The 72,089-nt window shown below is 34.6% G+C and overlaps 1 protein-coding gene and 1 pseudogene across 1 annotated transcript; both read left to right on the forward strand.

Moving 5' to 3' along the window:
- Positions 1–11,457: 11,457 nt before the first annotated feature.
- On the forward strand, positions 11,458–36,216 carry LOC107860641 (annotated as a pseudogene).
- A 22,783-nt stretch (positions 36,217–58,999) lies between these two features.
- Positions 59,000–61,426, forward strand: LOC107852454. Its single transcript, XM_016697487.2, has 3 exons — positions 59,000–59,877; positions 60,146–60,685; positions 61,062–61,426. Exons 1-3 carry the CDS (start codon positions 59,107–59,109, stop codon positions 61,158–61,160), a joined length of 1,410 nt encoding a protein of 469 aa, XP_016552973.1. The 5' UTR covers positions 59,000–59,106; the 3' UTR covers positions 61,161–61,426.
- Positions 61,427–72,089: the final 10,663 nt, after the last annotated feature.

Consider the following 72,089-nt stretch of genomic DNA (forward strand, 5'->3'; position numbering starts at 1 on the left):
CACGAATAAAACCAGCTTCAATGAGTTTGTTAACTTCATTTTTGATCAGTGGAACCAACTCTGGCCTAAAGCGTCTTTGGGCTTGCTTAACAGGACAGGCACCACTCTTGACTGCCAACTGATGGACCTCTACTTTTGGATCTAAGCCAGGCCTTTCCTTATAGCTCTAGGCAAAGGCATCCATATATTCTTTGAGTATGTCCATATAAAAAATTTTCTCCTCCACTTCTAAAAATGCACTCAGGTAAGTTAGTCTTGGTTTTTCATCGATTCCAAGATTAACTTTCTTTAAGGGATCTATTGTGTCCTTTACTCCTTCTTCAAGTTGCGATGGAGAATCTCTTGCATATTTATCCTCTTGAGTATCATCATTATTGACGGATATATAATAACACCAAAAGGCATCTTTTATCTCTTCATCAACCTTATTTAAGATGAGACATCTTTCTCATTCTGGTTCATAACATGATATGATGAGCCAATAATCTCTTCATCTTCTTCGGCTTGCTTGGTATAAACCCTAGGATACGCTTTTTATTTTAGTGCCTCGTTGTATGAAACGACCAGTTTCGTTTGTCACCTCATTCTAAAAGAAATCAAAACTTTGGAAATCCTTTCGTTTTCTAAGTGAAGAGTACATCATCATGCTTTGATGACTCCTCTTATGTTTGTTGTTTTTCCTCTTATTTAGATCTCCTAACCTTTTGAACACAGAAGTTCTTGCAGTTGATTCTCTAAGTCGGTCAAATACATAAGCCCTCTTGTTGGATGCAGTGGAATCTTTTTCTACAGTGATATAATTGCTAACTCCCCTTCATATGGAGATGTAAATTAGGGGTGGTTGCGTATATCCTAGGCCTTCATGTGCCTTCCTGGTCATACCTTCCGGTGGAATTTTTCCCAACCTTGATGGCTCATTTGGATTGTATCCAGCCTTTACAAATAGCTTGTATGCATTTGGATCGAAGCCATCCTTCATAAGTTTCGTAGGGAGTGTCATATCTTATGGCAGATTTTGAGCCACAGACTCATCAAGAAATCTTGAGGATAGATTTATTGCATCAATCTTTCTGATAGGTAAAGTTAGCCTATTTAACACATTATCTTGGGAATCCGATGGGTGATCTTTTTCTTTCCTTACCTTTGGTACGTAACAAAGAATGGGAGTTACCTTCTTTTCATAGAAACGACACCTTCTTTATTTAAAGTGGAGAGAGGCTTCTTGGTGGAGACTTTTTCAATAATCACCGCGACCTTCTTAGATGCAAAATCAACATACTTGGTCTTAGTGACATCTTCAACCCTTTTATCATCCACAACATATTTTTTAAGTAGAATTTTTGCATCGGCAAAATATGACTCTGCTTCAGTGAATAGTTTGTCATCGGCAACTATCTTTCTTTCCACACCGCCTTTGAGGTACTTCAAGCATTGATAGTAAGAGGATGAGATAATTTTGTTCCCATACACCCAAGGCCTACCAAGTCATATATTTTATGAAGTTTTGGCATCGATCACATGCATCAATGGGTTTGATTGAAAATCACCCATAAGAATCCCCAACTTGATACATCCCATGGCCTTTTGGCCCTCTTGATTGAAGCCTTGGATCATCATACGACTTTCGTCCAATTTGCTAGTAGTGATTCCAAGTTCTTTTATCATGCGGATAGGCAGGATGTTAACTCCATACCCCTCATTTATCAAGATTCCATTGATCTTCTTTCCTAGAATTTGACCCACCATGTATAAGGGAGGTTATGTAGGGCCTCACCAAGCAGAAGATTGTTATTTATGAATGTGATTTTTGTATCACACATATGTGCATCTTTGCTAAGAGTTTCAGCAAACTTTCCGGAAGGTGAAGAAATCTCCATGGGTAGATTCTCACCCTTTGCCCACTCTTTGGTGGTATTAAAACAAGATACCTCAAGGTTGACTTGGGTAGTCTTTACATGAAACCAACTTAGTAAGAATTTCTCTACAGTCATCGGACACCGAGGTTTATGGTGGTGAAGCTCAGTCGCCCTCGTCTTCTTTGGGAATTCAACCAACTTCTGTTTCCTTGGTTTTTTTACCATTCTCTTTCTGGTTGGCTTCTCGAATAATTCCTTTTGCAAACTTATCCTCCTGCGTCTGCGCCTCATCACCAGAGTCCAACGTTCATCATTGCCTTCTTCAATTGAAGACCTATCAGGCTCTAATATTTTCTTATTATGCTCTTTGACACATATTTGTACTGGGTCGAGCGAGCCAAAAGTAAGAGAGATTTGATGAGAACTGGTCGTCTCATCATCAAAGAAGATCTTTTTCTCTTTTTTCAGTTATATGACTTTATCTTTAAAGACAAAACACTTTTCCAAAAGATGACTTATGAGCCTATGATATTTGCAATAATTAGGGTCACTGGTCCTTCCAGGTTCGTTGGGATGCTTCATCTCTGAGATTTCAATGAGCTTATGCTCAAGGAGTTCATCAAAAATCTCAGTAACATCAGAATCAAGGAAGGGATATTCCTTTTCTTGCATCTCCTTTAAACTTTTTTAATTCGGATGTGCTTCAGAAGTCGTCTTCACACTTTGCTTCTTGCTTACCTTTGTAGTGGCCTTCACAGGAGACACATCAACATTCATGGAATCCTTGTTTTCATTTTTGGGGACAAACTTGCCCCATCTTTTGGGTTCTTGCTTATCCTTTCCCCTTAAAGAGTCATGGATAGGCGCTCCTTCCTTTCCAGCAGAAGACATGCTCAACTCCATGTCATGAGAACAAGTAGCTAACTCTTCAAAGGATTTTGATTCAATTCCTTGCAAAATGTAGAGAAACCCTCAGTGCATTCCTTGGATGCACATCTCTATTTTAGAAGCTTCACTGAGCCTATCTTTGCATTTTAGACTCGCATTTCTCCATCGATTGATGAAGTCAATGTCTGGCTCATCCTTTCTTTGTCGAGTATTTGTGAGCTCTATTATGCTCACTGTACGCCTTGTTCTATAAAACCAATTTAGGAACTCGTATTCCAATTGCTCCCAACTATCGATAGATTTAGGATCGAGGTTCGTATACCAATCAAAGGCGTTTCCCTTTAGGGAACGAACAAACTGTTTGATAAGATAGTCACCGTAAGTTCCAGCATTATTACATGTCTCAACAAAGTGTGCGACATATTGTTTCGGATTACCTTTGCCCTCAAATTGTTGAAATTTGGGGGGTTGATAGCCGGCAGGCATTTTGAGGCTATCTATTCTCGCAGTGTAGGGCTTAGAATATGCAAGGGAAGACTTGGTGATAACATCATACTTGTATTTGACGGTCCCTTCAATAAATTTCCTCAATTACCTAATCGGGATTATTCCTTCAGCAAAAACTTACACTCTTTAGTCAGTGGTGTTTGTTTTACAGGATTTTCTATCTCATAAACCTTTGGAGATTTTCCCGATGTATGGCTAGATTTTCTATCTATAAAGCCTTCCACCCTATCCACTATCTTATCAATCCTAGCTTCTTGATTTTGAACATAGTAGGTCAGGCCTTCAATTGCCTTTGTTAGATTCGCAAGTTGTTCCTCCATAGACGAGGCATCAGTTGCCATTGCTTGCATGATTATCGAAGACGTTGGAGAGTAACATGGATTATCACATAATTTGATCCTTGAAGTGCTCTGCTTATGCGGTGTAAATGGAGATACACATTTGTTGAACGAACATCGCTCTTTACGCTAGAGTATTTAAAGCTAGAATGCTCAAGTAGAGCTTGAGTCTTCTTAAACGATTCCGCAACATTACTTCCTCCTTCTGAAGCACTTATATTGGACTTTTATCCTATTAGGGTTGAATATCCAAAAACTGGAGTTCAAATAGACGACACTGAATGTGTTTGTTGTCCTAGCAAGCCTGCCTTTCTCCTTGTGACATCTCCTAAACTTTCAAAAGTAACACTAAGGATGCTTTCTACTTCGGCAGAGAACCTTGAATCAGCGGCCTTGGAAGCATTAGATTGAGAGGTAATCTTCTTAGAAGTCATTTCAATGTTATTGAACTTTGTAGTTAGAAAAGTTGAGATGAGAGGTAGAGATCATCCCACTGGTCACACCAGAATTTGTTGGATAGTAAAATTTTTGAGGTCAAAAAATAAATAATTCGAGATAAGAAAATATTGCAACAATCAATTTTATTGATTTCAATATGAGTGTTACAATCTCTATAAGTCCTCTGATTTGCCTTTTCAAATATAAATTCAAGGGCTAATTAAAGCTTGATCTTGAATTTGAACTTGATTTGATGGACTTGAGGGACTTGTGGTTGAATTCAAGGGCTTTTGAGCTTGTTCTTAAATATTGCGGTCTTGATCTTGAATCTTGATGAACTTGATTTGGATGCTTGATATTTTAGATAAATTGCGGCATTTGATCCACGAGTTTTCTCTTGCTACTTATTAGAATTCTGGAGTCCTTTTTTCTGAATTATGAGGCCCCTATTTATAGTTGTAGGAAAGGAAGAGTCATGATGAATATGGACTTCCTTTGACCAATCAGATTTAAGTGATGTGGCGCCTTTTATGGGTTTTTATTTCATGGGTCTGCTACATCAGCTTGACATATGGCACGGTCCTATTGGCTTCTTCACTTGACTTGGCATGCCATGTCATTTCACACGTGGCACTTATTTGGGCCTTAGAATATGACAATATTTTGGGCTTAATAAAGTGGGATCATCATTTGTATCCCTAATTAATGGACTAACCCAATAAATATTGGGCTTTATTTAAATCCATACCTATTTGGACTTAAATAATTAATTCAATTATATTAATCCGTAATATTTATTCGGGACTAATATATTTTGAATTTAATATAATTTGAATTTTGTACAGATTTAAATTTAATAAAATTGCATCGCCCACACCTTTCTCCTCACATCCGCATAAGATTTTTGTCGGCTCTAGGTTGTCTTAAGTCTCTCCCTGATTAACTAAACTTTCTCCAAAGCATCAAACACCAAGTCAGGCCCTATCAAAGCAGTTTCACTACCTCAAACCAACCAATTGGAGACCTACATCTCCTTCCATACAAAGCCTCAAACAAAGCCATCTGAATACTGGAATGATAGTTGTTATTATATATGAACTTAATCAAAGGTAATTAGTTTTCGCAACTGCCCTTAAATTCAATGACACACACTCTCAACATATTTTCTAAAGTCTGAATGGTCCTTTCCGCATGACCATCTGTCTGAGGGTGGAAGGTTGTACAGAGATGGACTTGGGTACCAAGACCCTTTTGGAAGGCTTTCCAAAATTGGGAGGTGAACTGTGTACCTCTATCTGAAATGATAGACAACGTGACACCGTATAACCTAACCATTTCTCTGATATAGATCCTTGCATAGTCCTCGACTAAACAGGAAGTATGAACTGGCAAGAAATGGGCAGACTTAGCCATCATGTCTACGATGACCCAAATCAAACCGTGTTGGTGATGAGTACGAGACAAACCCGTAACGAAGTCTATATTCACTTCTTCCCACTTCCATGTGGGAATACTGAACTCCTACATGGAACCACTAGGATTTTGGTGCTCAATCTTCACCTGTTGATAAGTAAAGCGCTTAGCCACAAACTCTGTAATGTTCCTCTTCATCCCACTCCACCAATAGATTTCTCACAAGTTATAGTACATCTTAGTGGCCCTTAGATGAATAGAGTAATGCGCACCATGCGATTCAACAAGAATTCACTGTCTCACATCATCTACACATGGTACACATAGCCTACCTTGCCAACGCAACACACTATCTCCCCCTTGGGAGAAAACCCCTACTTTTTAGTCTCTAACTGACTTTTTTAGTTTAGCTAAACTGGGATCCCTGTCCTTCTTTTCTTTTACCTTGGAAACTAAAGAAGATTTTAAACTATTCTGCACCCAAACACTACCCTCATCTGAATCAACCAAATGGACACCTAGTCTAGCAAGCTGATGAACTTCCTAAACTAATTTCTTCTTACCATCCTTAACGTGAACAACGTTACCTAAGGATAACCTACTGAGGGAATCTGCCACTACATTGGCCTTGCCCAGATGATACAGAACACTCATGTCATAATATTTCAATAACTCCAACCACCTTCTCTGACACAAGTTTAGGTCTTTATGTGAAAATACATACTATAGGATTTTGTGATCTGTGAACATATCAATATGCACCTTATACAAATAGTGCATCTAAATCTTTAAGGCAAACCAACGGCTGTTAACTCAAGATCATAGGTGGGATGATTATTTTTATGAAGCTTAAGTTGTCTAAAGGTGTAGGCTATAACCTAACCTCTATGCATCAAAAAAACACTCCAAACAACTCTAGAAGCATCATAGCATAAAAAAATCCATCTGAACCGTCGGGCAAAGTCAAAATGGGGGCCGTAGTGAGTCGAGTCTTCAACTTATGAAAACTCTTATCACAAGAATCTGACCACTGGAACTTGATTTTATTCTGAGTCAATCTGGAAATGGGGGATGCAGTAAATGAAAATCCTTCAACAAACCATCGGTAATAGCTATCCAAACCTAAGAAACTCCTATATCTGACGGAGAGATGGGTCTGGGCCAGTTTCTCACTGCTTCGGTCTTTTCAGAATTAACTCTAATGCCATCACCGAAAATAATATGGATAAGAAAAGCCACTGATCTTAGCCAAAATCCGCACTTACAGAATTTATTGAAAACTAATGGGCTCTGAGAGTTTGTAATACTATTCTGAGATGTCTGCATGATCATTTTCATTGTGAGAGTAAACAAGAATGTCATTAATGAAGACTATAACGAACATGACCAAATACTGCTTGAACACCTAGTCCATCAAGTCCATAGAGGTTGTTGGGGTATTGGTGAGACCAAAGGACATGACTAGAAACTCGAAGTGACCATATCGGATTCTAAAAGCTATTTTTGAAATGTCACATTCCCTTACTCTGAGATGATGATAGCCGAATCAAAGGTTTATCATAGAAAAGTAACTAGCACCTTGAAGTTGGTCGAATAATTCATAGATTATAGAAAGTGGGTATTTATTCTTCATGGTGACTTTGTCCAACTGGCAGTAGTCAATACATATTCTAAGAGAATCGTCTTTCTTTCTCATGAATAGAACTGGTGCACCCCAAGGAGATACGCTGGGCCTGATGAACCCTTTGTATAAGAGGTCTTTCAACTATTCTTTCAACTCTTTAAGTTCAGCTGGAACCATTCTGTATGGAAAAATAGAGATGGGTTGAGTATCAGAAGAAGGTTTATTCCAAAGTCAATTTCCCTTTTGGGAGGAACTTTCGGGAGATCTTCGAGAAACACATTAGGAAATTCACTTGCGACTGGGACTGACTCAAGACTAGGAGTTTTGGAAATAGAGTCTTTGACTCGCACGAGATGATAAATACACCCCTTGGATATCATTTTTCTCACTCTAAGGTATGAATAAGTTGACCCTTAAGTGTTGGGCACTAACCCTCTATTCAAGGACTGGTTCATTTGGGAACTAAAAATATACGACTCTATTTTTACAATCAACTGAAGCATAGCATGAATGGAGCCAATCCATGTCGAGAATAATGTCAAAATCTGTCAGCTCTAGCTCTATCAGGTCTGCTGAAGTAACTTTCTGAGACCCTATAACCAAATAGTTCCTGCATACCTGCCAGGCTATGATAGACTTACCTACTAGGGTAGAGACTAAGAAAGGCTCTATTAGTATTATGGGACTGACTCCGAAGTTGACAGCTATGTAAGGGGTTACAAAAGACAGAGAATCTCCAAGGTCTAACAAAGCATATACATATAAGTGAAAGACTTGTAACGTACCAGTAACTACATCAGGAGAACTTTCCTGATCCTGTCAGGACTGAAGTGCATAGAGCCTGTTTGGACATTGCCCATTGGTAGTACTGGAAGCAGCACCCTGCTGAGTCGGACGACCGGACTGAACTGTGGGATGATTATACTGATTTTGTGAATCCACCTGAGGACCTTCTCTTATCCTATATCCTATCTTACCACACCTAAAACACAGGTTGCTGTCAGCCCTGCAGACCCCCTAATGGTTTATTCCATATTTCTGGCAAAAAAAATTTGTTTGAGCATTATTCACATTACCCTGAGATTTAGAGCCTAGAGCCCTATCCTTATTATCATTCCTAAATTTGTGCATCGGCACACTATTTGAAGAAAGAGCTGGCATACAAGATTTTGCGCAAAACTGAGGATAGTTACCACCTTCTGACTTTGGATGAGCAAAGCTGAAGCTACCTGTTCTATCCCTCTTGTTCTCCTTCTCTTTATCCTTAGTCTTCTGTTTCTCAATCTGTTGAGCATGGACCAAAAACCTTGATAAGTCTATCTCCTTAATAACATTGTGACCTTACACTCCTTGACCACACTGTCAGATACCCCAGACACGAACTTACTCATCTTAGACCTGCTACTAGCTACCACATGAGGAGCATGCCTAGCCAATTGAGTAAATTTGAGGGAATATTCTTTTATATTCAGGTTGCCCTAGTTCAAGTTTATGAACTCTAACACCTTAGCCTCTCTTAACTCCAATGGAAAGAACCTATCTAAGAAGGCAGTAGCAAATTCTTCCCATTCTATAGGCCCTACATATGCACCTCTATCTACCTTTTACTGCTTAAACCTTGTATGAGATAAATCTTATAGCTGATAGGCAGCTAACTCAGCACTCTCACTAGCAGTTAACCCCATAATGTATGTTACCTCCAGAACCATGTCAAGGAATACTTGTAGGTTCTCTTCAGACTTAGACCCTGAAAATAAAGGAGGGTTTATTCGGGTGAAGTCCTAAATTCTAACTGCAGTAGTAATGGCCACTGGGTTGACCTGAACAGCAGTTGTTTGAACATTCTAAGCTGCCACAGAATAGGCTAGACTGGTGAAAGCTGCTTTGAATTTTGTATGATAAACATTCTCGTTTAGGGGATCTTCCTGAACGAGCGAAGGTGTTGGTTGGTTCCCAGTTCTTCTTCCATTAATCTTTTTAGGAGGCATGTTCTATAAACAGAAGGAAAAGTTGGATTGGACAGAGAGTTTAACTTGAGCTCATGCTCACTTGCACAATATAAACACTAAAAAGGGAACTTTTCCTAAAAATGCCTCATAACCTCTTATCCATAAGTGTGGTGTTCTACATAACCATGCACAAGACCTTACTTGACGCAGATTTCAGACTCCCTAGGACACTTTAGAACCTTAAGCTCTGATACCAAGTTTGTAATGCCCTAAGACTACACCTTGGGCGTCAGACGGTGCTTAAAATCTTGAAAGATGACAAGCTAACCCATGACTGGTACCTGCTGTGAGCATTGAATAATAATCATAAAAACATATTCGGAAGTAAAAGTAAAATTGCCATAAGGCTCATAAAACTAAATCAATACTGAGTACATCTGTAGAATAACTGCTAACTGAAAGTGTTTGAAAGCCTCTAACATCTGAAATAAATGAGTTGATGGGATATGCCCCAACTAACTCCAACTACTATCTGATAGTAACTAAAAAACTAAAATACTGTAAATAATAAAATAATTAAATGAGTGTCACGTCCTTGATAGATGAAGCAATACTACTATAGCTGCAGCTGATAGACTGATCTGGCTAGGTACGGTCAGGAACTCGAGAGTACAAACCTATGATATGAGACATCATAGCGCAAAAAAAGAGTATGTGTCAGTACTTTAAATGTACTGGCATGCTATGTGAGGTTAGACTGATATGCATGGGTTCATATGCATGAGAATAATAACTAAATATTATGAAATAACTAGATAAGAGTATATGCAAGATTGGGACTACTGAAAGGACTGAACATACAATACCAAACATATATTGTGTATCTGAATTAGTCTGAAGCTGAAGTACTGAGTTTTTGATAACTGAATAATTGATAACTGTAAGTCATAATCGTATAGAACTGAACTGTGCTCTATACTAAATACTGAATACTGATTACTGAATACTGAATACTATAACTATAACTATGGGAGTTATCATCTAATCGACATACCCCGATTATGGACTAATTTGGGGTCCAACCTGTAACCCCAATTGGAAGAGTGCTAGCACCGTGCCATGGGTTACTAACATAAGCTGGGTCAATCGTAATCTAGCTGGAAGATCATGATATGTATGTGATTATGTCAACCATAGTCTGGAAGAAAGACAATTTACACTATGTTGGCTACATAATTCTGTAATGCGGAGACTGCTACTAAGGGTCAAACCCTCTGCTGATAGGAATGCCCCCATCCCTGGGTTTGCTTGGTGCTGAATCCTACTCCCAACTGAATCGAGACTTAACTAATCACTAGACTATACTAGGCTTGACTTAACTGACACTTGACTACATTGACTAACTGAGTGATCTCGCTCATGGTATAACTAAATTCATTCTGTAGACTTTGGAAAATAGGACAATAGCTAAATTTTGGGTATTCAATACCTCCAAGACTCGATTGCATAGATAATAGAACCATATCTCAACCTTAAAAGCACCACACATAAGTTATCATGCACAATTTCTTTACATAGATATTTTTTCAAACACTTAAGATACATAATTATTATACATGAGAATGAGCAATATATGATTATCATAACTACCACATTCAATACCACAATTCAAGGATTAAATATGAGGGTTACGTAAATCAACATAAATTCTAGTTAATTCACATGAAACTCAAAATAGTTTTGACTTAAAATCCCACACAATGACACATATATGAACACAATTCCATTCAATAATGTAAATCATAATCTAAGTTTTAAAGAAAGATTCTTGAACTCAAAGGGTGGAAGGAACCCAAGGATGGGTACATAACATACCTTGATTGTTGAATTCATGAGAATTGTTGGTGAATTCTTGGGGGTGGTCTTGACTTGATGAACTAGGGCTTTGCTATTGAGAGAATTTATGAGATAATGAGTGAATTTTCCTTTTAGAAGCTAAATTTCGTGTTAAGGCTGAATTATGTAAGGTGAAAATGACCTAATTACCCCCATAAACTCGTAACTTAATACACAAAAATATATCAAGTGATGCGACTGGTGACGCACCACGTCAATGGTTTCAACACGATTACTGACGTGTCGCATTAGTGGTGATGACGTGATAGCCAATGATACACATCCTGATCGCGTTGACTTGTTGTTTTAGTCATCCAAACGTGCCTCAAACGATGTCTGAAAATTCTGAAACTCACTCCAGATGACCTATAGATAACCTGATGATTAATTAAATTAAAAATCGACAATCTAAGCCTGGGAAGATCAAAAATAAAACTATTGAAATATCAAGGCCAAAAATAAGACTAAGTGTCAACACTTAGCAGAAATTTTCTAAGTCTGGGACCTCTTTTGGCATGCTATAAGGGGCTGAAATGGGCTAGGACTTTATGGGGTCTTATAGGCATGTCTTTGTTGACAGTACAAACAATAAATTTGTCCTTTGTGAGGAAAAAATTCTAAGTAATAATAAGAGTACGAGCTGTTCCTTGTATGTGACTAATGCAAATGGGGATCTCGACCAATTCACGGTGTTTGGCAATGGTGCTACTACAAATGTCAATCTCTTGGAGAGGCGTTGTTCTTGTCAAAAATTTGAATTGGTGAAAATATCGTGTGAACATGTGATGGACACTTTTCATGCAAAGTATGGCACTGGCGAAGGTTATGGTAACTCCATCTACGAGTACTCTTCACCAAGTTATAAAGCTGAAAATTACCGCCTCGCATACTTGAAAGCTATTAACGTTGTTCCTCCAGAGGCTGAATTGACTGTGCCACAGGAAATGCTAGACACTAAGATTTCTCCACCCCTCTACGATCCCAAATTCGGAAGGAAAAAATTCAAACACGTTAAGGGTGTTGGTGAGAAATTAAAGTCCAAAAGAAGGAATGGGTGTTCAATATGCAAGAAATTCGAGCACAAAAGAACCACATATAACATAGACAACAAATCATAGATAGGCTTTATTTTCTTCTGTTGTAAATCTACTATTTTGGAGATAAGTGTACATTTTTATAGAATTTAAAGTTCAGTTGTAATCTACTTAAAGCTTTGTCTACGGTAGATAAAGTAATTCTACGGTATATATTTTACACTTTCTATAATATATTATGTATTGGTTATATGATTACTTATCAAACACATTATGTTGGTATTTTTACCGACATATCTCTTCAATCGATGCATTGAATCATTGCTTTCTATTTCTATTTAATTAAAAGTTGCAAACACATTTGTTATCAAGAAAAACCGCTGATATACGCAAGCCAAACATTTTCTATTCCCACACGCATTGACTGACCATTGGATGGGAATATGAAAGGCCACCTTCTATAGGTCTATAAATACAGTGCCTATTTCTATATAAGCCTTCGGTTTTACCTAAACCCAACACATCAGAAACCCTCATCTTTTTTCTCAAAATCAAAATCATGCCTGGTCATCAAGTTCCCCTTCGTCCAATCAGACGAGTTCCCCTCATCACTATGATCTGCTGCTATTACGTAATGATTTTGATCAGGTTTTCCATAGCTTGGGTAAAGACCGAGTGTACTTGGAGCATGAGCTTCAATGTATTGTTCGTTTCCTCCGAGCAATTCTAGAAAGGCTTGGAATTTACAATAATAACTACATCACCCCCCATCACCACCACCACCACCATCCACCTAATTTAGTTTAGATTTTTATTTTATTTTATGTTTTAAAGTTTTTTTGTATTTTTCATTACTGAAGAAGCTTTCTTAGTAGGATTTTGTTAGAAGAAAGTTTCTTTTATTTTTCTTTTTTTGCTGTAAATCTATGTAATGCAATGAACAAGTTCAATATAAGTATTTCAGTTTGTACATTATGGTTTCTTTCTTTTTTGTGATTGTTTCTTTTTGTGGCGGTTTTTCTTCTATACAGACAACTTTTCAAATATTTATGCCTTGTTCAATGAACACTACTGTAGATTGACTTGATTAATTTCAGGAAGAGTAAAAAGTGACATATAGTCTATCATCAATTTATACTCCCTCTGTCCTCGACCGAACATAGTAGTCGATCCTAGACCATGTGAATCAATGGTCCATTGATTAAATTAAAATAGATAATAACATGTTTTGGGGCTGGTGGAAGAAAATAATTAGATTAAAAAAGATTTAAACAGATAATCACATGTTTTGGGGATGATGGAAGAAAATAATTAAATTAAAAAAAGATTAAACAGATAATCACATATTTTGAGGCCATTAGAAGAGAATAATTAAATTATAAAGATTTAAATAGATAATCACATGTTTTGGGGCTGGTGAAAGAAAATAATTAAATTAAAAATGATTTAAACAGATAATCATATGTTTTGGGGCTAGTGAAAGAAAATAATTAAATTAAAAATAATTTAAATAGATAATCTTGAACTGTTGGTGACACTTAATAGACTACCATCGATGTTGATCCATGTCAAATTCATGTAAAAAATATACTTGTGCTTTAAGGGTCCATAGATTCGTCTGGTCTACCGAAGACTTACTCTTTTAGGAGTGCATCGATTGATTTTCTGATTATGCGTAGACCACGGTGATCTATGTATACTTCTATAGACCATCACTTGGATTTTTTTCAAAAATGAATAAATAAATTAAAAATAAATGTAGTGTGGGTTTCTACACATGTGAAGGAGTGTAAACGAGTCACATAATCATATTAGAGTTTTATACAAATTAGGGGGGTGAATTAAGGAGTGTGTGGATGGGTAGTGGTTGAATGTTCAATATCCTAAGAGTAATATTTGCCAAAGCACAAGTATGTTTTGAGGATGTATATTATATTTGATGACTACACATTCCAAATACTCCTTCAATCACCACCCCCAAATCAAAAGAGTATGTGGAATGGATAGTGGTTGAACAATCATCATCCTCAATACATACTTGTGCTTTGATAAAAAATACTCTTAGAATATTATTTGTTCGACCACTACCCATCCACACACTCCTCAATTCACCATCCCTAATTTGTATAAGCTCTAATACGATTATGTGACTAGTTTACACTCCTTCATATGTGTAGAAACCCACACTACATTTATTTTTATTGTATTTATTCATTTTTTAACAACATCCAAGTGATGGTCTATAGCAGTGTATATAAATAACTGTGGACTATGCATAATCAGGAGATCAATCAATGCACTCCTAAAGGAGTAATTCTACGGTAGACCGGATGAATCGATGGACCCTCAAAGCACAAGTATATTTTTTACTTTAGATTTTTTTAAAACATGTTATTGAGGGTCCATCGATTACGCGTGTCTACGGTAGAATTTAGTATCTCGTTGATGGGTGACATAGGTCATGATCTACGACAGTCTATTAAGTATCTCCAGTAGTTCAAAAACAAAATTACTGTTCCAACGATAACAAACGGCTACTTTTGTACTCCTTTAATGTTAAAGCTTCTTTTTTGCTTCATATATAAAGTCGTCCATCCCTCATTATTTTATTTCATCCACTTTATTTTATTTAAAAATTCTACAATGTCTCAAGCATCTCAAAAATTCAATTCTAAAAAGACTCTAATTTGTCATTGTGGGAATGCAATTGTCTTGAGGACATTATGTAGGGACTCAAATCTAGGTTACAAATTTTATAACTGTGCAATTACAAAGGTGAGTCGTGTATGTCTTTCTTATAAAGTTAAGTTAATTGTTATGTAATTATTTTTTTTCTAGGATAATGGCACAAGCTCATTTTTTAAATGGCATGATGAGCTATCACCTCCAAGCAGTCCATCAACGTTGAGTCTAGGACCCGAGACATCAAATTTTCATGGCTTGGCAAAATTTAGTATACTACAAAGGCTCTAACAATGAAAAGAAAATAGAGATTTTCTCATGACTTTGTTCAAAGAATCCGAAGAATAGAGGGATCACTTTAAAGTATTACTACATGATACCCAAATAGAGAAGGATCAACTAAAACAAAAATGATTTGGCCGAAGAAAGGGAAAATGGCCTAAAAATGATGTTATGTGCTATAATCCTAGTGTTCGTTCTTTGGAAAAATTTAACATGGATGTAGTGATATTGAATAAATAATTATACTTCTATTTTTATATAATGTTAATACTTCTTTTGATAGAATCATAGTCGATCAAATAATACATCAACTTAAAATCGAGCAACATGGTAATGATAGACTATGCAAGTAGTATACGAAAGATTAAATATGCATTCTATGATATCAACCATATACTGTACCAATTATGACAACACGCTGCACATTCAAATTTCATGCCACAAGTCAGTTTGATAAAACCAGATTCAGTGCAGAATCATAACAACTACCATAAAACAAAAGAATGTTTTTAATGTTTTGCGGAGAAATGACTACTTTTAGAGTCGCCACTTAATTTATTTAGAAAATTAAGAAAACCTTTATAAATTACTCAAATGATTTCAAAACAAAAAAAATCATTTAAGTTTAGAAATTCTAGGTAAGCGGTTCTCATTAACATTTTAGAAAGGTTTTTAAGGCACCTAAAATGTCCGCTAACTTGCGGTTATCTGGACTGTTTGAAAATGATTATTTTCACTAACTTCTAAAAAAATTGATTGTTGAAAAGAAATTGCTTGAGTAATTTTATTTTTTTTAGTTTTATGCAAAATCAGTTTTTCAACGACTTTATAGGGAATCTAACTAGTTCTAAGCAAATTAAAGTCAAATAGCAAACAAACATAGAAAAAAGGGGAAGGGGAAAGAAATAAGTGATTTAGGCTCTTAAGCCCAAATCTATTAGCCTTTGTCCTAATCTAATTGGGCTTTCGGCCCATCTTTACCTGTCCTAATCTAGATACTGGGCTTTGTCCCATAACCTATCCTAAACTATCTTTTGGACCTTTTGGTCCATAATCGACTTCACATGTATTAATTTACAACTTGGACTTCGAGGCTCAAATAAATAAATAAATACATAATGATAAATAAAGCAAATACAGAAAAATGAGACTTTTCATGTCTCTTAGCTACTGAAGAAAAATAAACTTTAACCCTATTTTCTCCCATCTACTACAACTTCTCTCTCCAAAAATCTGACTAGTTTGATAGGCTCGAGGGGATGACTCAAAAGGGAAATGGGCCTCATTGGCCCGCCATCGAAATGCATATGACGAGAGTCCATTTGGACTCATCATTTTAAATGTTAAACAAAGAAGAAAAAGGGAAGATTATAATCAATTTGAAAGTAGTACTCCCCCCGTTTCAAAAAGAATGACCTACTTTCTTTTTTAGTTCGTTTAAAAAAGAATGACCCCTTTCCTTTTTTGGCAATACTTTAATTTCAATTTTCCACATGGAATGTTTAGAACTACAAGATTAAAGGGCATTTTGGTACATTTGACACAACTTTAATTTAAGGCCACAAGATTTAAAAGTCTTTTTTATTTTCCTAAACTTTGTGTCAAGTCAAAGTAAGCCATTCTTTTTTAAACTGACGGAGTAACAAATTATCAAAGACTTTCACATTTTAACGTGAATAAAAAAAACACTTTAGGACATAGAGACAACTTCAAAATAAAGACAAAGAGAAAGCAACACACCAAGACTGAAACGAACGCTTTAGCATATATTCTTATTTAACAATATAAAAATGAATTTTGAGCGAACTTCATAATAATGTATAATTTTTACGATTTAACTCAACATAAATGTATAGATTAAACCTTCAACTAAAAATTCAAATTCTAAAGTGAGTTAAGATAGTGCTTTAGAAGAGACAAATTAATTGATCAAGATTGTTCCACCTCCTTCATCTCTTTTGCAAGTTCAAAGTAAACTTCGTATAAGGTCATAGAGGGATCCTCGGGTCAAACTAATGGCTTATAAATCAACTCCATCTTTTCCATTGACATTTCGGGTCAAGAAGCACTTAGGAGCTGTCTAATTATGCATTAAAAAAGAAGACTTGGACTAAAGCAATTTTTCAAAGAACTAAAAAGGAACCCGAATAAAATCGAAACCACAACGATTAACCCATAAACAAAGGGATCTACGGGTTGAAATTTTGACTTGTAAATCAACTCCATATTTTTCATTGGCATTAAAGGTCAAGGAACGTTTAGAAGTGATCCGACTATGCATCAAAGAGGAAAACTTGAACTAAAGAAATTTATCAAAGCAACGAAAAATAAACCCTAACAAAATCGAAACCACAATGATTAATCCACGAACAAAAGGATCTTCGGGTAGAAATTTTGGTGTATAGACCAACTTTAGTTTTTCCATTGACATTAAGGGTCAAGGAACATTTAGAAGCGGTTCGACTACGTATCAAAAGGGAAAAACTTGAACTAAAATAATTTTTGAAAGAAACTAAAAATGAACCCGAATAAAATCAAAACAACAATGATTAATCCACAAACAAAAGGATCTTCGGATAGAAATTTTGATTTATAAACCGACTTTATTTTCTTCATTGACATTAAAGGTTGATGTTGGGCGTATTTATACGTCTAAGAACCATAACTTACCCACGTTTTAGCTAAGTTTTGAGGATAAAATACATAATTCTTGCACTTTTAGTCTATTTTCAATTAAGTGAGCTGACCTATGTGATTAGCATGCTTTTCAAGTACTAATGAGGAAGATTTCAGCACTTTGGGGACCTGTGGACAGCAAAGGAAAACTTCACATAAAAGGGAAGGCAGCTTTTGGACTGAATGTGATGCATGGGAACTTTTTTTCGGGCAAACTCAGTATTTTTAAATAGTTAAGGATGCAGCAGCAATTTATCAGAGAAGGATGTTATTAAAAGCATTATTGCTGAATTTTTAGGGATTATTCACATTATTCACATCATTCACGTCTGTAATATTTTTTGAACACAAGGGAGACGCTTAGCTTGAGGACGGAGAGAGAGAAACGCGTTTCTCTCTTATTGTCGCTAGTCATCTTTATCACCAAGATTGTTCTAAGTTTTGGTATGATGAATATGTCTATTTAGATTTCCGTTTTATTCATGAGTTGCTAAGTTTATTTGTTAGGGTTATGGAAACCTTGTAGTATACTCTCTATTGCTATGGGTTTTTGAATTTATAATGTGTCACGCCACTTATATCATTACTCTCTTCATTTTGATTGAATTCTCATGGTTGCAAACATAGGGAATGCGCCATTATAGCAATAACTTGTTCGATAGAAAATTTATTGTTTGGAAAAGAGAGTGTGACGAGAAAATAGGGTTTCCAACCTCTATTTTACACGTTAATGCCCTAGCAGGATTAACTTCTTGGAGAGTTCGTACAATTGGTTGTACACTTTGGGTTCGAGAGAGCTAAGGTGAATAAATCCTTGATGGTTGAAAAAAACTTGGATTTAGAACTAGAATACGTCTCTCTATAAGTGCATGCATGTATAAAATCCATATTACTCATAGTTAATAGAGAAGTAGAAGCTACAAGGTGGACATAACCCTAACTTGTCATTCTTTGTGATCAAATATAATTACACATATCATCTCATCATTACACTGATAATATTATTATGCACTTAAACCAAACCCCCTTATCTTGGAACCTTCGACCAACAGTCTAATAATAATCGCAATACTTAGTGATCATAGTATTCCCTGTGGGATACGACACCCAACCCAGTTGGGTTCTATTTTTGACAGCGACCGCTTACACTCTCTAACGAGAGTTGTAATTTGGGTGTATCAAATTTTGGCGCCGTTGCCGGGGAATACGATTGTCAACTAAGTTTATGATAGTTAATAGACCCCTTGGTCAAAGATTCTCAAATTTTACTTTTTGTTTGTTGTTTTTGTTTTGTTCAGGTTTAGTGGATTGCATGCCAAATACACTAAGTTCTGGTCAACCATTATTACCTATAAATCTTAAACCACATCTTATTCGCAGAATAGATGCGCAACGAGACCTTGAAAAGATGGCTACTCAACAGGAGCAGGCTAGATTAGTTGCATTGGCAGCTGCGCAAGTCAATCAACAGAACGCTGATAACCCAGGTCAGGTACCAAATATTGATGAGGAGGACCTGGGTGATGATGAGTTATTAAATCCAAGGCGTGCAGAAGATGTGGTTGCACCAGTGAGCAGGAATGTCAACAGAGATCGTCAAGCTAGAATGAGACCTGAATGCCGAGCTGTACAGGTTGCTTTTGATTATGATGATGACGACTTGGATGGGGCTGGTGCCACAGGGGCTATTGTTTCTCCGCCCTTGGTACCCAGAGCCAAGTTCAATATCACTAGCACCATGATCCAGCTATTGCAACTCAAAGGGTTATTTGGTGGACTTGCAGGCGACGACCCAAATATGCATCTGATTAATTTTATCTCAACATGCAAATCGTTTGACAATCCAGGGGTTGGACAGAATGCGATCCGGATGCGCTTATTTCTATTGTCTCTATCTGGAGAGGCAACTCTATGGTTAAACAGGCTAACTCCTGACTCTATTACCAATTGGAGGCAACTGAAAGAAGCTTTTCTAGAAAGATTCTTTCCGCCATCCAAGAGAGCACAATTAAGAGATGAGATAAGCAATTTCAGACAGATTCCAACTGAAGCTCTCCACGAGACATGGGAAAGGTTCAAGAAGAAGCTTATGCGGTGCCCAAATCATCAGATGACCAATGTCCACTTGATGGAAATATTATATAGGGCTTTGAACTCGGTGACTAAGCCAGTGGTAGATAATGCCGCGGGTGGGTCATTCATGGATCTTACATTTGTTGAGGCATGTGATATGTTGGATCGTATAACAAAGCAGGGTAGAGCCTGGCATACCAGGGATTCTGAGGTAGCAAGCTCTACTGTATCTACTGGCATGACAGCAGAACAAAGGCGAAGAGAAGAGGAACGTGACCAGGATATGGCTCACATGAAAATGCAGATAGACCTTCTTACCAAGTATTTATTATCAGAGAAGACAGAAAAGGTCAAGGTTGTTGTATCGTAGGGAAGAGATGACTCCGATTCTGAGGAGGAAGAAAATTACTTGAATAATCAGGGGGTTTCCGAGGCAATGTCCAAGGAAACCAAGGTCGGAACTATTATGAAAAATCTAGATATAAGGACCGAGACCAAGGGAATTAGAAGAATAAGAATGACAGGAGTGGTTTGTATGTCCCTCCTGGAAATCGTGAAGCTGCTGCACCTAGCTTTGGGAAGATGTCCATGGAGGACATGATGGCTAAGCTGTTGAAAGGAGTGGAGGCAACCAACACGGGAGTGACTGAGGTAAAAAATTATTTGTCCTCAATAAATCAATTGGTTGACTCGCATTCCACTTCAATAAAATAGCTGGCACAATAAATGAGTCAACTATCAGCAGCATTCAATCAAAGAAAAGATGCCACTTTACCGAGTGACACTGTCCAAAATCTAAGAAAAGATGGATTATGTTTGTCTATTACAACCAGGAGTGGTAAAGTATTGGAAAATCCATCCAAGGGCAAGCCCGTGGTTGATAGTATAGAGGAGAATGTTATTGAAGCAGATTATGATAATTCTGTAGAAGTTGAAAATCAGAATGAGAACGTTCATGATACTACACCTAGATGCCAGCAGTCTGAAAAGATTGATAATGGGAAGCAAAATAAAAAGAAAGTGGTGGAGAAAACTCTTCCAAATCCACCACCACCTTTTCTTCAGAGACTGAAGAAGAAAGCTGATGACACCAAGTTCAGTAAATTCATGACCATGCTGAAGTAGTTGACTATTAATATGCCTTTGGTGGAGGCACTGGAGCAAATGCCAGGGTACGCCAAATTCATGAAGGACCTTTTGACCAAGAAAAGGGTAGCGAGCTATGAACTGGCAGATAATTTTCATCATTGCAGTACAATTGCCATGAGGTCTTTAGTACAGAAGAAGGCAGATCCAGGTGCTTTCACTATTCCTTGCACGGTTGGATCTTTAGATTTTGCTAAGGCGTCATGTGATTTGGGGGCTAGCATTAATTTGATGCCACTAGCCATTTATAAATAGTTGGGGTTGGGCGATCCTACACCAACCAACATGCGGCTTGTAATGGCAGATAGGTCGGTAAAATGACCTGTTAGTATCTTGTATGATGTATTAGTGAAGGTTTCTACCTTTATTTTTCCTGCAGACTTTGTTCTTTTGGATTGTGAGATGGATTTTGAGGTGCCCATAATCTTGGGTCGACCTTTCCTTGCAACAGGAAGTGTGCTTATTGATTTATGAGCAAATGAGATTTTATTTTAGATGAATGATGAAGTGGTGCATTTTGATGTATGCAAATCAATGAAGCAGCCCAAAGATATGAATGTGTTCTCTATAGCTGATGTTTATTATAGAGGATGAGAAGGAATAATCTTTAGAGAAGCATCTTACTATTGAGCCATTGGCTGCTGTACTTTTGAACTTTGAGCGTGAGGATATTGAAGAGTACGAAGAAACTATCTGTGCTTTGACAGGAATGGGGTCGTATTCATATGCCACCAAGAAGCTGGACCTTGACCTTAAGAATCTACCTTCACCATCGACAAAGCCATCTATTGAAGAGCCACCGGTGCTAGAATTAAAAGGGCTACCCATCATCTAAGGTATGTGTTCTTGGGTAGTTAAAATACACTGTCGGTTATTATTGCTGCTGATTTAGGTGAACAACAGGCAGAGGCTCTCATCTCTATTTTGAAGAGGTACAAGAGAGTTATTGGTTGGACTATTGCTGATATAATTGGTATCTCTCCTGGCATATGCATGCACAAGATTCAGCTAGAGGAAGATTGCGTACCCACTATTGAGCATCAGCGTCGTCTGAATCCACCTATGCAAGAGGTGGTGAAGAAAGAAATCATAAAGTGGTTAGATGCAGGGGTGGTGTATCCAATCTCAGACAGTAAATGGGTGAGTCCTGTACAATGTGTGCCCAAGAAAGAGGGAATAACATTAGTAGCAAATGAGAAGAATGAGCTAATCCCACTCAGGCCTGTCATAGGGTGGAAAGTGTGTCTGGATTACCGAAAGCTCAACTCATGGATGTTAAAGGACCATTTCCCAATGCCATTCATGGATCAAATGCTTGATAGATTGGTAGGAAGGGGATGGTTCTATTTCTTGGATGGTTATTCTAGATATAATTAGATTTTCATTGCTCCTGAAGATCAGGAGAAAACCACTTTCACATGCCCATATGGTACTTTTGCATTCAAACGAATGCCATTTGGACTATGTAATGCACCTGCCACTTTTCAGCGGTGTATGATGTCCATTTTCTCTGATATGGTTGAAGACACCTTGGAGGTGTTTATGGATGACTATTCGGTTGTAGGTGAGTCATTTGAGTCATGCTTGGCAAATCTGAGTATGGCTTTGCAGCGATGTGTGAAATTCAATCTGGTGCTAAATTGGGAGAAGTGCCATTTTATGGTTAAGGAAGGCATTTTTCTAGGGCATAAAGTCTCTGAAAAGGGAATTGAAGTTGATCGAGTCAAGATTGAAGTCATCGAGAGACTACCACCTCCAATCTCTGCGAAGGGGGTTCGTAGTTTTCTCGGTCATGCTGGTTTTTATCGGAGGTTTATTAAAGACTTCTCCAAGATTGCAAACCCATTATGCAAACTTTTGGAGAAGGAAGCAAAGTTTCACTTTGGTGCAGATTGCTTGAAGGCATTTGAATACCTCAAGGGAAAGCTAGTTGAAGCCCCTATTATTGTAGCACCTGATTGGTCTCTACCTTTTGAAGTTATGTGTGATGCAAGTGGTATAGCCTTGGGTGCTGTACTTGGTCAGAAAAGAGAAAAGCTATTTCACCCAATCTACTACGTGAGTAAGGCCTTGAATGGAGCATAAAAGAATTATACTGTCACTGAACAAGAGCTTCTAGCAGTTGTTTAGGCTTTCGAAAAGTTTCGTGCATACTTGTTGGGAACCAAGGTAGTGGTTCATACAGATCATGCAGCTCTAAGATATGTAATAGAAAAGAAGGATGCCAAGCATAGGCTAATTAGGTGGGTGCTACTGCTTCAAGAATTCGATTTTGAGGTAAAGGTTAGAAAAGATTGTGAAAACCAAGTAGCTGATCATCTATCTAGACTTGAGAGTGAGCACACAGTGCAGACCGACCTTGATATTGATGATGCATTCCCCGACGAAGAGATTCTAGCAACTATGGTGGAAAACTTACCGTGGTATGCAGATTTTGCTAACTACGTGGTAAGCGAAGTGATTCCTGAGAATCTCTCCTTTCATCAAAAGAAAAAGTTCATGCATGATGTTAAACATTACTTCTGGGATGAGCCTTATCTTTTTCGATGATGTGTTGATGGTATTATTAGGCGGTGCATCCCAAATGTAGAGGTGCCTAGCATACTGGAAGCAAGCCATGATTCTCAAGTTAGAGGTCACCATGCAGGTGATCTGATGGCCAAGAAAGTACTGCAAAGTGGCTACTATTGGCCTTCATTATTCAAGGATGCCTACGATTTTGTAAGAAGATGTGATCAGTGTCAACGGCAAGGTTCTATCTCAAAGCACCATGAGATGCCCATGTCCAAAATGCTTGAAGTAGAGTTATTCGATGTCTAGGGTATTGATTTCATGGGCCCATTTGTGAGCTCATTTGGGATGAAATATATCTTAGTTGCTGTGGATTATGTATCCAAATGGGTTGAAGCAGTCGCGCTAGCTGATAATGAAGGTAAGAGTGTTGTGGCATTCTTAAAGAGAAATGTCTTCTCTCGTTTTGGGGTACCTTGTACCATCATAAGTGATGGAGGATCACATTTCTTCAACAAGCTGTTCAGAGCCGTATTGGCAAAGTATGGGGTTAAGCAACATAAGGTAGCTATACCGTACCACCCATAAACTAATGGGCAGGTAGAGGTTTCAAATTGGGAAATCAAGCAGATCCTTGCTAAGACTGTGAATGCCAGTAGGAAAGATTGGTCCAGGAAGCTGGATGATGCCTTATGGGCATATAGGACCGTATTTAAGACACCAATTGGCATGTCACCATACCAACTAGTTTATGGAAAGGCTTGTCACTTGCCAATTGAGCTAGAACATAAAGCAATGTGGGCGCTGAAGCAACTTAATTTGAATTGGGATGATGCTATAAATATGAGATTGGGGCAGCTGAACGAGATGGATGAATTCCGACTAAATGCATATGAAAGAGCAGATCTTTACAAGGAAATGATGAAAAAGTACCATGATCGGAGCATTATCCAACAAAACTTTCAGAAAGGCGATTTGGTACTCTTTTTCAACTCCAGACTGAAGCTGTTTCCAGGTAAGTTGAAGTCTAAATGGTCTGGTCTATTCAGAATCATCCAAGTTTACTCATCTGGAGTAGTGGAGTTAGAAAACAATAATGGTAGTGTCTTTAAGGTGAATGGCCAAAGAGTGAAGCTATATATCAGTCCAACCGACTTGGTAAAATATATAGCCACCATATATCTTGATGAAGTCTGAGTAATCGAGATAACTATGTCATGCTGCGACAATAAATCAAGCGCTACATGGGAGGCAACCCATCATTTTTAATCATTTTTGTTTTACTAGGAGTTTGTTTTTGATAAATAAAAATTCAAAAAGAAGAGTCGAGCCACGACCAAAACTAAGGTGCTTGGTGGGAGGCAACCCATCCTTCTAATCATTTTTGTTGTTTTTGATTAAGTGTAGGTGCATGAAGTACAAAGGAGGAAATTAGTACCAAATTTTTATTTGAAAGTGAGTCATGTCAATGGTGGTAAGTCTAGGAATGATGGAACAATACAGGTAAGTAGGAATGGTCAAATGTGTAAGGCTCAACGAGAGGTTAGGCGCCGCCTATGCCAACATAGGCAATAGGTTAGGCGCCGCCTATGCCAACATAGGAAATAGGTTAGGCGCCGCCTACTTATGCTTAGGCAATGCTATAGGCGCCACCTATCAACATGACTTTTGCCTACTAACCCGTTTGTGAATCGACCAACCCGACCCATGGCTCATCCTTTAAATATATCCTCTACCTTTAAACACCACTCAATTTTTCTTAAACCTAGGCGCCGCCCAAGAATCCTTGACCTCTCCAAGCCCTTCTCTTTTCTCATCTAATCCTGCAGGCTCACCTTCCCGATTCATCACGAATTAATCACCAAGTAAGTTGTTCTTTCATGTTCCGTAGTTGTTTCAGTGCTACGCTTATAATGGTTAACTATATTTTGTAGTAGTGCTTGGTGACAAGAATATGGTTGGTTTGTTATGATTTTTGAAAAGTACATCTTATTGAGTGAAAGGATCCTTGTGGGTATTCTTGATTTTACTCCGGTATGTATTGATTGGTATTGCATGATTTTGGGAGTTGTAAGCTTGACTATGTGAGTAACTCATTCATCGAAGTAATGGTCATGGTTAACCAAAAGCATAAGATTGTGTAATTGTTTCTCTGCTATAGCATGATAATATTTCTATATGGTGGTCTTGCTCAAAGATTGCATTGCTCCAATGAAATAAAGTTGGAAATGATAGTCAAGATTACACGACCATTGTGTGCTGCTTCTCTATATAAAACTGAGAAATTGTTATGTAAAGTGAAGGGTTGAAAGTGTGACTGTGCTAATAATGTTGTTGGCACATACCACCTAAATGTATGTCGATGAAGTCTGAGTAATCGACATCACTCACTCAATTAGTTTGTGCAAACAAATTAAGTGTGGGGTGATGCCATCACTATTTTCTTTTTCGATTATAGTGAATTTTATGAAATGAGACTGACATGACGCTATTATGATCTCAGGTAGCATGGCTCCGAAAGGACGACAGGGAAAGGAGAAAGCTTCCACCTCACAAAAAGGTCAAAAAAGGTAAAGAAAGGACCAGGCTGATTCCTCCTCTCATCAAGTGCCTCGATGCACTTTTGGGATTAAATGGGTTCTGGAGGAGGAAGGGAAGGAATGGTATAGGAATAATAAAGTGAAGAAATATGTACATGTGGATTTGATGCAGAAGGAAAGTTTAGCAAAGAACTGCCCTCACATTTTGGCAAAGATTATGGCACTAAATCTTGACTTTATCTTCTGAGACATGGGCGAATGTAATCTTGATTTGACTCGAGAGTTTTATGCCAACTGGTCTCCAAGGACTACGGGAAATGAAGTAAAGATTCGGGGGCAAGTCTTGCAATTGAACGTTGATTTCTTCAACTCTTTCCTGGGTACTCCAAGTGTGGATCAATCACCACTCAAGGAGCTCTACCACAGACCTCCCTACAGAGCCATCAGACATATGTTGTATGGATCAAGGTCCATGACTCGGTGGACTCGTCATAAAGATAATGGTCGTCACAATACTTACCCATATGCTTGTTTGAACAGAGAAGCTCGCATATGGTTAAGAATAGTCAATTCCTGCTTGATTCCTGGGACACAATACACTAAGGTCACGCGTGATCGAGTTTGCTTGGTATATGCTCTAATGACGAATGTTCCCATCAATATTGGTGCAGTTATATGAACATCGATGCGAAAAGCAAGGGTGCACAAAAGGTCTCATTTCAGCTTTGGCAACTTGTTGACTGAAATTTTAAGGAAAGAGCACATTGAGGAGGAGCCAGCAGACCATAAGTTGCCACATAACCCGAAGAAGGTAGATCTCACAAAAATCAAAGATCCAGAAACTGGTCAAGGCATCAACCTTACCACTGCTGAGAGACATGCTCGAGATGAAAGTTTTTTTTGCCATCTGTATGGCATGACTAGGTTTACTATGATGAATGGGGGTCGTATGCCGACTGATGCAGAGCTTCGGCAGTTGGACTATGACTACCCGCTTAATGAGCATGCTCGGGCCATGTGTGGAGTAGGGGTAAATTTTGAGGAACCTCTAGATGATGATGTGCCGACAGACAATGATCACCGACTGCTAGATTCTGATGTGGAGGACAACTCTGATGATGAAGACTCTGATGATGATTCTGACGCAGGGGGTATGACCCCGGATATAGAGGAGGAGTCTGGCTAACCAGGTTTTTGCTTATTTATTTACACTGAGGGCAGTGTGTTCCGTATAAGTGTGGGGTGCGGGTATATGTCTGCGGATTGCCTTGTCTGCTGTATTGCGTATTGCTTGCCTATATTTATTCTTAGTTGTTTTGATTTAGTCATAGTTAGTTAGTTGTAATTAGTCAGATTTTTGCATGAAATTGTTCTTATAGACGCCATGGCATTATAACAGGAGTTTGTGCTGAATCACTGCTATCAAAACATTTAGGCTCTAAGTGTGACTCATTCTGTGATAATTGCTTGTGGTTTAATTCATTTATCTATTGGGTCAAGAATCTATAATGCTCCTAATTAAGTTGACCATGTGCCATGTGTGTGTAAGGTCATTGTATATTCTTTGTTGCGACTGATGCTAGAACTTGCCTAGTGTGTGTGTGAAGCGAAATAAAGATTGTGAGTTTAGGAGATGATTTACGCATTTTTTTGGCAGCCCTGATTTTTTTTTGTTATCTTCTTTTTACCTACCTTTGTACATGTCCTAGTGAACACCCTTTAAGCCTTTAGCTTGTTCCTTTGGCAACCCCATATGTAGCCTAATCCATTTTTTTTAAAAGACCATAATTTGATCCAAAAGCTCCTAAGCGCTTTAAATTGTAAAATCAAGTTGAGTAAAGAATGTGGCAAAATAATAGGAAAATGGTGAAAGTGATGCCCCAAAGTTTATTTACTGGTACATAAAAATATTGTGATCGAGGGTAGCTATCATAGGGATGCTAAATATAAAAAAAATAAAAATAAAAAATAGAAAAAAAAAGAAAAAAAAAATAAACAAAAGTTGTATATTCCCATCATAGTGTTTTTGATTGAGTAGCAAAATGGGTGAAAGGGTGTTGGTAGATAAAAGGAAGGTAGAGTGGTTGTTAAAAGTTAGTGTAAATGGCATAAGGTAGTGTATTAAAGTGCTTAGGGAGCATAGTCACCACTTCTGGCCAAAATAATCCTACCCGTCCCTTTAGCCTACTTTACAACCCGTAAAGACCTATTTGATCCTAACCTTAGCATTTGATATTAGTGAAGCATTACACTAAGGGCAAGCATATGGTCATCAGTTGTAATCTAAGAATTCTTTGTAAGAGTGAGAGCAAGAAAGTTCTTATACCCATATTTCTGAAAAATGCAAAACTATGAGTGATTATGGGTAACATTTTGTGTGAGCGCACATGGTTGATGATTGTTGGGTAGTTTTATATGATTTTTTTGTCTTAACTTGTGTATACAAATTAACCATCCTAATGAGTCTATGTTGAAGGGTGAGTTGTTTCTAGTAATGATCAAGAAATCTACTCTTTGTTAATAATTGCAGTGTATGTCTTGTTGAAAATTTTGTGTTGCTCTTGTGAATTTTAGTTAGGTATTTGCATGGATGTACTATTTTGTTCGAGGACAAACAAAGCTTTAAGTGTGGGGTGGTGATGTTAGGCGTATTTATACGTCTAAGCATGTTGGGCGTATTTATACGTCTAAGCACCATAACTTACCCACGTTTTAGCTAAGTTTTGAGGATAAAATACATAATTCTTGCACTTTTAGTCTATTTTCAATTAAGTGAGCTGACCTATGTGATTAGCATGCTTTTCAGGTACTAATGAGGAAGATTTTAGCACTTTGAGGACCTGTGGACAGCAAAGGAAAACTTCACATAAAAGGGAAGACTGCTTTTGGACTGAATGTGATGCATGAGAACTTTTTCCTGGGTAAACTCAGTATTTTTAAATAGTTAAGGATGCAGTGGCAATTTATTAGAGAAGGATGTTATTAAAAGCATTGTTGCTGAATTTTTAGGGATTATTCACATTAGTCACATTATTCACGTCTATAATATTTTTTGAACACAAGGGAGACGCTTAGCTTGAGGATGGAGAGAGAGAAACGTGTTTCTCTCTTATTGTAGCTAGTCATCTTTATCACCAAGATTGTTCTAAGTTTTGGTATGATGAATACGTCTATTTTGATTTTCGTTTTATTCATGAGTAGCTAAGTTTATTTGTTAGGGTTATGGAAACCTTGTAGTATACTCTCTATTGCTATGGGTTTTTGAATTTATGATGTGTCACGCCACTTATATCATTACTCTCTTCATTTTGATTGAATTCTCATGGTTGCAAACATAGGGAATGCGCCATTATAGCAATAACTTGTTCGATAGAAAATTTATTGTTTGGAAAAGAGAGTGTGACGAGAAAATAGGGTTTCCAACCTCTATTTTACACGTTAATGCCCTAGCAGGATTAACTTCTTGGAGAGTTCGTACAATTGGTTGTACACTTTGGGTTCGAGAGAGCTAAGGTGAATAAATCCTTGATGGTTGAAAAAAACTTGGATTTAGAACTAGAATACGTCTCTCTATAAGTGCATGCATGTATAAAATCCATATTACTCATAGTTAGTAGAGAAGTAGAAGCTAAAAGGTGGACATAACCCTAACTTGTCATTCTTTGTGATCAAATATAATTACACATATCATCTCATCGTTACACTGATAATATTATTGTGCACTTAAACCAAACCCCCCTTATCTTGGAACATTCGACCAACAGTCTAATAATAATCGCAATACTTAGTGATCATAGTATTCCCTGTGGGATTCGACACCCAACCCAGTTGGGTTCTATATTTGACAGTGACCGCTTACACTCTCTAACGAGAGTTGTAATTTAGGCGTATCAAAGGTCAAGGAACATTTAGAAGCGGTTTAACTACACACCAAAAGGGAAAAACTCAAACTAAAGCAATTTTTCAAAGAAACTAAAAATGAACTCGAATAAAATCGAAACCATAACGATTAATCCACAAACAAAAGGATCTTCGGGTAGAAAATTTTGGTTTTTAAAACTTCATTTTTTTCCATTGACATTAAAGGTCAAGGAACATTTAGAAGTGGTTCGACTACACACCAAAAGGGAAAAACTTGAACTAAAGTAATTTTTCAAAGAAACTAAAAATGAATCCGAATAAAATCAAAACCATAACAATTAATGCACAAACAAAAGGATCTTCAAGTAGAAATTTTGGTTTATAAACCGACTTCATTTTTCCATTGACATTGACAGTTAAGGAAAATTTAGAAGCGGTTTGAATACACACCAAAAGGAGAAAACTTGAACTAAAACAAATTTTCATAGAATCTAAAAAATGAACCCGAATAAAATTGAAACCACAACGATTAATCCACAAACAAAAGGATCTTCGGGTAGAAATTTTGATTTATAAACTGAATTCATTTTTTTCATTGACATTAAAGGTAAAGAAAACATTTAGAAGTGGTTTGATTATGCAATAAAGATGCAAACTTGAACAACTAAAGGTATTTTTTCAAGAACTAAAAAAATAAAATCGAACAAAAGCGAAACCACAACAATTAGGCTACAAACAACATATTAGAACTAAAAAATAAAAGTTTCACACTAGATTGACAAAACTAAGTGAAATTACAACCTACAAGCATAACAAAATACCGTTTGAGTTATATCATAACAATAGCTTAAAACGTAACAGCATGAAGCTAAAATAGTGAATAAGGATCAACAACAACAATATAAAGTAACTTCAACTTAAAATAATGATATAAAGATCATAATCATCACAAATACTTCCTATGGCCATCAAAGCCTCTACAGCGAAAAATCTCAGCCCTATTCACAATTGCGACTAAATAAATATTACTACAGAGAAAAAGATGAAGAAGAAATTGGTAATAAAAAATAAAAATAAAAATAGAAGGGAGAGGCGCTTAAAAAATTTTACTAAATAAAAATAGCTATTTTTGGTCAAAAAGATTTTTTTTACCTCTTTGGCCTTGTCCCAAATTTGCTCTCAAATGAGCTATTTATAGAGAGGGTGGAGGGTCACCTTTTGTTTTTCTACCAATGTGGGACAAAAATAAATGGAGGATAAATTTTTAGCCTTTTGAAATCTCTCGCTTGAGGATAAAATTGTACAAATATTTGGAATTCGAAATGGTTTTTGGATTGGAACTTTTCGCAATTACTGATTGGATCAATTTTTGTCGGTGTTGGCTTCAGTTTTCTTAGGTCGAAGAAGTTGGTTGTTCGAGTCGGGTTATGGTTGTTGATTGGAAATTGGTTTTGTACACATTGTTTTTGGTTGTACGTTGGTCGGGTTGTTGCTAGGAGTGACAAAATTAGCCCAAACAGAAATAACCCGCCCAACCTGTCCAAGATTTGATGGGTTTGGGCAAAAGTGATTTTGATAATGGGCTAATTTGGGCTAGCCCAAGTCAACCCATTACAAATCACCAACCCAAATAGACCCATGATGATGCCCAATCTTAACCCATCCAATTGCTTAAAGCTTTTACAAAATCTTATTTTATTAATGGGGAACTTACAAAAATAGTCTAGGTTTCAACAAAATGAAAGTATTTCTAGCCAAACTTTCAAAATTACAATTTATAGCATTTCTTTCTCTTTTTTCATTTTTTTACTCTGTTTTATCTCTAGCTTCTACTTTTCTTTTTTTCATTTTTTTTACTTTTTTTTATTTTGCTATTTAATTTCCTCTTTTTTTGTTTTTTCTCTTTCTCATTTTTTTTATTTTTGTTGTATTTTATATTTTTTATTTTTTTTGCATTTCTAAAAAATATGATTACGCCGAGTACAGGTCCTGAAAGACGACAGATACATCATAACCGGTCATTGTATTTATATTCACCATCATTTTCTTTCTTTTCTCTATTTTTTATTTTCTTTTACTTTTTGATTATTATTTTTTTAATTTTCTTGTATTTTTTCTCTTTTTTTTCTTTTTCCTATTTTCCCCCTTTTTTGTTTTTTTTTCTTCTTATTTTCGTTTTCCCCTTTTTTCTGTTTTTTTTGTTTTTTTTCCTTTTCTTTTATCTATTTTATCTATAGCTTGTATTTTCTTTCTTTTGTTTTCTTTTTTAAACTTTTTATTTCTCTTAATTTAATTTAATTTATTTTTATTTTCAAAAAAATATGGCTATGTGTAGCACAAGTTATGATTGATAACGAAAATACCACAATGACTTATTGTATTTATATTCGCACTATCATTTATATTTTTGTATATATTCATACAATTGCAGTTGTATTTTATAATTCACGCTTGTATTTGTATTTATATTTTATAGTTGACGTTTGTATTTGTATTTTTTAATTCTACTTGTATTTGTATTTGTATTTGTATTTTATAGTTCACATCATCATTTATATTTTGTATTCATTGCTACAATTGTACTTATATTTTATAGTTCACGCTTGTGCTTATATTTATATTTTATAGTTTGCACTTGTATTTGTATTTTATAGTTCTCACCATTATTTATATTTTGTATGATTTATCTTCATTGATACGAATTGCATTTTATTAATATAAATTAAATAATACAAATATAAATGATAAATTACAAAAATAAAATATTAAACTATACAAATACAACATGTAAATTTGTATCAAATGATACATGTTTATACAACTTGAACCATACACATAAAAATGACACTTATTTTTATAGAAATGCAAATGATAAACTTGACATACAAATACTAATGATATGTTTGCATTGAATGGCATATTGCATATTAAATATTTTAGACTCAAGTAAATCCAATTATTCCTTATAACTATTTGTATACAAATACAAATAATAAATTATATTAACGACTAAAGTATTATGTAATACCCCGTACCTTCTTAGCTTAAATTCGTCCCTAGAATATTAAGGGATAGCTTCCAAAATGTATACTATTTATTTCATGTGGAATTCTTCAAATTTATTCTTCCCACCGTGTAAAAAATTGAATAAGCTTTCCATCGATACCAAATTTGCCTAAATCCAACACTCAGTGAACGAGTTATGACTATTTTAAGTTCCAGTCGTTACACCATGATTTGGGCCCTTAGCGCATCGCGGAGAAACATAAAATGACGATTGTCAAATTTCAGTGGACCTTCGCGATATTGACGCATCATGGAGAGGGCCAATTTTTTGTTTGGCAATTTCTAGTGAGACCTCGCGATACTGGCGTGTCGCGCCAGTGGTAAAAATGACAAACTAAAGGGCTCCGCGGTCATGGTGAATTGCAGAGAAAGATCAGTTCTCGCTCATCCATTTTCCAGTGAACTTTCGCGATAGTGGCGTATTGCGAAGGATAAAAGGGGGTACTTTGGTCATTCTCCCAGCCTCTAATCCATCTTAAACAATCAATTAAACCCCTCCAAATCACTTTACATTCACTTTTTATCAAATTTGTCTCAAGCAAAACCCTAGTTCATCAAACTTTCTCACCAAGAAATCTAAATTCCTCTATTAATTCTCTAAAGAAATTCAAGATTGAGGATCCCCAACACAAGAACTCTAAGAATTCATCTTCAAAGCATTTATAGGAATCCAATATTCAAACTTTTCATCAAAGATCATCAATTAAGGTATGTGAGGTTTTTCAACAAAGATAATCCTTTCATCCTTGTGCTCAAAATTTATTTTAAATTCAAATTTACTGAATTTTATATGATTTGCCATGAAATTCAAGTTAAGGTTTATACCCATCATTGTTATTTTCAAGTTTATGATATTTCCAATGATTTAAAAGTTGAATTCCATGATTATGTTCATATTTTCATGCATATTGCTGAAATTTTCAGATTCTATGATGAATTATAAATGTTTATATTATCAAGCATGAATTTTAAGATGTTTTAACATGATATTGACACATGGGTTATTTATCCCGACATTTACTATTATTACTTTAAGAAAGATGATGCTTTAAGCATCTTATGAGCAGATTATTTAAAGTTTTTCAATAAAGCTTTGATCTTTCGATCATTGGTTTAGCTTTGGAATCCACTACAGATTATTAAAGTTACAAAATTTAGAATAACTTTATTTATAGATTTACTCAGATAAATACATAACTGGTTTTCATAGAAATCCTTATGCTAGTTTTAAAAAGTGGATTTCCAATGGTTTGAGCATACAGATTTAAGAGAGAGTAGTATTTAGCCCGAGCAGGGAGTGTGGGATTAGCGTGCCCTATCTTCCACAGAGCTATGAGCCAACATAGGTACTGATTGAGATTATTCCCATTTCTATATATAGATGATAGATTTAGCTTGTTATCGATCACCTGGATTAGGTTATACTCCCTGACAAGAGTATGACACCTCTCCCTAACGTGAGGTTTCTTCCTTAGGGGGTTAAGACATTGGACTTTATGTATCTCACATAGTTTATATCGGTTAACAGAACCTACCTAACAGTAAAGATTTTCAGATAAGTTTTCAGATTTCACTTAGCCTATATGATTTGAGATTAAGAATAGAATGCAAATTTCAGAACTAAGTGTAATGGCTCACAACATTTACAGTATATACTTTATTATCTATGATTTATGATCTTCAGATTTCATATTTACTTAAGCCTACGTGAGTCATTTACATTTAGCATGCATGATTTTATAACTTGTGATGATATTGCTCACTTATTGCATTCACCCCATATACTCAATACATCATCAAAGTACTATCCACATATATGTCTATGTGCTACATTGTCTAATAATGTGGGTTCAGGTACTCAGCCTCAGCAGCGTGAGTGATTTTCGAGCATCTCATCTACATCTCTACAGTTGGTGAGTCCTCATAGTTTGGGGACTTAGCTATTCATATTTTTAGTTTATTAATAAATATTTCTGCATTCATTTCAAATAGTTTGAGTTAGTTGGGGGCTTGTCCCAGTGAATCTCTAGATTCAGTTAGTAGAGGATTGTCGGACTGCTAGATTTAGTTTTAGATATTTGATTCAGTGTTAAGAATCCTTCAGTATTGTTTTACCAAAACTTTTAGTATGTTTCAGATAATATTTCTGCATATATTATGATTTTACATTCATATCTCCTATTTTGAGATCCAAACTTAGTAGAAGGCAGCCAGGGTTAGCTCAAGACTACTTGTAGTTCAGAGCACCGTGTGGCATCTCAGGAGCTTAGATTTTGGGGCGTTATAAACTTGATATCAAAGCCTAAGATTTAGAGAGTCCTAGGGAATTAGATAAGCTATGTTACATAGAGTTTTGATCATCGGTGTAAAGCGCGCCACATCTATGAGCAAAGAGGCTATGGAGCGTTTTATGAAATCATCTCTTCTTTCATGATCTATCATTTATTTAGTGTCCCTATCTACTTCTAACTCATGCTTTTATGTGACAGTTGAAAATGCCTCCTCGTCGAGCTAATACCCGCATAAATGATAATCAGCCACTTCAACATGCAGATCCTTTGAATGAGAATGTGTCACATATAGAGTTTTGAACTACCTTTCAGGTGCTAACCCAAGCTATGATAGCTAATGTTCAGGGAAACCGCCAGGTTATAGTCCTACCTCAACAAGATGGAGACTTAGCAGTGGCCAGAATCTAAGATTTTATGAGCATGAACCCGCCAAAATTCTTTGGGTCAAAGGCAGGTGAGGATCCATAGTTGTATTTAGATGAGGTAAAGAAGACCACCCAAATTATGCATATTTTTGAATAAGAGAGTGTAGAATTGGCATTCTATAGGCTGAAGGATGTTGCATATGATTGGGTGGTGATGTGAAAGAAAAGTAGAGGGGAGAATGCAACTTCCATGACTTGGCAGATATTTTAGAGTGCGTTCTTAGACAAGTTCTTCCCACGTGAGATGAGGGAAGCTAAGATAGAAGAGTTTATGAACCTAAGGTAAGGTTCAGTGATAGTGAAGGAGTATTGCCTCAAGTTCAACCAGTTGTCTAAGTATGCCCCTAAACAGATGGTTGGCCCTAGTCAAGCATGAGTAAGTTTGTAACTGGTGTGTCTGGGTTGGTAGTTAAGGAGTGTAGGACTACTATGCTCATTGGAGATATGGATCTTCCTAGATTGATGATGCAAGCTCAGCAGATTGACAGAGAGAAGATGAAGAAAAGAAAGAGAGTAAATAAGAGGGCTAGAATAGGGCAGTTTGATCATGGTCAAAATAGGTCTGAAGAAGGAAATCGTTCGCAGTTTCAGAATTGTTTATCTATGTTTGCAGCATCTTCAGCCAGTACTCCTACACCTAGAACCAGAAAAGAACAGTGGGATAAGTCTTCTATGACCAAATCTCATAATAGCAAGAGTAATAGGCCCAGTTATCCTTAATGTGCTAAGTGTGGTAAGAATCATCCTGGTGAGTGTTTAGCCGGTCGAAGAGGTTGTTATGTTTGCGGCCATCCAGGATATAGAATCAAAGAGTTCCCACATGCTACGCAAGGAAATAAAGATGTTTGCCCTCAGACTCAGGCTAATAGTGCACCAGCTCCACTAGGTCGCCCAACCCCTCCATAGGGTGCCTCATCCAGTACCGGTGGCAGTCAGCGCCAGAAATAGTTTTATGTTTTACCATCCCATCAGGAGCAGGAGGATTTACCTGATATTGCGACTAGTATGCTTCGTGTTTTTCATCTTGATGTCGATGTATTATTAGACCCTAGGTCAAGTTCCTCTTATGTGACCCCATTAATTGCAGTAAATTTTAAGATAAGTTCTGAAAAGATCCCTGAGCCCTTATTGGTATCTACTCCAGTAGGCGAGTCAGTTGTTGCTAAACAAATTTATAAAAAAGTGTCCTATCACTGTGCTTCATAAGGTCATGTTAGCAGACTTGATAGAGTTAGACATGGTTAATTTTGATCTTATTTTTGGTATGGATTGGCTTCATTCTTGTTATGCTTCTATAGATTGTTGCACCCATGTGGTGAAGTTTCAGTTTCCTGTTGAGCTAGTATTTGAGTGGTCAGGTAATTTGGTATCCCCCAAAAGTCATTTCATATCTTATCTTAAAGCCAGAAAGTTGATTTCTAAGGGATGTATCTATCATCTTGTTCGAGTCAAAGAAACTAAGTTGGAGACTCCAACAATTCAGTTAGTCAGTATGGTCAATGAGTTTTTGGATGTTTTTTCCAGAAGATCTCCCAGGGGTACCTCCCGATAGAGAAATAGAATTCAGTATTGACCTTCTTCTCAATACTCAGCCTATTTCTATCCCTCTATATCGTATGTCTCCTGCTAAGCTTAAGGAGTTAAAAGATCAACTCAAAGATCTTTTAGATAAAGGTTTCATAAGGCCTAGTGTTTCTCCATAGGTGCTTCCGTCCTATTCGTGCAAAAGAAAGATGGTTCTTTGCTTATGTACATTAACTATCGTCAGTTGAATAAGGTTACAGTCAAGAAAAAATACCGTCTTCCTAGGATTGATGACTTATTTGACCAGCTCCAAGGTGCAAATTATTTCTCAAAAATAGACCTTAGATCTGGCTATCATCAGCTTAAAGTAAGGGAATATGATATTCCAAAGACATCTTTCAAAACCCGTTATGGTCATTATGAGTTTCTAGTCATGTCCTTCGGGCCAACTAATGCTCCAGTAGCTTTCATGCACCTCATGAACCGAATGTTCAAATAGTATCTAGACATTTTTGTCATAGCATTCATAGATGTTATATTTGTGTACTCTCATAGTAAGGATTACCATATAGATTATCTTAGGATTGTCTTGCAAACTCTTAGAGATAATCAATTATTTGCCAAATTCAGCAAGTGTCAATTTTGGTTAAACTCGATAGTTTTTCTTGGTCATATTATTTTCATCGATGGCATTAGATTTGATCCCCAAAAGATAGAAGACATAAAAAATTGGCCTAGACCCATCTTTCCATCAGACATTAGAAGTTTCTTGGGTCTAGCTGGTTATTACAATGTTTTGTTGAGGATTTCTCTTCTATTGCATCTCGCATGTCTAGATTGACCCAAAAGAAATTTAAGTTCCATTGGTCAAATTCCTGCGAGAAGAGTTTTCAGGAGTTGAAGACTCGACTCACTACATCCCCAGTCCTAGCATTACCTAATGGTACAGACGATTTTTTTGTGTATTGTGATGCCTCTAGAGTTAGTTTAGGTTGTGTGTTGATACAGAGAGGTAAGTTCATAGCCTATGCCTCTAGACAGCTTAAACCCCATGAAAAGAATTGCCCAACCCATGATCTTGAATTAGCTGTTGTGGTGTTTGCGTTGAAAATCTGAAGATACTATCTGTATGGTGTACATGTTGATGTATTCACGGACCACAAAAGTTTACAGCACAAATTTACCCAGAGGGAGTAGAATCTTTGTCAGAGGAGATGGTTAGAATTGTTGAAGGATTATGACATAACGTGTTGTATCATCCGGCAAGGTCAATATAGTGGCAGATGCCCTTAGTAGATTGTCAATGGGTAGTGTTGCTCATATGGAGAATTATAAGAAAGAGTTAGCTCGAAAAGTTCATCGTTGGGCTAGATTGGGTGTTAGGTTGGGTGATTCAGCTGAAGGGAATGTATGGTGTAACACCTCGTATTCAAGTACGTGTATTGGCATATTCAAGTACGTGTATTGGTCTTATTTATATGGAATTAATTATTTTATTTTATTTATACCGAATTTGCCCATCGATGGATCCATGCGAAGGTTATTGAATAAGTTTTCCAACGATATAAAGATTTCCAAAAATAGATAGGTTTCGGATATAATCCAGCACGTTCAAAACTATAAAACGGTGGCTGGGATATTTGGGAATAGTAAATGTGCAGGAAAATTTCCTGCACACAAACTACTGAGGCCAGCCAAATTTTTGGGTAAACTTCAAACGATCATAACTCCCTTAATATAATGAAATGGGAGAGTTGCGACATATGAAAAGAAAGATATTTGATTCTTCTTTCTAATGCAATTGGTTTCATCCAAATCCAATGTATGAGTAAGGAGTTATACTCGTTTTACTTCAGCCTATCAAAACAGATTTTTAGGGTCAACTTCAAATGACCATAACTCCTTGTACAGGACGAACTAGGTGGTCTACTTTATATGAAATGAAATCCATTTTAATTATCCTTCCAAAGATACCAATTTCACCAAAATCCGATATCGGAGCAAAGAGTTATGGTCAATCTACTTTAGCTTATCGAAACAGTCCACCAAAGGACAGATTTGACATTATTTAAATTTTAAAGACATTTTGGTTATTTCCTATTATATTATGGACGGGAATATGTGTATATATACATGTATATGAGTTCAAAAACTCATTTTCATCATCAATCATTGAGGAAGAACAAACCCTAGCCAAATTTGACCTTTAAATTACTTTTGATTCAACCATAGAAATTCCAAAGTAATCCGATAACTACGTTTGTCATCTCAAGAGCTTTGAGCAGCACCTATTATTTGTGAAAATAGTATTTCATAATCAAGAGGTGAATTCTAAGGTATGAATATTGTTTGCCTTTATTCTTTTCCACATGTATATGTGTGATAGAGGATTATATGTATTGGTTGTTATTGAAAGGTGATGGAAATAGGGTTATGGACTATTTTGCATGGTTTGGTTGTATTGAATTGTGGAAGGTGGATATGGTAATTGAGTTATGGAAGGTGAATATAGTAATTGAGTTATGGAAGGTGGATATGGTGATATACTATTGAATTGATGATTATTTATGTTTATGGCTCAATTTGGTTTAATGGATTGGTTGGAAGGATAAATGAGTCCAAACATGATATTGGAGGATGTTGTATGAATATGTATGGCATGTGAGTGTAATTGGAGTATAAGAGGGTTAAAGTGACACCCTTTATGATGTAATTAAGGCTTACTACTTAACCACTAGTTTGGTGAATTCAAATAATTGAATTGTGATATTTGGTTGCTAATACTAGATTGCTATATATGTTCATTGTAGATAAGTAATCCGAAAAGACGAAAAGTCTATTTGGGACTAGTATTGAAGGTTGAAAGTCAGGTATGTAAAGCATACTCTATACCATATCTTTGGCATAAAAGTGAACAATTGTTCTATTAAGAAAGTTTCCAAAGTTATTCAATAACATGTGATCCATAATGGTTTTGTATGATGTCCTACGTTACCAATAAACTTGTTTCCACCCTACAAGATGTCAAGACATTCCAATACTTACTTGTCTTCCAAATTTTACATATTTATTGCACTAATGAATGTCAGAAGGTACCCGATTACTCAAATAAGATCCATGTGCTATTAATGACTCCAAAACGTTTCATTGATATACCAATAAGTTCCTACTTCATTGTTATGGCATTGATGACTCCAAAACACTTCATTGATGTGCCAATGAGTTCTTACTTCATTGTTATTACATTGATGGTCTATTTATATGTCTCTTATTGATGTATCATCATTTCAAAGTATCAAAAATGCGGTGGCGACCAAAATAACAATCTTAAAGATTAATTGAACTAAGTGATGGAAGTTCTCTCTTATCGGGTAGTATCCCAGGGGAATAAGCCTATCATGGGTCGATCCCTATTTATGTGTTTATGGGTGGTATCCCAGAGGCATAAGCCTATCATGGGTCGATCCCAGTTGATATGTACTATAGGTAGCCTAATGGTCACAGTACAATACAGTAATTATTACAAAGATGATAAGAACAAAGGTAAAGTGATTGAATAATTACAATGTACAGGTTGTCACAAGTTCTAATAAGTGTGGTCCACTCCTATTATGATTTATTCACTTGTTTCTGATTTCTATTGAGCTCCTATATCATATGTGATTATCTACAGCTTTACATACTCAGTACATATTTTGTACTGACGTCCCCCATGGGGGACCTGCATTTTATGTTGCAGGCACAGGTACCTCAACTCATACACCGTACAAGTAGGAGCCAGGATATCCAACTGCTTTTGGTGAGCTCCAGTTTGCTTCGGGGCTTTTCGTGTCATATCCAGTCACTTTTGGTATTGTATAGAAGTTAGTTATATGGCGGGGTATTTTCCGACCTTATTTAAACTTTGTGTATTATCTAGAGGCTTTGTAGACCTAATATACAGTCAATATGGTGTTTTGTTAATAGACGTGATGGCTCCAATGGCCAAGTATTGTATATACATATATATATGTGTGCTCGAGCTTATACAGGTGATTATTTCCTTTTATATGCGACATGATGCTGTCCGAATTTTGGGTTGTCATAGAGGTATGCATGGGAAGTATAAGGTTATGAGCTGGTTCTCCTGGGCCTCCTCGGTTACGAGTGCCAGTCCGCCCCAATAGGATTTGAGGCATGACATATGGGTTCAAAGTAGTTTTGAATCTTCCCTAGTTTCGAAGGTAGAGAAGAAGCAAGATATGGATTTTCATTTGGCCAAACTAAAGGAGTCAGTTGCAAGAGTTTGGCATCCCCACTTAGAAGTAGGAAGAGGTGAATATGGACTTTGTGACTGGTTTACCCCATTTGCATTGTCATTATGATTTGGTTTGGGTTATCGTAGATAGATTGACTAAGTCAATACATTTCTTACCAATTCATATGTTTTATACAGCTGAGGATTATGCTAAGTTGTATATCTGAGAGTTAGTCAAATTGCATGAAGTTCCCTTGTCTATCATCTCAGATAAGGGTACTCAGTTCACTTCCCAGTTTTGGATAGCTTTCAAAAGGGTCTTGGTACCCAAGTTCATCTTAGTTCATCTTTCCACCCTCAGATAGATGGTCAAGCAGAGAGGACCATTCGAACTCTAGAGGATATGTTGAGAGCATATGCTCTTGATTTCAAAGGTAGTTGGGATAAGCATTTGCAGTTGATTGAGTTCACTTATAATAACAGTTACCATTCTAGCATACAGATGGCCTCGTTTGAGGCTCTTTATAGGAGAATATGTAGATCACCCATAGGTTAGTTTAAAGTCGGTGAGGCTGTTTTGCTTGGGCCTGATGCAGTGTTTGAATCTATGGAGAAAATTAAATTGATTAGAGAAAGATTGAAGATAGCTCAGAGTCATCAAAAATCCTATGCAGATGTAAGAAAAAGGGACCTTGAGTTTGAGGTTGGTGATTCAGTGTATCTGAAGATTTCACCCATGAAAGGGGTAAAGAGATTTGGCAAGAAGGGGAAACTTAGTCCCCGGTATTTGCCCTTATAGAATTATGAGTCCTGCTGGGAAAGTAGCTTATGAGCTTGATTTGCCGGCAGACTTATCAGCCGTTCATCCTATATTCCATGTCTCTATGCTTAAGAAGTCCATCGATGACTCCACCGTTGTAGTTCTTTTAGAAAGATCAGATATTCAAAATAGCCTTTCTTATGAAGAGATTCCAATTGAGATTTTAGATTATCAGATCCGTAGACTGAGGAACAAAGAAGTTCCCTTGGTCAAAGTTCTTTGGCGGAATCAGTCTGTTGGGGATGCCACTTGGGAAGCAAAAGCAGATATGCAAGACAAGTACCCTCACCTTTTTTTCGTAAACTCAGATTTAGCCAAAGGTAATACTCTCTTGATATAGTTCTTTTCTATTCATATATTCAGCTATATAGTTGTCCTCATATAAGTTCATGCACTCACAGAATTACTCAAAAGCTTAGAATGATTTAGATTCAGTTGCTCAGTTTATTTTAGTTGTGCATGATAGCTTATATTTCAGATTTCCTCAGTATTCTTAGTCTAACTAGCAACATTCGAGGACGAATGTTTCCAAGGGGGAGATATTGTAATACCCCATACCTTCTTAGCTAAATTTGTCCCTAAAATGTTAAGGGATAGCTTATGAAATGAATATTATTTATTTCATGAGGAATTCTTCAGATTTATTCATTTCACTACATGGAAAATTGAATAAGCTTTCCATCGATACCAAATTTGCCTAAATCTGACACTCAGTGAAGGAGTTATGGTTATTTTAAGTTTCAGTCATAAAACACCGTGATTTGGGCCCTTATCGTAACGCGGAGTAACGTAAAATAATGATTGTCAAATTTCAATGGACCTCCACGATAATGGCGCGTCGCGGAGAGGGTCAATTTTCTGTTTGGCAATTTTCAGTGAGACCTCGCGATACTGGCGCGTCATGCTAGTGGTCAAAATAACAAACTAAAGGGCTCCGTGATTGTGGCGCGTCGCGGTGGCCACCCAGTTCGCAAAAAGAGTTTGTTTTTCCAATTTCGTCTAAAGGATAAAAGGGGGTACTTTGGTCATTCTCTTAGCCCCTAATCCATCTTAATAAATAAATTAAACCCCTCCAAAGCACTTTATATCCACTTTTCATCAAATCTCTCTTAAGCAGAACCCTAGCTCATCAAACTTTCTCCCCAAAAAATCAAAATTCCTTCATTAATTCTCCAAAAAAATTCAAGATTGAGGATCCCCAACACAAGAACTCTAAGAATTCATCTTCAAAGCATTTATAGGAATCCAAGATTCAAGCTTTTCATCAAAGATCATCAATTAAGGTATGTAGAATTTTTCAACAAGTATAAACCTTTCGCCCTTGTGCCCAAAACTTATTTGAAATTCAAATTAACTGAATTCTATATGATTTCCCATAAAATTCAAGTTAGGGTTTACACCCATCATTGTTATTTTCAAGTTTATGATAGTTTCAATGATTTAAAAGTTGAATTCCATAATTATGTTCATATTTTCATGCATATTGCTGAAATTTTCAGATTTTATGATGAATTATAATTGTTTATATTACCAAGCATGAAGTTTAAGATGTTTTAACATGAGATTGACGCATGGGTTATTTATCCCAAGATTTAGCATTATTACTTCAAGAAAGATGATGCTTTAAGCATCTTATGAGCAGATTATTTACAGTTTCTCAGTAAACGTTTGATCTTTCGATTATTGGTTTAGATTTGGAATCCACTACAGATTATTGCAGTTACAGAACTTATAACAACTTTATTTACAGATTTACTCAGATAAATGAATAACTGTTTTTCATATAAATCCTTATGCTAGTTTTAAAAAGTGGATTTCCAATAGTTTGAGCATACAAATTCAAGAGGGAGTAGTATTTTGCACCGAGCGGGAAGTGTGAGATTATCGTGCCCTATCTTCTATAGAACTACAATCCAACATATTTACTGATTGAGATTATTCCCATTTCTATATGGATGACAGATTTAGCTTGTGATTGATCACCTAGATTAGGTTATACTCCATGGAAAGAGTATGACACCTCTCCCCAATGTGAGGTTTCTTCCTTAGAAGGTTAAGACATTGGACTCCATGTAGCTCGCATGGTTTATGTCGGTTAAGAGAACCTCCCTAACAGTAAAGATTTTCAAAACAAGTTTTCAGATTTCACTTAGCCTATATGATTTGAGATTAAGAACAAGTTACTCCTGCCTACGTGAGTAATTTACATTTAGCATGCATGATTTTATAACTTGTGATGATATTTCTCAATTATTGCATTCATCCCCATATACTCAGTACATCATCAAAGTACTGATCCACATATATGTCTATGTGATACATTGTCTCATAATGTTGGTTCAGGTGCTCAGCCTCTGTAGCACCAGTGATTTTCGAGCATCTCATCTACATCTCTGCAGTTGGTGAGTCCTCATAGTTCGGGGACTTAGCTATTCATATTTTCAGTTTATTAATAGATGTTTTCGTATTCATTTTAGACAGTTTGAGTTAGTTGGGGGCTTGTCTCAGTGACTCTCTAGATTTAGTTAGTAGAGGCTTGTCAGACTACTAGATTCAGTTTTAGATATCTGATTCAGTATTCAGAATCCTTCAGTATTGTTTTACCTAAACTTTTAGTATGTTTCAGAAAAGATTTCCGCATATATTATGATTTTACATTCATATCTTCTATTTTGAGATCAGACTTAGTAGAAGGCAGTCAGGGTTAGCTCAGGATTACTTGTAGTTCGGAGCACCGTGTAGCGATCCAGGAACTCAGATTTTGGGGCGTTACATATTCAAATATAAATAATAAAGTTATTTGAAATATATATATATATATATATGATACAAATAAATATAAAATTCAAATAATATATAAAATATAAAATACGACAACAACAAAAAAAAATGAGAGAACGGAAAAAGCAATTAACAAAAAGAAAAAAAAAAAGAAAAAAAGGAGAAAAAATTACAAGAAAATGAAATAGAGAAAAAATAAAATAAAAAAAAGGATGCAAAGAAAAAGTAATAAAAACAAAAAATAGATTAAAAACAAAAAAAATAGAAAAAAATAAAAAGGAAAAAATTGAATAAAAAAATGAAAAAGAGAAAAAAGGAAAAGGTAAAAAGACAAAAAAAAAAACTTGCTGGCGTTTTTAATTTGATTAAACTTGCATTTGGGCGGGTTGAGTTATAACCCATGACCCATAGTTTCGCCCATCTTGCCCAGTCCATCTGGACCCAAATGCATTTAGGCAGGGTTGGGTATTAGCCCAATTATTTGTTCAGCTAATCTTGACCCGCCCAACTTCAGCCTAACCCGCACATTTGTCACCCCTAGTTGTTAGTTGGTGTTGTTTATTGAAGGAGGGTAAAATGGGTCAGGTCGGGTTGTGATTTAGGCTGGAGTGTGTGGGATTTGTTAGGCTGCTGAGCATTGTTGTTTGTTGTTGGCTGATTGTTGGGGCTGGGGCGGTTTTGGTTTATAATTGTTGTGGGCTGGTAGACTAGCAATAGAGATGGGTTAAATTGGGCTAGGGTAGATTATGTGTTAAATTTCTGGGGGTTATTTAAATAACTCCCAATTAAAATTTAGGACTTAGTCAAATTTAATTAATATTTTGATCGAATTAAAAATTAAATTGGTCCATTTCTTTGCAAATGTGGCCAATTTGATTTCAATTATGTTCAAAATTTGATAAATTGACTACATTAAATCAAAATTCGATACGAATTAATAATTTATTTAATTCTGAGCTTCTCGAGTTAATAAAAAATCAACAAATATTTTTCCGAATAAATTATTTTTAAGAACAAACTACACTTAAATCAAGATTTTAATCATTTGAATTTATTCTCAAGATAGGCCTTAATTAAAATTTGATATTTTGTAAAATAAATATTTAAATAACAAAAATTATAAATTTCATATAATTGAATACGACAATAAATAATTGCTACCTAAAATGATAAATTTACCCAAATAAATAATTTGAAAAGCTTTTAATTCAGATAAAATAAATGTTGCGATTTTATTCAAGAATCGAAGAAACTTGAAAATAAACTCAGTCGTGGAGGGGAAAATTAGGTGTCAACATCTAATATCCTACCAACAGATCATTCAACACATTAACAATATTCTCATTTAGATGTCTTTTTCCCCATTTTCCTCATCATCAGAATAGTTATTGTTGATTTTATCAACGATATCCATGACCACATTTTTTCCCTGCTTCATCTTTTTCTTCTTTTTGTCCATATTTTTTGCCTTCTCTTTCTTCTTTGTCTGTTGTTACTTCCATTCCATCTTCAACTTCATTTTCTTCTTTTTTAGCATCTGCAGCAACTGCTTCTTCTTTCTCAACTTCTTTTTTTTCTTCACCTTCAACAGTTGCTTCTTTCTCACCTTCCTTTTCTTCCTCAGCTTCTTCTTTGTCAAGTTCTTCTTCTTCTTCTTCTTCTTCTTCATCGGTTGCTGCTGCTATTTTTTTAGCTTCTTCTTTTTCCTTGCCTTCTTCAACCGTTGTTGCTTCTTTTTCAGCTTTTTCTTTTTCCTTGCCTTGTTCTTCAACTGCTGCTACTTCTTTTTCAGCTTCTTCTTCTTCTTCTTCTACAGCTACTTCTTCTCCAGTTTCTTCTTGGCTCTTACCTTCTGCTATTTCTTCTTTTTCATCCTTCTTTCATTCTTCTTTTTCCTCTTCTACCACAACAATTGCCAACTCATCGATTTTGCTCATTTTTCTACTTTTTCATTCCTCTTCGATTCCCAAACGTCCACATGCATTGTATCATCATATTACAAAGTGTTACTTATATTTAAAGTTGAAAATACATTAACAACATCAATTACTAAATAAAGTTACCTCGTTTGTGTTGTCGCTCGTCCTTTTCCTTTTTCTTCAGTCTTTTCTCTTTGATACAGGCAGCAATATCCAACAGCGCTTCTTCGAGCATGGCAACACGCTTATGAATATCCTCATTGAAAGGGGTGCCCTCTATATCTTTTGGGGTGCTCGGAGAAGCATCATCACCAACGTGTACTTCAACGGGGTTACCACCCAAATCCCCATCATCATCACTATCCTCATTTGAAGTAAGGATAGTCAACCCTTGTAAGTCATTCTTCAAGCTGGCGAGGATGTTATTCTTCACTTCATCCGTATATAGCTTAAACATAACCATGTAAACCATCTTCGTCTCACGAATAGTAAGGATAATGTATGGGTGAACATTCTACAAAAAATCAATTAACAATTATATTACATTCAATACAACAGTAGTATTATTGCATAATAAAAAATAAGTTCATACCTCGGTAAATTTTCCTTTATACTTGAATGGGTTGCCTTCAATTATCTTGTCACTTTTTATAGTGTGCTGTCTGAGGATGAGGGGAATGGAAAAGGGCTCAGCCATTGATTTTTCAACAAATTTTTCAAGATGAGGAAAGGCCTAGTAGATCCAAAATCTATAAGCAGTACAATAGTGAAAAAAGAACTCAGAGTCTATGACAGAGTATAAATAAAACAAGAATCTACGATAATCTCACTAAAGGGTTTATGGTAGATACAATGAATTGCCAGGGAAATCCAAATTGAGCATAGGATGCCTTCTGCTTCTCATCAAATACTTCTCTCTACTTCTTCATGTCATTTTTCGTCTTTAGATAGTCCATGGTCAATTGAAATATCTCTTTCTCCCAGGGATAATTCTCGGAAAAACTCAAAGAATCGACTATTCAAATCAGTTTTATGTCGACAAACTTTGTCGAATCTTTTGCAAGCAACATGGTATACAAGAACCACAGTAAACAGCACTTAAACTTCTGCTCCTCATTCAGCTGATTCCCTCTGATCAAGTGTAATAAGTTGGCCACTGTAATGTTTTTGTTTTTCGTCACCTTAAAGCAAAAATACTCCCCTTGGCTAACATCTTCTTCATTTTTTATTCACTGGGATATGATGAGCAGTTCGGCCCCTTGATTAAACAAAACTCTATTAAGCTAAAACAAGCAGGCTTGTTGTTCACGCAGAACCACATCTCATTACACATCTCATCATTCTTGATGCATCACAACAACAAATAATGGACTAACTGCCCATTGAATTTGAGATGTTACGGCAGGTTTCTCAGGTGTCCAAAACAGGACCACTTAAATATTTTCTTCAACTCCTGGTCAATAAAAACTTGCTTAAATTCTTGATAAGCAGCCATTCTTGATCTGACAGATATCTTAGCCGGGAAATATCCAACCTCGTCCATTATCATTCAAAGGTCATATCGCTCCATGAAAATAAACCTTGAACAATATGGCACGGACAAGGGATCATTATCCCCATCATCACTGTTTCTTCCACTTCCTTCGCTCTCTTTACTGTTACCACTCACACTATGCTCGGGAATATCTTTACTATAATCGATGTAGTCGCTTATCTTTTTTAACTCTGTATCTAATTTGGACACTGCCCCTTCAATTTTCTTCCTTTTTGAGATATTTTCAACTGCCTCAGCTTTTCTTTTTCTACTGGTACTAGCATAATTAGATAAGGTATCAGCTTTGCGTTTAGCAATGGGTCTTTTTTAGACATTTTCAATAGAATCTACACCTGCAGAACAAATCTGCTATTTTAAGTTCATAGACCACAAGTCTACCAACAAAAAAACTCAATTCTCAAATGAAAAACTCCAAAAAACTAAGAAATACCCCACCCATTAAACAGTTCACTACACAAAAATACCATAACTGAACCAAAATCCAACATACAGTATCAAAACTCAACTACTGCTAAAAATTAAACCACTGCACTAAATCAAACTAATTAGCTGTTAATCTTTCAATTTTCACTATTTCAGTAATTATATTTTAAAAGAATTTTATACGTCTAAAAGTTGATTTCAATCTAGGGCATTCTCATTTCATAGACCACAGGTCTACGGACAGAAACAGGTCACTGTTTGAATCAAACTTCCAAAATAACTCTCAAAATAATAATTATCCCACCATTCAACACTTCGTTGCTAAAAAAAATCAGAACTAAACCAAAACTATTTAACAAAAATTTCAAAATTCAACACCGGCATCGACGAAAAAATCTGTTAAAGCTACCAAATAAAACCTCAACCATTGCTTCGAAACCAAACTAATTACCTACAAAATTCTCATATTTAAACTGCTTAATCAACCAAATTCGAAATTTTTTTCCTACGTCACTATGAATCGATTAGCAGTGAAACCCGTTTAAATGGATCTAAAAAAATCAAAATACCATTTTAACTAACCATATAAAGAAATGATGAGCCCTTAGCAGTTGGAGAAGGAGAGACAAGAGAGACAAAAATGATGTTTTGGGAGGAGATAGTTGGGAATAGCGGGAGTTGGAGAGAATTGAAGAGGAGAAAGAAAGGATTTTTTTATATTGGAATAAGTGGAGGGTGTTAGGTGTAGTATAATAAATTTGCAAAGTTGTAAAAATGATAAATTGGTTCCTCGGCTCATATATGGCCCCACTTTTACCACTTTTCCACACCTTTTTAACCTAAACCCTGAAAATTAAATCAAAAACAAATAAAGTGGGTATATGGCAAAATAGTTTTGCCAAAGTATAGTTTTGCCAATTTTTCCTTGTTTAGTTGGTACTTTAGTTGAGTACTTTCATTGGTGGTAGGTTTCAATTTATTAGCTAGTGTATTGATGGATCATAATTACTGGTTGTAGATTTGCATGTGGTGGTGTGGCAATCGTGTTAGACCGATTAGCCTCTGGTTGGGTTGCGCACATGTGGTCATGGATGATGTTGGGTAGGTAAATTCTAGATTGTAGGCAAGATTAGGGTTTCTTTTACTTAGAGACAATTGAAGATATGGTAGATTTAAGAGGATGCCATTGATTTGAAGTTTTTTGAGCTTATTGTTGGGCTATTATTTGAAGAATTTCACAATTGATTTAAGTTTGTTATTTAGATGCTAATATTAGCTTCCATATTCACCATTTTTGTAGATTATCACCTTAAACAAACAGGTCGACTTTTTATAGTTATACAATACCATATAAGTGCTCATGAAATCTTGTTGAGGTAAATTCCATGCTTAATAAGATATAATTGTTAGTACTTCAATATTATCTTTATATGATGCATACTAAGTGTTAACATCATGAAACCGTCAAGATTTGAAGAAATATCCAATGAAGAATGAATATTCTAGAAGAAACAAGAGAGAAAAAATATACAGAATTATATAGAATAATGACACACACTAACCCACTCCACTACTATGTAACTCAACACCCTCCCTCAAGTTGGAAGGTGACAAAACTCCCAACTTGCCAAGGTGAGAATGATGAGTAGCACCTGGTAAATACTTCATAAAAATATCAGCTAACTGAGAGGGTGTGATGCAAAGTAATCAAACCATAACCTAGTTTGGTACAAACAAAATGGCAGTCCAACTCAATGTGCTTAGTCCGCTCATGGAAGACAGGGTTCTTAGAAATATGAATAGCGGACTAACTATCTGAAAAAACAACCACAGGGAGAGAAAGTTGCAAACCAAAGTCAGAAAGTAAACGTGATAACCAAGTGAGTTCACCAATAGCTTTACTTAAAGAACGCTACTCAGATTCAGCGGAAGAAAAGGAGACCACTGGTTGTTTCTTTGATTTCCAGCTGATCAAATTACCACCAAACAGAACACAAAAACTAGTAACAAATCGTCGACTTTCTGGACATGAGGCCCAATCACTATCACAATAAACCTGTAGAGTGAAGTTAGGAGAGCCATTATAAAACAAACCAAGACTAGTAGAACCTTTCAGCTATCTAAGATACAAAATAGCCTGCATATGAGGGGCACAGTGGCGTTGTAAATACTGGCTCAAGTGTTACACAGCAAAAAAGAGATCAGGCCTGGTATGAGTTAAAAAATTAAGCTTGCCAATCAAACTTCTATAAACCTCAGAAGGGCAAACCATGAACAAATAACTTCTTATGAAGTTCAAGAGGGCAAACCACTAGAGAGGAAACATCACATTGTATTCTTTGAGCAGATCATGAACAAATTTACTTTGATGTAGAAGAATACTAGAAGAGCAATACAAAACCTCAATACCCAGAAAATAGTACATCAAACCCAAATCCTTTATCTTAAATTGATCATGAAGGAACAATTTGAGATCAAATATCTCTTGGAGATTAGTGCTAGTCAGAATAATGTCATCAACATACACAACTAATATAACCAGGGAATCACCAGATTCTTTAGTGAAAAGGGAATAGTCATTGAGAGAATAATGGTAACCCCTCGAGTGAAGGGCATCGAAAAGCTTGGCATACCATTAACGGGATGCTTGCCAAAACCCATAAAAGGATTTGTTTAGCTTGCACACCATAGGAATAGAAGTAGAAGCAGAAACAATAAGACCAGGAGGTAATTTCATGTAGACCTCTTCATCCAAATCCCCATGAAGAAAAGCGTCGTTAACATCAAGCTGAAAAATGACCAGTGATGCTTAACAGCAATAACCAAAAGAGATTTGATGGTAGACATTTTGAAAACGGGGGAAAAAGTTTCATGAAAATCAATATATTCAACTTGAGTATCCCCAAAAACCACCAAAAAAGCTTTATACCTCTCTAATGATCCATCTGCTTGATATTTAATCTTGTAAACCCACTTACAACTAATGGGTCTCTTCCCAATGGGAAGTGGAACAATAGACCAAGTACCGTTAGCTTCTAAAGCTGTAAATTCTTACCTTATACCATCTTGCCATTGAGGAAAGATAGATGCCTGATTGTAAGTATGAGGCTCATAAATAGGTTATTGACTAGTTAGAGAAGCACAAGATGAAGAATAGGTGGAGCATGGAAAAAATAATAATGACACGCATAGTCTTGAAGATATCTAGGAGGATGAGAAGGTCGAGAAGACCTTCTTGAAGAAAGAGAAGGAACTACAAGAACTATAGGGTCTATAGTAGGAGGAACAAGGACAGGTAAGGGAGTGGAGACCTCGGATGAGGTAGGACCAACTAGTGGTGATGTAAGAAAAATAGGGTCATCAAAAAAGAAAAAAAGAAAAGAGACACATAGTAGAAGAAGGAGAAAAAGTAGAAAGAAAAGCAAAGGTACATTCATGAAAAATAACATCCCTAGATATAAAACAAGCTTGTGGGAGAAGGTTATACAACTTGTAACCTTTTTTTAGAAAAAGGATAGCCAACAAAAATACAAGGAATAGCTCGTGGGAAGAGTTTGTCTCTGTGTGGGATAAGAACAGTGGAGTAACATAAGCAACCAAAGGCTTTGAGATGAGAATAAGAGGGAACTTTGTGGTGAAGCATTTCAAAAGGGCTTTTGTGATGCAATGTAGGTGAAGGAAAATGATTGATGAGATAAGTTGTTGTCAACAGACAGTCCCCCCAGAACCTAATAGGAAGATGGGATTGAAAAAGTAAAGCCCTAGCAGTTTCTAAGAGATATTTATGCTTTTTTTCAATCACTTCATTTTGTTGATAAGTGTATGGACAAGTTGTTTGGTGGATAATGCCTTTGGAGGCAAAATATTAAGAGCCACTCAAGGATGATCCAAGTTCGAAAGAATTATCACTCCCAACTATTTTAGATTGGGTATGAAACTGATTTTCAACCAAAGAGATAAAACCTTTAAGAAGATCAAAAACATTATTTTTAGCACCCATTAAATGAGTCCAAGTGGCTGTAGAATAGTCATCAACTATGGTGAGGAAATATCTAAAACCATCATAATTAGGAGAATAATAAGGTCCCCAAGTATCTATATGAATCAATGCAAAGGAAGGAGAAGTTGTAGTACTAGCAACAAAGGGCACCCTAGGTTATTTAGCTAAAGGGCAAATAGGACATGTAAATGATTGTTTATGGGATAAACTCTTAACAAGACTATGAATACACTTCATTTTGGAAAAAAGAGCATTCCCACGCCTATAACCCATAAAACATCTATTTTATTAATAGGAATATCATTGTTTATAGGGGTACAAGGACCAGAAGGAACAATATTAAAAGGTACAGATGGGATAACAGGGGAGATTATGAAATTACAAGTAGAATAAAAAAATAAAAAAGCAAGACCAGTCAGGGAATCTGGAGGGTTGAACATCTTGTAAAGTCCATAGTCAAGTCTACCAAGAACCACTAGCTTCCTCAGAGAAGGGGCCTCTAAGGTGCAAGCAAACTTGGTGAATTGTAGCATGAAATCAGGTTGTTCAACCAGTTTGGACATAGATATTAGATTAAAATGAAAACTAGGAATATACAAAACATTATGGAGGAAAAAATTAGGAAACAAAGTCAAGGATCCAATAGTTGTAACCTTGACCTTATAGCCATTAGGTAAATAAACTAGATAAGGAATGGAAAGGGATTGCATATCAAAAAGGAGAGACAAATCAGAGGTCATATGGTCAGAGGCTCCAGAGTCTATAATCCAAACTATTCTATCTATTTTAGTCAACAAACATGTGTGAGACAACTTACCAGCAAAATTTGCAGAGGCTAATGGAGAGGGAGAATTTGCAGGTAGGTCAGGAATATGAGCTCTTTAAAATAAAACAAGCAGCTTAGAATACTCTCCTTTATTGAGACCAGAAATGTCAGAGGGTTGAAGTTGTTCTGGGTCAGAAATAGAATCACCATACCCGGTATTAGAAACTCTTTGGCTAGAATTGGTAAGTTCAGTATGAGCAACTATTCTTTTTGGTGGGGTTTTAGAGAACTTAAAACTTGGAGGAAATCCGTAAAGCTTAAAACACTTATCTATAGTATGACCTGGTTTCTTACAATACTTACAAGCCAGTGAATGAGTCTTAAGAGACTCAAAATTTACTATAAAAGTGAAATTTTGTCTCAAAACCCAGTTTGGAAAAAAACAAATTGATGAGAAAATTGAGAACTGGTAGATACAGTTCATTGTTTTTCATCTGGCAAGATGATGCTATAAGTAGTACCAATAGAGGGAAGGGGCTTCATCATAAGAATATTGCTATGCACTTGTATGTATAAGTCATTGAGACCCATCAGAAACTGGAAAACCTTTTTTTCATCATCGAATTTCTTAATACCCCCACAAGTGCACGCAGCAATAGTATGAGCAGACAAGGAAGAAAGCTCATCCCAGAGCTGCTTAATTTTATTGAAATAAGAGGCAATATCTAAAGGACCCTGGGAGATATGAGCTAAATCTTTTCTTAGCTCAGAAATCCAAACCCCATCAGCCTTACCATATCTTTCTTATAATTTAACCCAAATGTCCCTAGCATAAGCAGAATATTCACACTACGAGCAATGTCTTTTGAAAATAAATTAATCAACCAGGACACCACAAGATCATTGCAACGCTACCACTGCCTATCTAGAGGTGAAGAGTCAGAGGGTCTAGACGAAGAACCGTCTATGAACTCAAGTTTATTTCAAATAGATAGAGCAACTAAAATAATCCTACGCTAGCTACCAAACCCAGTTATGTCAAATAGAGACGACACAAGAGAAGCACCCAAAACATCGAAAGGGTGAACATAGATAGGATGACAGGGATAAGTATAATCCTCAATATAACAAAATAGTACGATTAGTAGTCAAGGAAATAGGAGGGTCCATGGAAGTCGACATCTTCAACCTCAAAACCCAAAAAAATGAACAAATTTTCGAAGTAAGAGAATAAAAAGAAGTTTACCAACACCTTCTCAACCGAAAGGAGACGACCTTGAAAAATACAGAACCCAATGGAGAGCCTTGAAGAAAATTCTGATGAACCCTAATTCTGATGAAACAGCAATAATTGAACACTAAAACAGAAAAAAATAGGCAAACTCTGATGATTCTGATGGAATTGAACCAAAAATTAGCTGAACACAAAACTTTCCCTCGAAACCAAAAAGTAACCGGAGTTCGCTAAAAAAAATTCCACAAGAACCCTCGAGGGTAGGATCGGAATAAAGCTAAAGAGAAGATCTACAAAGATCTTAAGCTTTGATACCATGATAAACATCATGAAACCATCAAAATTTGAAGAAATCTCCAATGGAAAATGAATGTTCTAGAAGAAACAAGAGAGAGAGAAAAATTGATATTATGAACTAATTTTCTCAAAATAAAATCCCTTGTCTTTACAATTTGGATCCGAAACTATATATACAAACCCGAAAACATAACTCAATAAATAATGGATTGGGCATAAAATAAATATTAGGCCAAGATAAAAATATACAGAATAATGACACACACTAACCCACTCCACTACTATGTAACTCAACACTAAGCATACGGGCTCTTCGTACTCATATCACATTTGTTGCACTCTTTTTACTGCAGACTATATTTCAAGCACTAATGGTCCATGCTGGTATGCTTAAGTTAAGGAATGTATTTTTGGAGATGTTTGTTGATCTATATATATAGTTATCTGCAATACCAGACTCCTTCTATCCTTTACTTTTTTGGCTTTCTATTCATCTTCAGACAATGTACAATTGTTGAATAACTGTATTGTACTCGTATTCTCTTTTCTATACATGGAACTGAGACTTGGGGTTGTATTTTGTCTTTTTCGTACTTGATTTTTATTAAAGATTTCCTATGATTTTAAACTAGTTAATGTCTAATTTTTGCATTAATTACTTTATTTTCAAATATGTTGGGTGGTATCTTGGCTTATCTATTGGGGGGAGAATATAGGTGCTATTATAATCCTTAGGGATTTTGAGTCGTGACACGGATATTATTTTTATAAGCTTACTTGGAAATCATATCATTCTCATAGAGTGGTACATGTCCAATTCATGAGAGGTGTAGGGAGATCTGTACTTTGTTTTGTAATTATCTTTGATTAATGTAAACACATAATTTTTTACCCTCCATGAGTTTTAACCTATTTTTCGATATTAAATGTTAATATTTTTATCTGATATTTATTTTAGTTCTTATTTTAATTTTTAGTATTTTTTGTTAAAAAAATAAATAACTAAATGAAGTTAATTTTAGGATATTTATTTTTATTTTTATTTCAATTTTTTTAAACAAAATAATAATACAAAAATTCAAAAAATATTCTTTTTTTAATTTTAAATAAATAAGCTAGTAGTTTTAGTATTATCTTAATTATATTTATTTTGAGCTATTTATAAACTTTTATTGTATTTTCTTAAATATAAAAATTAATTAGTTATCATTATATTATTTTTATTATTGTTATTATTATTTTTTTATTTATTTATTTATTATTTTTATTTGTTATTACTATTATCTTCTAAAAAAAAAAAAAAGATTTAAAATTTAAAAAGAAAAATTTTCTCCCCCTTATCTGATAATTTCTAATTGTTCCCCCCAAGAATCCCCTATATAAAAGACTCCTCAACCCCAGGAAAGAGGAACGTACATGGAAACTGCAGACACCCACACACAAAAAAAAAAATATTAGATAACCAGAGACTGATTAAACAAAGGAGAAAACAAAAAATCAGATAAAGAAGAAGAAAAGAGGAGAAAGAGTCAGAATTCGAGTTTCAAAGTTTCTATTAGAATTTCTGATGACGCCGTTCATGCTTCTCTTTTAGTTAATTCATCATTCATGTTTTTTTATCCAATCCTACACTATTTATTTTATAAGTTTCATTGTGAATCGAAGCATGAATAAAGTTTTTTTTTTGGCTTTTTATATCATTTAGTATGCATAGTTTATCATTTGTATGAAGTTCGGTTGTACACCTTTACTTATAATTTATTTTTTGTATTGATTCAATGTTAATTAAATTTACTTCAATATTAAGATAAAATAACTTTAAAAGTTGATTAGTTTAAGTAAAAATAGGGGTCTCGTTGGTTTCTTCTTATCCTTGAGGCTTAGACGTTGAATTTGGTGGTTTAACAAAGGAGCATTTTGATTCGGAACTTGGTTAAATATTACTATTATTATATAAAAAAAATGGCTTGTGCTAGTAAGAATTTGATCATCCAAAGTTCGTTTTTTGGAAATTTATATAAGTTTTATATTTTGTGTTGCTTTAATAAGCAAGCAGATCATATTATTATTATTAGGATCAATTTAGGTGGTTTTAGTTTTAAAATATTTTATCTTCACATTTTAGTTTAAGTATAACAAGTAAGTACGCACCTACGCGGGATACAATTAATGAATATCACGTTTGTAGTTTGTTCCATTTAATCAAACTATTCCAAGGATATTATGCTACTGTTAGTTGTAGGTATATCTACGGTAAAGTAATTAAAACAGTGTAAAAAGATAAAGTGACTTAAGAGTAGTTTGATATTGTTGGTTTCTTTACTTATAGTATCATGTGAATCCGAAATACACAGGGGAAGTAATAATTTAATTGGCTGTTGAATCGAAAAATATATGTATATATATCCATCTAAATTTGGCTATCATTGTTTGGGCTCGGAATTTGTCTACTTTAATTAAATGATTTATGATTAAATAGAAAAGTTTATTTTCTTGTCATTTTAATTGTTCGTTTAGAAATCTCATGCTGTTAATATTTTGATCATGCCTTTATGTTATACTTTTTTGGATTTTCTCTTGAGTTATGTATAATCACAAGATAATGGTGCTAGTTTCTTAGGTTAGAAAATATTTTGTTGGCTAAATCATTTTAAATTCCGGGCTAAATATATGAGCTTTGAGTAATAGTTGCAAATTAATTTAAGACTCGTTGCAAAAAATGAGAAAGAATGAGAATAAAATGGATAAGAAATGGTCTCGAGTTTATAAGAAGCAAATCAATGTTTTTAACATTAGGCAAATTTTAGGCACATTCAAAATATTCGTTTAAATTAAGAATGCGGCGTAAGCATCTTTTCGAGACATTTACATTTTAAGGATGCAATAATGCACCTTGGAGAATATTTTTCTAGAATTAATTTTTCACCGATTTATTTAACATAAAAGATATAGGTAGTTATTTTCAGTATAATAAAAATGAGCTATTTAGGCCTTAACATAATTTATAAAAAATAGTTAAAGCTAAGTATAAGTCAATAAAAGCGACTGTGCTAGAATCACGGGACTCAAGGGGTGCCTCAAACCTTCCCCTCGGTCAATAGAATTCCTTATTCTGTCTTCTATTTTCGCAGACCGTAACAAAAAGTCATTTCCTTTTTATTAGGGATTCAAAAAGTGACTTAGAACACCATAACTCAATTTCAAGTGACGACTCTGTAAATAAATTAATGCCTATTCAATACCTTCACTTTAATTGAAAAAATCCTTCGTTTCGACTCCGATTCCTCAAGCGAAAAAGGAGTGTGGCAATTAATAAAATAGATCCATACTCGTTATTGGTGGATAATTTTCTTTTTACAAAAATCTAACACTCTGATTGCATACACATTTTGACAAGGAAAAGTATGCGCTGACCTAATTCGTTAACCTTAGTCTATTTATCAAAGTTAGGCACAAATTGAAGTAAAATGTCCTGCGTATTAATTACACTCAAAGACAAGTCAATAAAAATGAAAGATACAACTGGTAGCAAACTCTCAACTGTAAAAAGGTACCAACAGAAAAACAAATAAAACATATTTTTTATACCAGAATCACCTCAACCTTATTTTTAAGATATCTAATTAAAAACGGAAGGACCTCATCCATTTCATCAAATCTCCTACTTGTAGCACCTCATCTAGTTTCTAAAATAAAAGTGAGTAATAAAAAGAATTACTGCAAGAAAATTATATTTTTCTTTTTGAAATAACATTTTGGTAATCAGTAACATACAACAAGCGTTTGGATAGACAAATTAGTTGCAAATTTTGTTTTAAAAAAGGTTTATCGTGAATACATAGAATGATGGGTTTAAAGGTACAATGTTTGGCTTCCGAAAGTCAAAACATGGTTAGGAAATACAACAACAATTCTTTTTTTTTTTTTTTTTTTGGGGGGGGGGGGGGGGTGCGGGGAGGTTAGTCATGCTTAAAACCTTGAAAATATAAAATGAGCATTGGTTCACTTGTTTTATTCTGTAGTTCTCACTTTTCTCTACCCAAATATCTCAGACATGTCTAAACATGACAAATCCAATGACCTTAGCATTTGCAAGACAGTGCTAATTTGTGGATTAGTCCTTTACATGTGCACCATTATCTTTCTCAATAACTCTGATCGGCTTCCATCTTCTGATCTTTTCTCCACTTCTCAAACAATTAAATCATCCAATGTTGCAGAGACCAACATAAGCCACCTTGTTTTTGGACTTTTGGGTAATGAAAAAGCATGGCACCATAGAAAACACTATGTTGAAGCATGGTGGAGACCAAATGTTACAAGAGGACATCTTTTTCTAGATGTTCCTCCTAAAGGTAATCTTCTCCCATGGTCCTTAAGTTCGCCTCCTTATAGAATATCCGATGATGTCTCAAAACTTCTTAAGGAAACCAAACATGTCGATGCAAGAGTTTTAAGAATTGTTCATGGGATTATGGAGGTAGTTAGGGAGGCACGTGAAGATGTAAGATGGGTAATTATGGGGGACGATGATTCTGTATTTTTCGTGGATAATATGGTTGATATTCTTGCACAGTATGATCATAATAAGTACTATTACTTTGGAGGACATTCGGAATTTATATTGTCGAATTATTGGTACTCATTTAATCAAGGTTTTGGTGGAGCTGGAATCATATTGAGCTATCCTTTGGCTAAAGCATTTGCGAATAATGTGATGTCTTGCTTAAAGAGATACGCTCACTTGAAATCTTCTGATAGAACAACAATGCTTTGCGTGGCTGACCTTGGGGTAAATCTTTCTCCTCTTCAGGGCATTCATCAGGTATGTTCATTTTGAGTCTCTAATAAGTACCTTGTGTTAGAATTGAGGAATTTTATGGCTTGAATCTTTAGTACTTTGCAAAATACTACTGTTTTACCTTAGCCTCATAATAAAAATTTCAGAACTGAGGCTCCTTCGGGCCATAGAACTTTTCGTTTTATTATTAGTATGGATTGAGCATTGGACGAAAAAAATTTCATCAACTAATTACTTTGATTATACTCTTCTCTTTTCCTTCAAATAAATTTTTAATAGTTATTCCTTGCAGATTGATCTTCGTGGTGACATATCTGGGTTTCTGTCATATCATCCAAAGTCTCTATTAGCGTCCCTTCACCATTATGATATGGTTAATCCAATATTTCCCTCTATGAACCGTGCACAATCAGGTTTCCACCTCCAAAATGTTGCAAAATATGATCAATCGCGCATGTTACAGCAAACCATATGCCACCACAGGTCTCAAAGTTGGACATTTTCAGTTTCTTGGGGATACTCAGCTCATATTTATGAGAAAATTATGCCTAGAAGTTGGATACAAAGACCAATTGAAACATTTCAAACCTGGCAAAGAAGTCCTAGGCCACCACATTACATGTTTGATATTAGGAGTCCTTCTTGGAATCCTTGTGAAGCTCCTCATATGTTTTTCCTCAAGTCGGTTGAAAAAATGCGAAGTGGTGAAATTGTTACTACATATACTCGAGGATGGCCACGAGGGATAGGAGCTTGCTTGTCTTCTGGAAATTATTCTGCAGAGTATGTTTCTGAAATTCATGTTTATTCATCTGCAACAAAACGTACAAAGGTAACATTTTCTACGTCTCCATAATCTCTCATAAGTTTCTCTATGAGATTAACTTTTGTATACTAATAGTACTAAAAAAAAGTTACCTTACCTAAAAGATAATTATAGGCAATTTCTATTATGAATGAACTTAATATTGCAAGTCCACTAATAAATCGCACAAGTTATTAGTAAAGAGAATTGGAGCGAAACATTTCTCTCTTTAGGAAAAAACCAAAGTGCATTTTCCCTCTTCTAAATTGACTAAAGATTGAAAATCAACAATCATCGATGAATGTCGTCTGTCTCCCAAATGAATCTTGTTGCATGAATATTTTGAAATTCACTACTCCGACTTTGTATGTTTATTAACTCACCTTTTCTATGTTATTTTCAGATTGATAGATGTGAATGTTGTGATGTAACCCATGAGACAGGATCTAATAAGGCCGATATCAAGTATAGAGAGTGTAAGATAGATGAGATAATAGCTTAATTGATTCATCGAGTTGCTGAATGAGCATTTGTATCAATCTTACTTTCGTGCAATAATTGTTATGTTTGTATTCTACACTTGAAAGAATCATGTGAACTGTCGGGACCGATATTTGACGGATTCGTAATCGGATTCGGCACTGCTACTAGAATGCTATGTATTTAACTAAAACCTTTTTTTTTTTTGACATTACCTATATAACTAAGAGCCCTTGTTTGGATAGGTTTTTGGCATTTTTATTGATTTGACTCAAATGCATTTTTTTATTTTATCAAATACTTAAAAATTATTTAAAAAGTTATCTTGACTTAAAAATATACTTAAAAATAAGTCAATTCAAACATACTCTAAAAGTTAAATTTTGAGAAATTGACATAAAAGTTGTTATGCCCTTAAAAGTAACTTCATTGCCTATATAGGGGGAGTTGATACCATCATTAAATTCAACAGAAGTACTAAGTACTTATTTGCTCGAATTACATTCTTCATTGAATTTCGCATAACTTTTATTCATGATTGGTTGCAATTGCGCTCTCGTCCTATAAATATAATATAAAATAATACCCCTATAAGTCAGAGAAAATTTATATATTATTTTATGTGTATAAAATGTGAAATACTTATGTTGGTACTAACGATAAATGGACTAAAACTATTGACATAATAAATATGCCCTCATCTCTTTCAGACTTAAAAGCGTATCTTGGCTGTGTGGTGTTGCTGTACTAAGCTGCTAATTCCCAAGTAATTTTGGTACTCCCTCTATCCACTTTTATATATTTACGATATTAAAAATAAATGTTCATATTTATTTATTTAGATTGAAAAATAATGAGAAAATTTGTTATTTAATTTTCAATTTATCCTTATTATTAATTATAGTCATTTCTCAATATATTTTTCAAAAAATTGAATTTATTACATTCAAATAATCATATAATAAACTTCTCATGTTATTAACAGAAGGATAAAAATAATATGTTTATTAGGAAAGGTGCATTTTTTATTCAATTCAGTAACAATATGGGAATTTTTGCGCCAACCTATTAACAGTAGGGGGCTTATTTGGACCAGCTGATTAATGGAGAATGATATTTTGACTCTTTTTTGTTTTATTAGTTAAAGTGTTCAAGTGTAACGTAACATGAAAAAGTAAATATGAGAGAAGATAGTGCAATCTGCACTTATTACATTAAAAATAATTTTTAGCAGCAATAATGTGTACTTCTATAAAAAGTATTAAAATTTTTACGACATTAATTAATTGTTATTGGATCGAATATTGCTATAAGCTTTAGAGATATTTATAAAGAGTGCTAAAATATCATTGTCTCTAATGCCTCTAAAAATTGGAAGACCCAATGGTCATTCCATTTGCGGTAATATACAAATTCTAGAGATTTTCCTCTATGCTTTTTGCCTATTTTTACTTTTAGCTTTATTTTAGAATACGTATATTTGTATGAAGTCTCTTATTCTATTTACATCGCTAATTCGGGTTTGTTTTCCTCAAGATATGCCATATCTTATTTATCTAAGTTTATCTTAGATGAGTGTTTGGATGGCAGTTTATTGTCTGAGTTAGGAATTGTTGATAAATTAAAAGCGAAAGGTAGACTGCATTATAAAATGTATCGAAGAAATTTTCCTATTGGATTTTGGAAATCCGTCGGTGCAACGATTCTAAATAGTTTACTCTTCGACCAATATGCGTAACTAATTATGGTGGTACCTTGCACAATTTTTGATCAAAGTATATACTCCCTCCGTTTCACTTTACTTGACCTAATTTAACATTGCACATTAATTAAAAAAATAATTGATTGCATGGCTATTTTACCATAGTATCTCTATTAAATAATGTTTACATTTTAATTTGGAAAAAAAATAATTAATACTAAGAGTAAAAAAGGAAAAAAAAATATCTTGTCTTGATTAATGAAAAATGATAAGTAAAATGAGAAATCAAATTAAAAAATTTGAGACGAATAAAATGGAACAGAGGAAGTATATTCTAATTTGTAGAACTAATCACAAAATAATCATTAGCATTTATAGCAATCCGATTCAAACTTTTTTTTCTTTAAAGTGAATTTTTGATTTATTCATATATTTATAATTTGCTAATTTTAACGGATAATATATTGTAGCGGATAACTTATACTCCCTCCATTTAAAAAAAATGGCCTATTTTTGCTTTTAGTTCGTTTAAAAAAGAATGATTCATTTTCTTTTTTGGTAATATTTTAATTTCAACTTTCCAGATGGGTTTAGGATCAAAAGATTAAAGAGCATTTTGATGCATTTGACACAACTTTAATTTTAAGTCCATAAGATTCAAAAGTCATTCTGTTATAAATGTACCATATATAGTGAATGTCTACTTTACCATATATAGTGAATACCTACTTATCCATATATTGTGTATGTCTATTTATGGAAAAGTTACAAACCTCAAGGTTAGTTTTCCCCTATAAATAAAGGGGTTTTCCCCCATTGTAATTGATCCATCAAGATAAATAACAATTACTCTTTCTTCTCTCTATTCTTCTTGTATTTGCTTTATATTTCATAACACGTTATCAGCACGAGACTCTGTCAAACAAAATGAGATTATAAATCTAAAGGTAATTTCAAGGTTAGTAATTCCTTATGTTATCTATCTTTTGCCACTAATAATATAATTATTGTTGGATTTGAGGAAAAATAATTGGTTTGGAATCATTATATTTTAAATTTATTCCTCAAGAACAATATTATCAAAAATAATATATTGGGTTCAAGTCCCATCGATTTATGCCTAAGACGCCTTATATGGGGAAGACGTTGAGTTTGAATCTCAATGCACCATATTGATATATTATGATGGCTAAGACAAAATAATGAGTATTTGGAAAAAAGTGATGAAACATGTCCCATTAAATGTGTTTCATTCCTTCAATTGAATGTTGTAGCAATAAATCATATGTATGCCTCAATTTGCTTTTATAGTAGCTATCATAATTTGATACGCTTAAGGCATGATTATATTTCATTCTTCCTGAGAATGAGAATGCTTAAGGCATGATTGTATTTCATTCCTGGGAATGAGAATTTCGATTATTATAAATATAGACCTAGATCTTAGGGGTAAATGTGACTGTATATAAATTCGAACGTGCTCGCGGTTGTAAGGAAATCACAATCCACCTCCGAAAGAGGCAAAATAATTGAGAAGGGTTATTTTAAAATCTACTTCTGAAGTAGTAAATCTGAAATTTATTTATGTAATAGTAAATATGAAATTTACTAAAGTAAACTTGGAGTTTGCAAGAATAAAAGTTCATAAATTGACATAAACGATCGTCATCCCAAAGATGTACATATTGAGTATTGAACATATATTGAAAAATTAAAAAATTCTTCATAAAATTTAATGTTGCTTGTTCTCATGATAAGTTGGTTGGACCAACTAATTTTGAGATTGAATCCCTTGAAAAATCTGAAAAGTATACAAGGTGAATAAGGGCTCGTTCACCTTTCATGTGATATGTTGAAAAAGATACATCAATAAGATAATCACATGTACATTTATTGTCAACGTGTAGTTTGACATTTATAAAGTTGCTTGCTCAATAAAATAGAGTTAAGAGCATAACTTTCAGATTGTGCAATTAAGACAATTCATCTTGATGAAAATGGTTTGGCATTGAATGCCTTTAATAAATAGCTAAATCATTGCTGATGAGAACAAAGCTTCATGTATTGGTTTGAAATATGATATGTTGCACACAATAACATTTGTATGCATTAGACCAATAAATTATGATTATTTCTTCCCTCTCAATTGGTTCAAGGTCAGGAACCAACTATTCCATCTAATAGTTTTGATGCGCGGTATACAATTAATGAATATACCATAATACACAAAAATGGAGGATGTATGTTAGTTTTTCTAACATAAGGGGGAGATTATAAGCAGCTATGAAATGGGTTAGGAATTATCATCAAATCCTCAATCAAAAGATAATTCAAGTCGAATGCCGAACGCATCTCATATTTAAACTGCAAGTGCTCTTATTTTGTGTTCATAAAGGATATAGTCTCCGGATGCATGAAACATGATAGACTAATCTATTTCAAATGAAATAATCCTTGAAAAATAAGGAGCAAATAATCATAATAAGAAGACAATGTGCTCTTGAATAGCCTATGACATAACACTTCATAAAACCTTATGAGAAGTTCAGGTACCTGAAAATAATGAAGTGATGAGATCTCAAAATGTTATGTCATACTGTGAACCGATGCGAAGTGATATATCATCAATGATGTCTTTGATACAATATTGGCGCAATATTATAAAGTATTACGAGGATCCGAATTCTACGTTTATTTAAGCATGCTGACGTAGAAATATTTATCAAATGACACAAAAGGATGCATTTTGGTAAGTATAAAACTTATTTGATTTATAGTCCAGACACTTGAAGATGTCACACTTGACATGTTGGATATTGTAACTTAACAAAATCCATATGAAAATCTCTAAAGGATACAAAATGCCTGAAGCATATAGAGTTTCTAGAAAACTTTTTGTTACCTCATAAGAGATAATTTGATGATTTGAGTATCATTGAAACTCTTGGAGAGTTTTCAAAAGCAATAGAATTTTTTCTTAAATGAGAAACATGGAAAATTGAATAAGGATTCATTCCGACTCAAGAAAAGAATGAGGAACTTCTTAGTTACGAAGTACCATATCTTAGGCAATTGATACACTAATGTATCTTGCAAATACTATAAGGCCCAATACAGCCTTTTCAGTTAATTTGTTAGCAAGTTTGCAGTCCCGATCTAATTGGTTATGTTGATGCTAGGTACTTATCTAACCTACATAAAACTCGGTCTTAAATAGGCTATATGTTCATATGTGGTGGTACTGCAGTATCTTGGAGATATACAAAGCAGTCTATCGTAGCCATTTCATGGAACAATGCTGAGATAATAGTTATTAATGAAGCAAATCGAGAATGTGTATGGTTGAGGCATGATACATCTCATTTGAGAAAAATATTATTTGAAATGTGACAATATACCCACAATCTTATATCAATATAATACAGCATACATAGCACAACTTAAGGAAGGATCCATAAAAGGAGATAGAACGAAGCACATTTCGTCAAAGCTTTTCTACATACATGAGCTCCAAAAGAATGGTGATATTAACATGTAACAGATTCGTTCAAGTGACAATGTGGCTGATTTATTCACCAAGTCTCCTTCAATTGCAACTTTCAAGAAGATAGTGCACAAGATCGGAATACAAAGGTTCAAGGCTGTTCTCATTAGGGGGAGTTAATACGCATTGTACTCTTTTTCCCTTATGAGGTTTTATCCCACTGGGTTTTTCTTGTTAGATTTTTAATGAGGCAGTATATATGTGTATTATCTATCAATTAGACATTCAAGGGGGAGTGTTATAAATATACCATATATAGTGAATGTCTACTCTACCATATATAGTGAATACCTACTCTACCATATATTGTGTATGTCTATTTATGTAAAAGTTATAAACTCAATGTTAGTTTTCCCCTATAAATAAAGGAGTTTTTCCTCATTGTAACTGATCCATCAAGAGAAATAATAATTACTCTCTTTTCTCTCTCTATTCTTCTTGTATTTGCTTTATATTTCATAACACATTCTTTATTTTCTTAAACTTTGTGTCAAGTCAAAGTAGGTCATTTTTCTTTTAAACGGAGGGAGTAGTTTGGTTGATTGAGCTTATTTTTTCCAAAAGTGTTTACATTTTTTTCAAAAAGTACTTATTTTTTTAAAAAAATGTATTTGACCAAACTTTTAGGAGACATAAGTGCTTCTGGAGAACAGCAGAAGCAGTTTTACAGGAGATAAAAAACGTAGCTTCTCTCTAAAAAGAAATTTTTAAAAGAGGTAATTACACCAACTGACCCCTCAGTCATTTGATTTATCAAAAAAATTAGCCGACATTTTGGAAGAACAAATCAGAAGTTGATGCCCTTGCTAAAGAGAGGCAAAGAATCAATTTTTTTGAAGAAAAAAGTTTTTGAAAATTTCTCAAGTATTTGCTTTAGACAGGATCTGATTTGGACAGACGTATTAGGAAATTGTTTTGTTAGGAAAATTAGACATAGCACATTGAGCGACAATGAAGCAAGCAATGAATTCCATACTTTTGAGCATGGTTGAAGGCAAGATTGTAATGACTACTAATTAAATTTTTATTTATATCATGCTATTTACCTAAAAACAAGGTAGTCCATATTTAGTTTACAAAAAAAAGTCATTTTTTTTCTTCGAATCATCTTTTTGTACAAGTTTTTTTCTTCTTCGTTGTCCCTGCTTCCCTCTTCTCTTCGTTCCTGCTTCTTCCTTTCTTTTTTTTCTTCTTCTCCATCAACATCACTTCTTCTTTGTTGCTTTCACCCATTTAAGTTTCTTGAAAGCTCATTTTTTAATAATTTGACGTATCGTAAACATAAATCGTTTTGAGTGAATAACATATAAAAAGACGCGAAATATCGAAATGAGATCGTATCTAACATTTGTGATTGTCAAGAGGATATTTTAAGTTGACCAGGATTGAAAGAACTTGCAAATGGCTAAGTTCTTTAAAGGATGTTGTAGTTGCATTTAAGCCTGATGTTCTTTTGAGTTGATATCTGCTACTTTATTATCTCCTATACAGAAATCAAGAATTTCTATGCAAGTTATTTTGTTGTAGTACAATCATTGTAAGATATATTATTCAAATTTTGCATTTGGTTAAATCGAAAAGGATATTAGTTTAGATAGTTATTAAGTTTGTTGTTAAGTCGTTATATAGTTTTGTTTAAAAGGTGAACCAAAATTTATTTTGTAGAATGGGGTAGCCAACTAACTAGAGCAAAGAAGACATGTAACACTGTTTAATTTCAGGGACAACCAATTGAGCAGAAGGGCAACTATTGAGGTTAACTACTGATGTTATATTGTTGTATCCCTCTGTTCTAATTGAAATTTTTTGAATAGATTGTAACTAAATATATGTTTACTAGAACTAGATGTCCTGTAAATCTTGTCATTAGTTATAATACATTTTCAACTTTGCTTTAAGTGCATGTAACAACTATTGTTTGATGCAATTAGGATGTTGAATTAACAACTTAGTGAATATTAGTTAACAAGCTACTTATATCGTTAGAGCTACTATAGACAAGTTGAAATTAAAATGAGCATGTATTAACATTATCAATAAAATAATTAGACTAAAACATAATACACGGTGCTCTCGATGCATCAATCATTTCACATGAGTTTTGAGGTTTGGAGTAAACTTTTCAAAGAAAGGCATGTTTTGGTGTGAAATTTTGCAAGTACTAAGATGTATATATATCTATGATACATAGTTATACATCATATATATAAGATCGATACATCATATATACACGTTTGTACCATTTATACAAAAAAATCAATACATTACATAACTATTAATACAATATCGATACATATTTATACATCATTTATACAATATAGATACATTACATATACACTGCATAACTATTTATACAATATTGATAGTATAGGTATACTTTGCATAACTATTTATACATCATAAATACATGTTCATACATAATTTATATGATATTGATACTTGTTTATACAATATTTAAACAACATCTATACATTATATATACACAACATAGCTATTTATACAATATCGATATATTATATATATACTACATAACTATTATACATTATTGATACGCTACATATATATTGCATATACAACATTTGAGACGTTATAAATGAATTTCTCTTGCTGATTAGTTATTAGTTACCAAAAACGAAAAAATGTTTCATTTAGTCACGATTTTTATGTCATTTATCCATGATTTGATCGTGGCTACGACGCTAATATTTTAAATTTTTGGCTATTTTTTTTAAATCAAAATATGATTTTTTTGTAAATCTATTACTCTATTGTACATATTTGAAATTATCCCAATTAAAAACACTTTTAAGGAAAATATACATAAAACACGTTTAGAAGTTTGGTCAAATATTAATTGCTGCTCGAAAGTGGTTTTTATATTTATTATCCAAATACAAACTGCTTCTCACCAAAAGTACTTTTTCAAAAAGCACTTCTCAAGATAAATTGATTTTAGAAGTTTGACTGTACAAGCCATAAAGGATGAAATTGTGGGCCGAACTTTTTATTCATTTAGTTGGGCCTTTAAGGCCAAATTTTATTCATGTGGGCAAAACTTTTATGGGGAAAGGACATGGGCCGATCATTTTAAAAAAAAATGGTCCACAATTTGAAAATGTCGACAGCTGTAACCAGACAACCCAATTTAATTCTTTTTTTTAGTCATTTGGTCCAATTTGGCACATGCAGTCTAATCAATTGATACAATTTTATACAACATTGATACACTTTTATAATATATTGATACACTTTTTAAAAAAGAGAAAGGAAATTTTATTCAAGCACATGCAGTCCCTATACCCAATTAATACCCTTTTATACCACATTAATACACTTTTATACTACATTGATACACTTGCAGTGTCCATATACTCAATTAATACTCTCTTATACTGGATTGATACATTTTTAGAATGCATGTAGAAACTATATAGAGTCGTATAAAATATGTATCTAAATAATAATTGTAGTTAAAAATTATATAACATGTGTATAAAAATGCTACAATTATTGTATAGAATATGTATATATATAAAAACTGTATCATTAGTATATATAAATATATATCTTTAACAATTGTATTATATTAAAAGTATATGGTATTTTATTATATAAATAAGTAAAACTAAACAAAACAAATAGTATGTTATTTTAATAATGTTGGTGAATGCAAAATAATCTGAAAAAAAAAAAGTAATTACTCAATTGTTTAAAAAGAATAAAAAAGAGAAGAATCTTTAAAAAAGAAAAGGAGTAAAAAAAAGCAGCAACAAAATTTTTTTAAAAAAAAGAAAAGAAAAGAAAAAGGAAGGTAAGAACGTGACCTACAAAAATGAAATAAGTGAATATCTAAATATTGTCCACCAAAAAAAGGCTAGAAACTGGGGTATCTATTTCTTGGCCATTCGGTTCGAATTACTTTACACCGAGTGACTATTTACCAGGTTTTTAAATTTAGGTGCTAATTTTATGAAATTATTTTAGTTTTAGGTGTTATTTTTGTCCTTTCCCCAACTTTTATTGTAGGTAAAACTACATAATTAGTCAACCATGTCTATTATATTAACATAACATATCACTAGTTTAAAATAATTATGTATATATCAAAACTTTCTAATTTCCTATCAAATTCATAAAATCAGGTCACAGGTACACGTTGCATAATTACATACTAAAAGATCAGATATTTTCGATTTACATCAAACAATCGCTAAATTCAGGACGACTCTACCCTAAAATTAAAGGCTAGATCACAAATTTGAGTGACCTCATTTTTTTTAGCAATAATAGATCATAGGTTTTTAGCAAAAATATTAAATATAATCAATGAAAAAATAAAAAAAAATTATATAAAAGGAAAGAATGATTAAAAGAAATCTTATATACCTAAAATACAGGAATCTTATATATCTAAAGTGCTATTATGTCTCAAGAAAGAAAAATTTCATTGATTATATTATTAATTAAAAAGAATTATTAGAAAAAATCGATTGTATAATCTAAATAGATTTTCTTAAATAAAATTCTTAAAAACTTAACGCCACGTATCATTTCGACCTTAGATCACTAATGTGTTTGAACCGCCCCTGTCTAAACCTAATAATTTTCTTACTCCCCCAACCGCCCATGATCTCCTCTCTCTTCTCTATTTCAACTACCACATCCCAAGTCCACATCACTCCCCCACCATCCCCTTTCGCCAAAAAAATATAATTTGTGCCACCTAAAAATGTTCTTCAGCTAGCGACCGTGTGTTGAAGTGACCATCAGGAAGCACCAAATCCATCGTACATTACTCGAGTTGAGAAGAGTGAATCCAACAATAGAAGTGGCAATGTCAAGGATCACGTCGGTGGTACTACATTCTAGAGGAGTAAATCAGAGGCCTACATCAGTTTCACGACTCAAAGGAAATATACAAAGTGTCAATGCAATTGAAGATATTTCATATTTGATGACTTTAATTTTCTGGAATTAGGATTTTGTTTATTTTTTAAAATTTTTGACTTGTTGAAGATGTGTCTATCTATGTATGCGTAGTTGTCTTTATGTATTTACGACATATGAATGGACAGCTTTGAGGAGATTCATATGTATATATGTGTATCATCAATGTATCTTCTTTTCCTTCTCCCGTCGTCGGAGGCGGCGGCGTCCTCCTCCTCCTCTCTCTTTCTAAGTGTGCATCTATACTGCACACATGTATCAGAATTATTTGCATGGTAGTTTTGATACTAGATAAATGTATTTGTACATATTGTATGAAATTGATATTGAATAAATCAAATTAATAGTTGATTGTGAAAACACTAATAGAAAGAGTTATTGTGAACCATAAATATTGATGAGTGTTTCTGAGCATACGTGATGCCAATTACATGCATTTGAATTGAATAAAATTGATACTAGATATTAATTTGAATTGAATAAAATTGATACTAGATACATCAAATTAATACAGAATATGCTAGATGAAATTTTTAATAAAGATTAAATATTAAATTTTTTATTTTCAAAAGTAATAAATGAGATTAATCAAGTTACATAGCTAATATACATATGAATTTATTATTTTAATGAGTAATAAAATAAAGTTAATCAGGTTACATAACTAAGATACATGTGAATTTATTATTTCAAAGAATAATAAAATAAAATTAATAAAGATACATAAATTAGATACATATTTTCCTTGATTTTTTTGT

Source organism: Capsicum annuum, chromosome 11 (genome assembly GCF_002878395.1).
Source record: "Capsicum annuum cultivar UCD-10X-F1 chromosome 11, UCD10Xv1.1, whole genome shotgun sequence".
In the NCBI taxonomy this organism is placed as follows: domain Eukaryota; kingdom Viridiplantae; phylum Streptophyta; class Magnoliopsida; order Solanales; family Solanaceae; genus Capsicum; species Capsicum annuum.

Excerpts from the sequence above, each read along its gene's own strand:
- LOC107852454 (XM_016697487.2), top strand. The coding sequence starts at position 59,107 with ATGTCTAAACATGACAAATCCAATGACCTTAGCATTTGCAAGACAGTG. Across the intron at positions 59,878-60,145 it reads CTCTTCAGGGCATTCATCAG|ATTGATCTTCGTGGTGACAT; the intron begins GTATGTTCATTT and ends TATTCCTTGCAG. Across the intron at positions 60,686-61,061 it reads CTGCAACAAAACGTACAAAG|ATTGATAGATGTGAATGTTG; the intron begins GTAACATTTTCT and ends TGTTATTTTCAG.